At 44.2% G+C, this 71,413-nt stretch overlaps 4 protein-coding genes and 1 long non-coding RNA gene across 8 annotated transcripts; all 5 read right to left on the reverse strand.

The window, feature by feature from the left end:
• Positions 17,914 to 19,186, reverse strand: LOC110432620. The gene is made up of 5 exons (XM_021453389.1): positions 18,845 to 19,186; positions 18,743 to 18,766; positions 18,554 to 18,627; positions 18,025 to 18,476; positions 17,914 to 17,923 (listed from the first exon to the last, which is right to left on the reverse strand). The coding sequence occupies exons 1-5, from the start codon at positions 19,011 to 19,013 to the stop codon at positions 17,914 to 17,916; spliced, it is 729 nt and encodes a 242-aa protein (XP_021309064.1). The 5' UTR covers positions 19,014 to 19,186.
• On the reverse strand, positions 26,418 to 29,329 carry LOC8084597 (ras-related protein RABA2a). Its single transcript, XM_002461778.2, has 2 exons — positions 28,874 to 29,329; positions 26,418 to 27,225 (listed from the first exon to the last, which is right to left on the reverse strand). Exons 1-2 carry the CDS (start codon positions 29,054 to 29,056, stop codon positions 26,737 to 26,739), a joined length of 672 nt encoding a protein of 223 aa, XP_002461823.1. The 5' UTR covers positions 29,057 to 29,329; the 3' UTR covers positions 26,418 to 26,736.
• LOC8084598 (phosphatidylinositol N-acetylglucosaminyltransferase subunit A) lies at positions 30,724 to 35,783 on the reverse strand. 4 transcript variants are annotated; one of them, XR_002450203.1, is made up of 10 exons: positions 35,624 to 35,782; positions 34,463 to 34,597; positions 33,613 to 34,185; positions 33,178 to 33,332; positions 32,604 to 32,694; positions 32,390 to 32,506; positions 32,136 to 32,239; positions 31,682 to 31,772; positions 31,173 to 31,593; positions 30,724 to 31,083 (listed from the first exon to the last, which is right to left on the reverse strand). XR_002450203.1 is itself a non-coding variant. In XM_021454130.1 (9 exons), the coding sequence occupies exons 2-9, from the start codon at positions 34,583 to 34,585 to the stop codon at positions 31,501 to 31,503; spliced, it is 1,347 nt and encodes a 448-aa protein (XP_021309805.1). In that variant the 5' UTR covers positions 34,586 to 34,617; positions 35,624 to 35,783; the 3' UTR covers positions 30,749 to 31,500. The 4 variants fall into 4 exon arrangements, 3 of the variants coding, with proteins under 3 accessions (XP_021309805.1, XP_021309804.1, XP_021309802.1); XM_021454130.1 differs by having other exon boundaries at positions 30,749 to 31,593; positions 34,463 to 34,617; positions 35,624 to 35,783; XM_021454129.1 differs by having other exon boundaries at positions 30,749 to 31,593; positions 34,463 to 34,590.
• Positions 39,660 to 40,312, reverse strand: LOC110432915. The gene is made up of 2 exons (XR_002450205.1): positions 40,184 to 40,312; positions 39,660 to 40,099 (listed from the first exon to the last, which is right to left on the reverse strand). It is a non-coding gene; the product is annotated as an uncharacterized LOC110432915 (long non-coding RNA).
• LOC8084599 (guanosine nucleotide diphosphate dissociation inhibitor 2) lies at positions 41,129 to 47,496 on the reverse strand. The gene is made up of 13 exons (XM_002461780.2): positions 47,277 to 47,496; positions 46,628 to 46,690; positions 46,131 to 46,214; positions 45,401 to 45,508; positions 45,137 to 45,309; positions 44,276 to 44,387; positions 43,308 to 43,388; positions 43,159 to 43,221; positions 42,410 to 42,511; positions 42,010 to 42,134; positions 41,697 to 41,907; positions 41,545 to 41,619; positions 41,129 to 41,361 (listed from the first exon to the last, which is right to left on the reverse strand). Exons 1-13 carry the CDS (start codon positions 47,361 to 47,363, stop codon positions 41,305 to 41,307), a joined length of 1,341 nt encoding a protein of 446 aa, XP_002461825.1. The 5' UTR covers positions 47,364 to 47,496; the 3' UTR covers positions 41,129 to 41,304.

A 71,413-nucleotide genomic window follows, 5' to 3' on the forward strand; every position in this document is an offset into this window, starting at 1 on the left:
TAGCAGTTTTCATTACCCGAATTTGAAATTACCCGAATTACCCGACCCGAAAAAATCGAGTAAGCTTAGCTCCGCTGGTGCTAATGTAGCTAGTTTGGGCCTCCATGAGCTGAAATGCTGAATGAGATCATTGTGAATACGATTAGACCTTTTTATAGCCTAAAGTCTTGGTTTCCCTGGTTTATTTATAATATCTCAAAATGATCGAGTACATTTATCCCTCATGTGTAGTGTAGCTGAACAATGAAACAAATTTTCTCAAGGTCAATAAAAGCTATCATTATTAATTAAGCATATCATCCATCCGGTTGCATGATCCATCCAATAAACAAAAAGAAAAGCCACACAATGTTCCGGCTTCATAACAAAGGATGTCCAGCTCAAAATTATAAATGTTTGACCTCCAGGAACTCTAAGAAAAGCCACACAAAACTGTTTGCTTGAACTTACCAGCCTTACCGTTTCAGCATCAGCATTAGCCATTTCTCCAGCCAGCCGAACAGTACAATCTATATGGTTCCAATGGTCAAAAAAAATATTCATACGGATAAGCAGGAGCTGTGTCACGTTCGTCGGACATACTGTCATAAGCAAAGATGTCGAGAATTAATTCGTCTTGGATTTAATGCATGGACGAGCAGCACAGACTAAAAGCTAGAAAAAGCATGAACTCAGGCACTCAGCTCTCGCTGGTGGGAACGAAGAAAGAAACCTCCTGGTTATTGGTCGCTCTTCAAAGCACGCCCGCAGAGGGAACTGCAGATAGAGACTATGGCGCGAGGATTTCTTATCAACCCACACTACTACAGAAAACTTTGTTAAGCCGGGCGCATTGGACTTTTAGAGGCTGGCAAAGCAACCGCCTCCATTCGAAGGTCACTGTTAATGCACATATCAAGGAGGCGGGCGCTTTGCCTTCCTCAGTTAATCAATACAAAAAATCAAAACAAAATGAAAAGGCCCACAGCCCAGCCCTAGCCCGACCTGGATCTAGGCCTCGCATCGCCACCCCTGCGCGCCGCCGCCGCCACTGGGGGAGCAGGCACTGCCCCACATGCACTGCAGCCGGGGTTGCTCGATCTGTCACTAGGGGAGCTCAATCCGCCACGTACGCGTCCGCCGTCGCTGGATCTAGCCACTGCACCTTCGCCAGGAGGTTAGGACCTTGCCACTAGGAGGAAGGGGAGGGGTGGGCTACCATGGGAAGTGAGGGCCGAGCTAGGAGAGGAGCGTCGCCTTGAGAGAAATGGGAGGGGAGAGGGTCACCGTGGGGAATTGGGAGGGAGAGGTATAGCATTGTAGGGAGGGAGGGGCTCTAAGGGTGCCACCGTGAGAGGAACAAGAGGGGAGACGGCCCCCATAGGGAGTCATGAGGGAGGGAGAGGCTCGGGATGGAGGGAAGGGGAGAAATGGTGAAGAACCCTAAGACTAGTTTATATATATATACAAACCCGGTAGAGGATAAATATGGGCTTTTGCTTGGTGTGGGAGCTGGGCCACTATTTTTGGAGGCATGCTTTATATTGTGTCTGCCTCCGGAAATAGATTTACGGAGGCAGTTGCCTTAAGATGACTACCTCCGGAAATAGAGGATTGTTGGAGGCAGTTGTCTAGAGATCAAGGCCACCTCCGTAAATTTATTTTAGGATGCGTTTATTTTTTATTTCTTGACCGCCTCCACAAATCAATTTTACAAGGCCAACAAACGTGACCGTCTCGGTAAATAAAATTGACCACCTCCATTAATATCCTAGTATTTTAGGAGGCGGTTGAATTTTATGGCCGCCTCCGTTAATGTTTGGGCACTGCCTTCTAAAATTATTTGTGTAGTAGTGTCATGCTCGAGCCCAATGCTCCTGATTTCTCCCAAGCCTATCCATCTGCTGCATTTCCTGGATTCTTCATATCAATTACAAACATATGTGCACCATCAACTTACCCTAGAAGGCAAAGGTTTACATAGCATACATAGTAGTAACACACTGAGGTTGGAAGTGATTCCACAGTGTAAGTGAAATAATTTTTCTATATATTGTTAATAATATAACATACATAATGGATACCACAACTAGTAGAGAATAGACATTCGATTCAGCACATTAGCCTCACATAATTTGGGCCCGGGACTAATGTGATCATTAGTCCCAGATCCAATTTTCTTGGGCGTCAGAGGACCTTAATAAGTCACAGATGATAACACCAACCCAGACTAAATGATCTACATTAGCCTTGCTTGGTGTTATGAACCCAGACTAAAGTGCCTTGACCCTTTAGTCCCGATTAATAACATCAATTCAGACTAATGTAGACCCTTTAGTCCTGGTTGGTATTACGAATTAGGATTAAAGGTCCACCAATAGGTTAGTTTAAAAGGAAACCATTCCATCCAGAGTTATATGTGCTATGTGGGTAGGATGGAAAGGTATGCGCAGAACAATGCATGAGGTCTTAGGTTCAAATCCCACGAGGCATAGGGATGAGGAGTATATTTTTTTAGTCTTGGAGGACCTTAAGTCCGGGTTTAAAACTATTGGAACAAAAGAGTCATGCCCTTTAGTCCCATATTCGAAACCCCTTGCCAAATGGGACTAAAGCCACGTTGTCTACTAGTGCACCATGAAGATGGCCAAAATTTTGTGGTAAAGGAAGATCTTAATACATTTTCAAGCGTATTACATTGAGTTGATATAGAGCCTTAAAAACAATTCTTTTGCCCTCTGTCTAACAAGAAGCGAACAGCCATAACAGAGGGACGTTCATGCTCATTTCAAAAATCTAAACTTTGATTTTCAAAATCTATGAACATTAAACACATATTTGGAACTCTAAATAATATCCAATAAATAAACTTGCTAACTATGAACTTCTAGATTGTACTGAGAACAACAACTTCGGTATTTTGAACAGTTTCTACAATCTAGACCAGTTTCTAAATTATTTTTTGTGCAACTATTTCTAGAGGCAGGCCTCTTAATATTATCGACTTTGTTAGTCAATTTCTATATGCAGACCCATAGAATGTCCGCCACTGTTAATAGCTATTTTTAGAAGGAGGCATCTTCGTAAGTCTATCTCTGATTAACAAGAGCGCATCGTAAGGTGATTATAATATATAGAAGCATACATTTTCATGAGACCCGCCTAATCATTTATCGAGTTGGTCATTAAAAATACCTGTATTTGATAATGAGAGAGAAAATCCATTTAGTACTTCCTCTGTTCCAAATAATAAGTCACTTTGACCTTGGTACATCAATTTTCTATGTATCTAGATATAACATATGTCTAGATAAATTGGAAAATCTATGTAGCAAAAAACTCATAGCGACTTATAATTTGGAATGGAGGGAGTAGTAGTTTGTTGGTGAAGGATATAGTTGGACCAGGTGGTTGGCTTGGTTTTTGAACATCACTGCATTTATGCAACATTCTCGACTAGTTCTTCATTGATCAACTGAAATGATGAATGAGATCAATGTGAGTATGATCGATCTCATTTGCTCAAGCGTTAGTTATCTAGATTCTTAGTAAAATTGATGAATGAGACCCATCAATGTGAGTATGATTGGCACTTTCATTGATAAACTAAAATGATGAATGAGAACAATGTGAGTACAATTCATCACCACCGGACGTAGGAACCATCGGCTGGGGCCTGGGTGTCTTCCTCGCCCAGGCGGTGCCTAGGCGCCTTCATTACCTCACACCCGCGTGCGTTGCCTTACAAAATTGCCTCGATGAGCAATGTCTTGACTCTCTGTTTTTGCTGGACTATGCACAGGCTTGGAGAAGAATCTCACCTCACGATGACTGTTCAATTGCCATTGGGTAAAGATGGAAAACCGTGGTCCCCAAAGTGGAGCCTAGATGGCATTAGAAGAGTGGTTGGGCAAAAAGAGCCAAAAGACCGTGAGGTCCCTGCATCCATGTAAGAAGACCCCCAGTCTATTTGGGTCGACTGTAATTTCGTGTCACCAGGTATGGCTATAAATAGATAGGGAGCATAACTATAAAGGACGAATTAACGGCCATTTACTCCAAAATTTACTGTGTCCCGTGCCTTCACCAATTCCACTACCTTCGCTCCTATTCAGAGTTCGCTATCTCCTTCCTCCTGTGGGACACCCTCGCCCTCCTCTGTGCTGGTCACCAGCAAGGGTAGGACGTAGAGTGAAGCCGTCACACCTATTATCTTGTAATGCCATGTTCATTGATCCTGACGTCTCCTAAGCCTATGCTTCTATTGGTATGTGTTGCATACATATGTCCACTAGCCCTGAGGCTACTGCATATAGCATATATAGCATGTGCAAGCCTAAGGTCAAGCACACGTGTGGAAACTTACTTAAGCACAGTCCTTTCGATTGATCGCTCAAATTCCTCTCTTGATGTCTCCCAGGCCTATCTGCTGGCGTCATGTACACACATGCGCACCTATAGCTACTGTTCGGAATTGAGTACCCTTGCATCATGTGGACACTCTCCCTTTTACCTCATTCACATGTAAACTAGCTATATACTTGCATATATACTACCAGGGCCCGAGCTTAGTTGACGCGGAAGAGGACCATGGCCACCTCTGCCATCACTAATTCTCCAATAAATGTACAGTAATATTGCTACTGTTCAGGCTTGAGCTCAGGCTTCGCCACTTTATATAGCAATGACCCTGATGAAGAAAGAGATATTGAGTGGCCACGACCAGAATTTTCTACTTCTCCTAGTGATGCAGGTTTCTCCTAGTATTTTATCATTCAAAATATAGTATAAATTTTTCCTACTAAATGCCTCCTAGAGAGGATCTCATGTGCTATGACTAGTTGTAGTGTTCTAATACAACTTAAAAATACTAGGAGAATTCTATCTTTTTGGTAGGAGGCACTGTCTCTATCATGTGGAAATCAAATAAGAAGTGTCAATACGCACATTTGTGAGTACAGACGCTACCTTTTTATATTAAAAAATTGTATTCTTGTGCTAAATGTTTTAACCACTAAATGATCTCAAATTTAAAAATATTTCAACTACAATTCTTTAAGTTTTTTTCAAGCACTATAAGGTATAAGAACGTGTTTCCATCCAATATAGCTACAACATTTCAGAAATTTAGACCTCAAAATATAAGAATTTAAAACAAATATTCCATACTCTAAACAACTTCAAATAAAAAACTTATCAACTGCAAACTTATAGATAATGTCGACCACTACAACTTTTGTATTAACCATGTGACGTTCATGCAAGTTTTAAAATTCTAAATTGTGACTTTCAAAATTTATGAACTTAAAACACATATTTGGAACTCTAAATAGCTTTCAATAAATACTAATCATCTATGAAGTTGTAGATTGTATTGAGAACAACAACTTTCGTACATATACCTGTGACTCCAAACAGTTTCAATAAGCTTATCAACTATAAGTTGTAGATCACATCAATATCTACAATTTTGATATAAAGTTTATCTTTATCCAACTTCATATGGGAACATGATAAATTATAATTTATACAACTATTTCTAGAGGCAGACCTCTTAATAGTGTTGACTTTGTTAGTCAATTTCTACAAGCAGACCTATAAAATGCATGCCTACTGAAGCAACAGAAGCTCTACTGACAGACTTACGGAGAGATTTTGCGCCGAAAGATCTAGGAGACTTACACTTCTTCCTTGGGATAGAAGTCAAGGAAACATCAGATGGATTGGTTCTCTCTCATGGGAGGTATGCGATTGATATCCTTAGTCGGTCAGGGAAGGACAAGGCAAAACCTGTAGACAGATGGAGAAAAGCTTTGGGCCAGAGGACTGTACTCGATATAGAAGTTTAGTTGGGGCATTACAATATCTTACACTCACAAGACCGAACTTATCCTTTATTCTGAATAAGGTTCATCAGTTCTTACATGCTCCAACTATGGTTCATTTCAGTGCAGTTAAGAGAATCCTTCGGTATGTTCATGGGACTGTTGGGGTTGAGCATAAGATCCAATGATCCAAGTCCATGATGGTTAGTGCATTCTCCAATGCAGACTGGGCAGGATGTGTGGATGACCGCAGATCCACCGGGGGGTTTGTTGTGTTCCTTGGCAATAACTTGATTTCTTGGACGGCCAGGAAACAAGCCATTGTATCTCAGTCATCAACAGAAGCTGAATATAAAGCATTGGCTAATAATGCTACAGCTGTCGTTTGTAGTGTCATAACTTGGGCGCCAAATACCTTTCTGCCAACCCGATTTTTCATGCCATGACAAAACACATAGAGATCGATTTCATTTTGTCAGAGAAAGGGTGGCTTAGCGCTTGCTGGACATACGATTCATTAATATAGGTGATCAACTGGCAAATGGTTTCACCAAGGCTATCTCTGCTACGAAGCTAAGATAATTTAGAACCAATCTTAACCTTGTAAGTGTGGCTAAGATTGAGGGGGAGTATTAAATGATGCATTAGTTATCAATGTATCTAGTACATGAATGTACCTAGATGTGTCTTATACACCAAGCCTGCATAGGATAAATCTAATATAGAGTTTGTTGTAACCTCTTCCATATGTATGTGTGCCACGCCGGGGGCTCTTTCCCGGCCATATATAACAAGCAGCCGAGTGCCCTTGGTTGGGTATCTCATTCCCAAATCTTTACAGCTTTCACATGGTAGCCATCAGCCTTTTTTGCTTGCTCCCTCAACAGAACACACAAACATAAGCAGCAGCTGCAGCAAAAGGCATCTTCTCTCTGAAGAGGCATCATCATAGAGAAGAGGATGATCTGGAAGCAATTTGATGATGAGGGGCAAGGAGGGCTCAGTGGAGGTGCTCAAGTGCATGGCAACTTCCACCACATGGAGGTGTATAGCACTGCCATGGCTTTGATCTCGACCTTGGCCATGGTGCCGTCCACTTCTTCCTCTCGCCTGTCATGCCACACTGCAAGAGTGGCAGTAGCGGGCTCCTGATCTCCATGGCCAACCCCACGGTACCTACACAGCTGCTGCCGCTGGCTGGGGCCATGGCACGGCCACTACAAGTCTACAACCATTAGTACGACTGTGAGGAGTGGGGAAGAGCTGGTCGTGAATCATACCGAATCAGGAAAAGGTAGTAGGGATGAAACAAGACCACCTCAATAATGCAGGTCATTTCTTTCGTGATGAAACTTTAATCATTTCTTTCCTCATTAAAATAGTGTCGTGTCACCATATTTACTAATGTGGCACCTCATTTAATACAACTGAAACTCTCGTGAAACTATTATCAATTAAGATTGACATGCATCACTTAGCATCTAAAAACCTGTTGGTCAATCCCGTCTCTCTCTCTCTCTCTCTCTCTCTCTCTCAGCTTAGGTGACATATTTCCGTAGTCTCTAGAGTTGATACATTTTTACCATCTGAACCAAAAGTTGCTTCTACAAGTGTGCTATGCTATCCATATATAAATTCCTTATGGCACTCTTTATGTCTCTCCAGGGAAATTGTAGTGTTGTTTTTCTTTATGCCATCACAAAAACGATGGAAAGCTACCTTTTTGAAAAACTCGAGCTTTGGACAAATGATGTTCTGTCCTACAGCATGCTCTAATACATCCATGTCTAGCGCTCCTGACATCTCCTAAGCCTATCTAGTATCTACTACTAGCATTGTTGCGTACTCCTACATATGTGCACTTTTGCAGATTGGGTAACCAATGCATATATACTGCACTCTCGATGACGACCCTGAATTTATGGATAAGTGTCATTCATATGCAAAGTATATATCACATTGCATATGTATACACACACAAACCATATAATTGGAGTTATTAGAGTGGTTGGGTTCGTGTTGTGCTCTTGGCAACATTTATAGTTTGTGCTACATGAACTGAATGGGTGAGAGCAATGTAAATATGATGGATTTTGACAGAAACATAGATTGAATCATCCCACTTAGAGGCGATTGGATCTGTTGACAGAAACATTATAATCTCTAGTTGCTTGAGAAAAGAGTTATGCCATTTAAAATGATGTTGTCATTTCAATTCTTTAAACGATAGTCGAGTATGCAACACCTTGATATGTCTATTTTAACTAATTCATCGAATATCTTATCACACTTGGATACATCAAAGATAAATTTAGTGTCTTCATGTCTTTTTTGTGAATCAGATTAAGAGAAGCACAAATAGATGGCTTGGCTGTGGATGACTTATGGATAAGCAGGATCCAAGTCACCGTACAGGGAGATAAGCCCATAACCAAAGTTTTTGTTTAGAATTAATTTCTCTGTAGGTATCTGAGTGACGAATATGGAAAGATCAACCCAATAGAACTCCAGGTGCCTAGTTAATTGAATTATATGATTTGGCAACAATCTATTGGCCATTTTAAGAATTCACTAAGGCCGTGTTTAGTTCCTTAGCGAAAAAATTTCGCAACACTATAGCACTTTCGTTTGTTTGTGACAATTATTGTCCAACTATAGACTAATTAGACTCAAAAGATTCGTCTCTGTTGGGGAAAAGCTGCATCCTTCCCCCTGGTAGCGTCGGAGGTTATCCTTCACCTGAGGAACCTCCGACGCCTGAAACGTCGGAGGATATCCTTCGACGGGAAATGCTAATGTTGACGACTCGTCTGGTCGTGCAAAGTGTGTGCAGGGACTGAGACACCGGCGGAGGTCCACGAGCGAGGAAAGGTTGGAACCTCCGACCCTCCCGGGTCCGAGGATGGCGGGAGAACGCAGCCAGGCCAAGGAACCTCCGACTGGACCAGGCTAAGGAGGAACTCCCGGGGTGGCCGGGTCGAGCAACCTCCGACCAGCCGGGCTGCGGAACCTCCGACACCAAAGCGTCGGAGGATCCGCAACTGGGCGGAGGATCCAAGCCTCCGACCTGCTGGGGCCCAGTCAAAGGATGAACGAAGGGTTTGCAATGTGAAATTACGCGGGTGTATTAGGGTCAGTAGACTGCGATGAAAGAATATGCTGGAATATTCCCCCACCGTCACGGGGCATTTATGTAAATGTCATTGGGTCGGTTTCCGGGCCCTATATAAGGGGCGTGATGCCGCCATTAATAAGAGAGAGCATTCACTGTGTTCACCTACTGTTGAGCCCGCTGCTCGTCGGAGCTCAGACCTCTCACGGCACCGAGTGAGAAGGTTCTCTATTCATCGTACTGCTGGGGAGTGCGGAGAGCATCTCGCCAACATTGGCGCCCACCGTGGGGCCCGAAGTATAACCTGCGATGGCTGGAAAGAGAACAAGCACCACAAGACCTCGGGGAGAGCCCTCCAGGAGAGGAAGGCCGAGGAGGGCCGTGCGGAGCACGTACGCGACCGTGGAGGGAGAAGGTTCTGAGGGCGAGCGGCCAGAGAACGAGCAGCCGGAAACACGCCAGGAACCTCCTCCCGCCGCAGGCCCGGCGCAACCCACGGCCACGCAAGAGCTCCAGCAGCTGCAAACACAATTGCAGAACCTTCAGCAAGAGCGAGACCGGATCGCTGCCGCCTACACCGCTAGCCAAGAGGCAGCGGCAGCCGCGACGCAAGCGGCCGAGATCAGGCAGCAGCTTTCACTCCTGCAGGCAGAAATCCTTAGCATGCAACCTCCACCTCAGCCGACAATCCAGCCCGCTGTTCTGACCAGCGCCGGCCCAACATTAGACGCGCAACCGGCAAACTACGGTGGCATGCTGCGGGGCATGTTGGACCTTCGCTCCCCTTTGTCCGAAGGATTGCAGACCTCGCCTTGGCCAACAACCTACAAACCTATCACGCTCCCTAAATTCAGCGGAAAGGCCGATCCGCGCCAGTTCCTGATGAGTTTCGAAGCAGCCGTGGCCTCAGCTGGAGGGAATGAAACTGTGATGGCAAAATCCTTCGTGATCGCAGCCGAGGGGGATGCCTTGGCGTGGTACTCGATGCTCAGACCCGGGTCGATCTATTCATGGGAGAACCTTCGAGACAAGATTTTAGCGAATTTCCAGGGATTCGCGGTTGAATCACTAACCTCCACGGACCTGTTCCAGTGTCGCCAGAATCAGGGAGAGGCACTGCGGGAGTACTTCCAAAGGTTCGTGCAGACTAAGGCGAGAGCACCCGGCGTGCCGGAGGAGGTTGCCATTGAAGCGGCCATCAAGGGTCTTCGCATAGGGCCCTTCGCGGCTCATTTGGCCAGAGAAAAGCCAGCATCCATGCATGAGCTGTACCACGAGTTTGAGAAGTATTGCAGGTCAGACAACGACTACCGCAAAAGGTTGGAAGACCAAAACTCTCAGAAGAGGCAGAGCAATGATAGAAACTCACAGAAGAAGAACCTCAGCCAGGATGAACGCCGGCCACAGCGAGAGGCTGGTGGACAGATGATGAATATCGAGCAACCGAAAAATGACAGGCCGGAAAATAACCATCCACCAACGGAAGCGCGAAACTCGGAACGCATACCCTATCAAGCTGGAAGAGGGGGTCGAAATGCGGGATGGCGAAAAAATCAAAGTCAGCGACCGCGGAAACAGTATTGTTTCTTCCATGGAGAGGAGAAGGGTCACTCCACCAGAGATTGCCCAGATGCAAAAGAAACTCAGGAGAGGATCAAGAGCAGGTCGGCTCCGCAACCTCCGATACCAGTTGCTCAACCTCGGGAAGTAAATCACACATTCCCTCAAACCTTCTACCATTCGTATGTCGGAGGTTCAAGCCAGCAGCACCCAGCTCCACTTCAGCCCAGCGCGCTAGCCTCCGCTTACTATCCCAGCTTCCTGCCAGCTTGGCGCCCAGCCCAGCAAACCGCGGACCACAACCTTCCACCAAACTATGTTCCTCCACGACCTCCACATATCACGTACATCGAAACCCCGCAACCCCACCAGCAGTCACTACCTCCTCCCCCAAACCATCTACAGCTACTCCAAGCCCCACCACCACCAAAAACCGAACCCCACCCTGATAATCAGATCGGCCCTCATACACCCCTGCCCACGATTGGAATGATCTTACCAATAGCTGGAGGGTCCTCAATGGAGTTCCAGACAAAGAAGCAGAAGAAGGATCACCTCCGGCTTGTCAACAACATTGCAGTTCAAGGGCCAGTGAGATGCACTGATTGGTCCAGAACCCCAATAACCTTCACCGAGGAAGATCTAAGATTGGAAAGCTACCCTCACACAGACGCCTTGGTCATAACAACAAATGTTGCGGGTTGGGGAGTAAGCAGGATCTTAGTGGATTCAGGAAGTTCCGCAGACATAATATTTGCTGGAACCTTTGACCAAATGAAGCTCAGTAGAACCCAACTCCAACCTTCGGAGTCACCTCTGATCGGGTTCGGAGGAAAGCAGATACATGCTCTGGGGAAGGTCGCCTTGCCCGTATCCTTCGGCACAACGGAAAACGCAAGAACAGAGTACGTCACCTTCGATGTGGTAGACTTGCACTACCCATATAATGCCATATTCGGGCGAGGATTCTTGAACAAGTTCAATGCAGCCGCTCATATGGGATACCTGTGCATGAAAATCCCGGCTCTGCACGGAGTGATAACGGTTCACGGAAGTCAAAAGGAGGCAAGAAACATAGAGAAAGCAATCTACAAGTCCTTCCGGAACATAAACTCCGTAGACTCTACGCAGCATGAAGCTTCCCAGCCACCAGACATGCCAAGGGGGAAAACAGACCTGGCTGATCAGGAGGAAACGAAATGTGTCCCTCTACAGGAAGCTGTTCCAGATAAGAAGGTTACCATCTCCGCCACCCTTGGTAGAGAGGAGGAACTCGAATTGCTAGACATGTTGCAAAAGAACCAAGATATCTTCGCTTGGAGTGCCGCTGACCTACAAGGAGTCAGCAGAGACATAATAGAGCATTCGCTGGACATTGATCCGAGGATGAGGCCGAAGAAGCAGAGACAGAGAAAAATGTCTGAAGAAAGAACCTTAGCCGCGAAGGCAGAGGTACAAAGACTCCTGGACGCAAAGGTCATCAGAGAGGTCATATACCCGGAATGGTTGGCAAATGTGGTCCTGGTCCCCAAGAAAAATGGCAAAATGAGAATGTGCATAGATTTTACGGACCTCAACAAGGCTTGTGTCAAAGACTCCTTCCCCTTGCCAAGGATAGATACCTCTGTGGACAAAGCAGCTGGTTGTCAGAGATTCTCACTGCTGGACTGTTTCTCCGGTTACCACCAAATTTGGCTCAAAAAAGAAGACGAAGGAAAGGCAAGCTTCACAACCCCATTCGGCACGTATTGCTACACCAGAATGCCAGAAGGTCTCAAAAACGCTGGAGCAACCTTCTCCAGAATGATGGGGAAGGTTCTAGGAAGTCAGTTACAGAGAAACATCATAGCCTACGTCGACGATGTTGTCGTCATGAGCAAGCGCAAGGAAGATCATATCAAGGACCTGCAGGAAACCTTCGTCAACCTTAGATCTGCCGGGCTGAAACTTAACCCGGAGAAGTGTGTGTTCGGGGTCAGCAAGGGAAAAATGCTGGGGTATATCATCAGCTCCGAAGGAATTAGAGCTAACCCAGACAAGACAAAAGCAATCATGTCAATGGCAGAACCTTCAAACAAGAAAGAAGTGCAAAGACTGACCGGCAGAATAGCCCTCAACAGATTCATTTCAAGATCGGCAGAACGGAGCCTCCCATTCTTCAAGGTGCTGAGAGGAGAAGGTAAAACAGAATGGGGTCCAGAGCAATCAGAGGCCTTCAGGCAGCTCAAGAATTACATTGCAACCAACCTGGTGGTAACAGTGCCCGAACCAGACACTCCACTACTATTGTATGTGGCTGCCTCCGAGCACGCTGTCAGTGGTGTTCTAGTGCACGAGACAAGCGACACTAAAGGAACGGTGCAAAGACCCGTTTACTACGTATCCGAAGCTTTGTCAGGAGCAAAGCTGAACTACACGGAGATAGAAAAAATCGCATACGCGGTTCTGTGTGCATCAAGGAAGCTCAAGCATTACTTCCAAAGCCATGAGATTAAAGTGCCCACTTCACAGCCATTGGGTGATATCCTTAGGAACAAAGAGGCTTCCGGACGTATAGGAAAATGGGCAGCCGAACTATCACAGTTTGATATCACCTATGTCCCCAGAACCTCCATCAAATCTCAAGCCCTGGCTGACTTCATGGCAGATTGGACACCTTCGAACAAAAACGACGAGAAGGTAATCGATCAGCCGTGGACGTTGTATACAGATGGCGCCTGGGGTCAAGCGGGAGCAGGAGCGGCAGCCGTTCTAATCGCACCATCTGGACTCAAACTAAAGTTTGCTATACGACTCGAATTCAAAGCAACAAACAACATAGCTGAGTATGAAGGTCTCATCCTCGGGCTGAACAAAGCTAAGGCTTCGGGAGCAAAGACACTACTCATCAAAACAGACTCCCAAGTGGTGGCAGGGCAAGTGGAGAAGGAATACCTAGCACACAACCCGGAGCTGGCAAGATACCTAGCCGTCGTAAGAGGCCTGGAGAGAAGGTTCAAGGGATTCACTCTGCATTACATTCCAAGAGCCGAAAACTACGAGGCAGACGAGCTAGCCAAAGCAGCAGCCAACAACACCCCCTTGCCAGAAGGAACCTTCTACCAGATTGTTGCAACACCCGCAACCGAATCGTTGCCAAAAGCCTTTCGCTCAGTCCTGCTGACAGAAAGCGAAGATTGGAGGCAGGCAATAGCTGATTGCCTCAAAGGCGAGACAGCTGTAGACGACGAAGCAACAGCCAAGAGGATGGAGGCAAGAGCAAGGAATTACACCTTCATCGACGGGACCCTGTACAAGAAAGGCGTAGTCCAACCTTTGCTGAGGTGCATATCACAAAACGAGGGCAGAGAACTCCTACAAGAGATACACTCCGGGATGTGCGGGTCTCACATTGGACCTCGCGCATTGTCTGCTAAAGCATTAAGACAAGGCTTCTACTGGCCAACTCACATTAAAGATGCTGAAGAAATAGTGAAGACATGCAAAGCCTGCCAAACCTTCTCACCAATTCAGTCAGGACCTTCAGCACTAACTCAGCTCATACCAGCATCATGGCCGTTGCAGAGATGGGGAATGGACCTGGTAGGACCAATGCCAACTGCCCAGGGGGGAAACAAATTCGCCGTCGTGGCCATCGAATACTTCACAAGATGGATCGAAGCTAAGCCACTGGCAACCATAACCTCTGAAACAATCAGGAAATTTTTCTGGCAGAACATAGTCTGCAGATTCGGAGTTCCACGCTTGCTCACAGTTGACAACGGGAAGCAGTTTGATTCAGACAGTTTCAAGGAATTCTGCCATCACATAGGAACCAAAATTGCTTTCGCATCTGTTTATCACCCAGAGTCAAACGGGGCCGTGGAGAGAGCAAACAGAACAATATTCTCCGCAATCTCCAAGACCTTACTCAACCTACGCAAGGGGAAATGGGTTGAAGAACTACCAAGAGTTGTATGGTCACATAACACAACAGTTTCAAGAACAACTGGATTCACTCCATTCAAGCTCTTGTATGGGGAAGAGGCAATGTTGCCCAAAGAAATCAAGCATCAAAGCCTGCGTTCCATGAAGCAGCAGTTGGCTGAAGATGAAGAGTACTGCAAGGAAACCTTAGAATCAATAAGACTTGAGGCAGTGGAGAACATTACCAGGTATCAACAAGAAACCAAGAATTGGAGAGACCGCAAGGTAGTACGAAAAGACATACAAAATGGAGACCTGGTGCTCAGGAAAAAAGGAGATCACCCAAACGCTGGTAAATTGCAACCCAAGTGGGAAGGACCTTACACAGCAATACAAGCGGGCAGGTCGGGATCCTTCTACCTGAAAGACCTCGAAGGTAGAACCTCCACCCACACGTGGAACATCGACAATCTACGTAGATTTTACATTTGAGTGTAAGGATGACCCCTGCAAAATAAGCGGCGGCATCCACATCCCTAAATACGCTTGTTTTCTTTTTCTCTACTCTTTCGCATTCCAAGGTCTGCACTCTTTTCCTCACAGGGGTACTCCTACCAGGAGGTGAGGTTTTTAACGAGGCAGAACCTATGTAAAAACCTCTGAAATATAAAGAGGAATCCACCCCAGAACCAAAGCCCAAAAAGTCGAAAAACAGCCAGCAACGAGGCTGTAGCATTCGACAAAACATCACGTGATCACAAGGACCCTCCGCAGCTTTCATCCAAAAGATAAGAAAGCTCGGAACGTCCTCAAAGGTGAAAAAACACCAAATCCTTAGCAAAAGACCTAGCCAAGAGCCGGGCAGCAAGGATAACATGGCCAAAAAGTGAAAAAGTCCTGTCCTCCTCAGGCATCACAACATGGCCAGAAGGAACAAAACCTTCAAACCTGACAAAGACCTGAGGAAAATCAGGCATCAGGAACTATATTATTTTTGCCAAAAGGCAGCAGAGGTTTAACATTCACAAGACAGACCTCAACAAAATTCACATAACCTTCACCAAAATAAGGTCGAAGGTATTCTGCTACTCTAAGCAGACCCCCAACAAACAAAGTGTGAAATTAAAACGAAACTACAATAACCCTCAGTCAGGTACAGCAAAACCAACTACCACAACAACCATCAATAACCCGACAATAAATTTTAACCTAACTAAGTACATAAAATAAATGCACGAAAGCCTATAAAACAAGACTAAACCTGCCCCCCACCCTCAATCAGGATCAGTATACAAAGACCCGATCATCAAGTGCAAACCTAGCAGTCAAAAAGCAAAAATCCTAGGCCACCATGGAAGCAGGAGTTAGCCTCACAACAGCAACAAAAGTTTGTATCGCACGAAGCTTCGTAATACTAGAACTGCGGCATTGTGATGAACATCGACCACAAAGTCGTGTACAGCCACAACAGAAACAATGGAAGTCAGACTCAGAGGTCTCTGAAGGGTATCGCACGAAGTCTCGTAACGTCCCTTCAGAACCTCCGACTCAGATAGCCGAAGGTTCTCCTCGACAACACTCCACGGGAGTCGAGCAAAGGAAAAAAAATAGCACAATTCAGCGAACGATCCTTCGCATCAAAAAAGTCGAAGGTTCTAAGGCCAAGAAACGGCGACCCTCCGCGCAAGAAAAAATCAACAACACCTTCGCAACATCAAGCATCAAGAACAAGCAATCCACAGCAACACAAAGATCCTTAGGATCAACACCACCGTGACGTTGCAATATATAAATGCTGTAGCGCGAAGGTTGTAATAAAAATGAGATCGAAGGTTGTAGCAAACTTAAAAACTATATTATTGATGAATAAATCATTACAAAAAGTTCGTTTACAAGAAAAGAAAAAAATCATCCTTCGACACATAAAAAGTCGAAGGTTATAGGTAGCTTGTACAAGTCAAACTTACAAATCCTCCTTCGACTAAACAACCGAAGGATCTATGAGTCACGTAGAGTCACGTACAAATTATAGCGCGAACGTTGTCAAAATTAAAAGGTGCGGAGACCATGTGGTAAAAATGTCTGATCTTTATTAACCATATACAATGTACATAACAGAAGCTTACAACAAAAAACGAGAAACATCCTCCGACCGTAAAACGTCGAAGGTTCTAAGACCCTCGCACAATTCTAACATACGAATCTGGAAAAAGCCTAAGATCATCACAGTAATCACGAACAAGGAAATCAACTAAGTCATCTATACTACGCGTAGGATACTTATGGCGCCACCAGTCAATTAGATAACCCCTCGCGTACAAATCTCCACGCTTGAACGTCACCGGGGTAACGTAACTTCCTTCGACAAAGTTCGAAGGAAGATCTTCCAACGGAGCAGAACTCACAACCTGCGCAGAAAATAACAACTTCAAAGACAACACAAACGAAGGATAAAACCAAAAATCCAAACGAAGCTTTCGAACCTCCGGAAAACCTTGAAGAAAAGGCTCGGCAACATCCTCAGAAGCCTCCGCCACCCAGCGTACCCTATCCCTCTCACCAAAGATGCGAAGGATGGGATATGGCAACTACATAAACACATCAAATCATGTCAAAAAATACAAGCAAAACCTACGATAAACGAAAAGAAAAACAAAAACCTCCACCTAAGCCGGAGGCCATGAACCTCGGCGCGCAAACGACTGGATAAATCCAGATCCTTCGCCATCAATATCATATCCAACAAACTCGAACATATCCACCAATCTCATGTTAGGGAAGGCAACTCGCCAGTACTCCCACAATTCGCCAGAAACATAAATCCCTTTGTAAAAAATCGAAAGGGGAGTAATGAAATGATCCTGCGCAGGTCCTCCGCCAGAGACCTGCGCAGGATCAAAGTGTAAAACAAAGGCTTATCTGAAAACAACTTAATATATTACATTTTCAACATTCTTTACAACTTAAGCAAAACCTCCGGCCTTAATTACAAAAAAGCGTCACATGCTTGGACGCAAAAAAGACTAAGATAAACCTAAAAACTAACAAGCCTCACACCTGAGGCGGAGGAGGAGCAGAAGTCTCGGGCAGCTCTGAAACCTTGGCACCAGATCCCTCCGGAGCCTTGGCACCAGCATCACGAGCCTCCGCTTCAGTCTGGGTCGGAGGACGCGCCTCCCTCGGTGGACGCGAAGGACCGGCCTTGTCAACCTTAGCCTCCTTCTTCGCAATCTCCTACAAATATCCATCTTAAGTAACATTGCAAAGCAGCAAAGCGAAATACAAAAAAAAAAAAAACAAATCAACAATACCTCAGCGCGACGAGCCTCCGCCATCTTCTTCGCCTCAGCCCGCCCAAACCTAATCCAGAACGAACTGATAAAGTTCCGGACAGATTTGCGCAGGCTAGGGGTGCCTTCGCCAACGTCCTCCGCCGCAGCAAATTCCTCCTTGGCGACTCCCTCCGCGTGAGAGCAACCTCCGCGGCGTAAAAGCCTGGCGAAGGAGCTAACCGCGGCCAAAGCCCCAAAATCAACAGCACCTCCGACAAAGTCGGGGAGCATGCGGATATGAGACTTCAGCCATGCGAGGGCAGCCCCAACATCGCCGCCGGGCGGAGGAGCAGAGGTGCTTCCCCCAAACTTCGCAAGCGAGTCGGCATAGAGCCCAACAATAGCTGCAGCCTCCGCTTCCGCCTTCTGTATGCGAGTCTGCAGCTCAACCGCAGACGTCCGCTCAGCATCAAGCTCTTTGCGAAGGCGTTCAGCAATGTCCTCCGCCTTCTCGGCTCGCTGCAGGGCTAAGTCCCTAACTCTCCCCGCCTCAGCGACACTTGTGCGGAGGACCGCCGCCGAAGCTTCGGCATCTTCTTTCTCTTTCTTCAGAACCTCCGATCCAACCTTATAGTCATCCCTCTCCTTTCTCAGGGAATCAATCTCCTTCCTGACGGAGGAAAACTCCTTAACCTCCTCCGACAGACGAGCCTTCTCAGCCTCCAAGGTCTCGTTCTCCTTCTTCAGAGCACCAATCGCCTCATCACGGCAGATAACCTCCCGGGAGCAACGCTCCTCCAAGGCGGCAGCCATGTGATGACCCTGATCAAAAATAAATAGTTACAACAAACCTCCGAGTGAAAAACCGCGAAGGAAGATATAACAAATCACAAACATACAAGGCTATGGTGCTCATATTGCACGCGAAGGAGCGTGTCAAAGTCCATGCCGCGGAGCTTCTGACGAAAACGATCTGTAAAGCAAAAACAAGTAAGAAAAAACATCGTAAGAAACAAAAAACCTTTGGCGGAGGCCAGAACACGAACCTCCGACCAAGGAATGAACCTCGCGCAAGGCATCAGTCCAACCTGTGATCGAAGGATCAGAAGCACCTACGCATAACAAAAACAAACCTTAGAATAAAAAGCCAAAAACAAACCAAACTGTTGAACCAAAAAGAAGAAACTCACCGGGACCAAGAACATCAGCAGGCGAAGGCCTGTTGGCCAACGCAGAAGGCGCAGGCTCACGCGGCGGAGGAACGGCAAGCCCTTCCTGCGCAACGCTGGCGCCTTTAGCCATCTCCTCCGCGGTAGCCAGCCCAGCAAAAACATCCGCTGAAAGATAAACCAAAAACATGAGACCAAGTCAATCAAAACTTGCAGAAAAACAAATAATCAACAAAAAATCATTACCCATGTACAACGAATTAATACCGTCACCAGCCGGACGAAGGGGAGCCTCCGCCCTCCTGATCCTCCGAACAGAGGCGGACTCAGCTTCGTCGCTGGACTCCACCTGAACCTCCTTAGGCGGAGATCCTCCTCCACCCAAAGCCTCCCGCGCAGGACTCTCGGCCACCACAGGATTCGCCTCCCGCGCAGGACTCGCCTCAGGGGCCTCCGCATCGGAAGACTCCTCCCCAAGAAGGGACGCAAAAGGCGCGCGTATAGAAGAGACCGCGCGTGAGGCCTCAACCTCAGGAACTCCACCAGCAGGAGCAGCCTCCGCAGGAACAGAAGCCACCGAGTTGGACTCGGCAGCAGAAGAGCGAGCGGAGGAAGACTCCACAGGAGTCTCCAACACAACCTCCGCCTTGCGCTTCTTAGCAAGTTCCTTCACAGCGCCGCCACCCTTCCTCTTCCTAGCCTCCGCCGCAGCAACGGCCTTGGAGGAATCCTTCTTCTTCTCCAACCCCAACAAAACATCCGGAGGAACAACGTAATCCTCATATTCAATCCCCAATTCCTCAAACACTCGGTTAAAGCGGGGCATCGTGCCCAGTGCAGACCTCCGCTGGAGATACTCCTTCTCCGAAATCTTCCCGACGATCCTCCGAGTGGAAACCTCCACTCGATCAAGGAAGGACTCCTTGGTCTCATCCTCCGGAATACCCGCGCCAAACCGGGGAAACGGCAAACCTTCCGGAGGACCAAACACAGGGACTTGCACCATCTCAATGGTGAACTCATCGGTCCTGCGGCCAAGGGGCCAGTAGTCAGCAGCGACCATCTCCTCAACCAAATCCCGGCCTCCGGAATATCGGCATGCCAGCGCAAATGCCTTATCACAAGCCAGTCGCTCCTCCGACATCTCCTGCGAAGGATCAACCTTCGAGAAAGGCTTCAGCTCCTTCATCAACGACGCGTAAGGATAAACTTTATCAACGCTGCCGTCATCTAAAGTCTTCGACGCAGCGGAGGTCCTCACGTAGAACCAGGCTCTCATCCAATCCTTCTCCCACTTACCCTTTTGGCAGTAGGAGATCTCGCACCTTGGCCCAGGCATTGTGCGGCGCGGCATGAACGCGCAGCTTCCAAACTGCGCAATGCACTCAACACCTTCGGCATCCTTCACCTTCTTAGGTTGACGCTGAAGTTCAAAATACGAGCAGAAAGTATCAATGTGGGGCATTGCTCCGTAGGATTCACACGCCCAGGCGAATTTGCTAAGTGTCAGTATCCCATTGGGACTGAAATGCTGTAGCTCCACGTTGAAACTCTCCATCACTTCGCGAAGGAAATGATATGGAGGCATCCGAAGCCCGCAGGTGAAGAAATCCCTAAAAACAACAGCATAACCTTCACCAGGCGCAGGCACCGTTTGACCCGCAGGAGGAGCCTCCGCCCGACCATCCTTGAAAAACCTAGCCTCAACCATGTCAGCGATATCCTCCGTCCTCACAGTCGACTGCCCGAACTCAAAAGTAATCGCCGCCATCTCCTCAAACTCCTTCGCACTGATCAAGTCACCAACAGAAGCTTCGACGTCAGATAACGTCTCCTCCAGATCTCGAGCTGCGGCCACCTCAAGCATCCACTCCTCAAACCTCCGCAGCCAACCTCCAGACCTCACACTAAGGAAGTTGCGCAAAGGACCAGAAAAATCTGACCTCGAAGGACGCGGTGAAGGAAGCTGAGCCACCGTAAAACCTCCGACAATACTTTAGAACTAAACAAAAACGCACGCGAGCAGCTCAGAGAGAAAGATGTAGCGAAGGAAGGTGTGCAGGCAATGAGCAGCAGGGGTGAGAGCTCAAAGCTCCCCAGCATCCCCTTTTATAGGGGGGGGCCTGCGACCGCGCGGCCGTTGCGATTCCCCGCGCCCAACGGCTATAAGCGGAGGAATCGGCCAGACCGTTGCGCTTCGTCAATGCCAACGGCTAACTCCAACGGCAATAACATCCTCCGCAATCCTCCGCAATCTAACGCGCGTAGGATATCATACTAACATAGCAGCAATGATCGGAGGATCCCGGCAAAATAAAGAAACCAAGAAAATTTATGACTAAGTAAAAGAAATAGTTATCCAACATTTGCTAACAAACACATCCTGCGCACCAGGGGGGAAGGGAGCAACCATGCTCATAGTCTCCGCAGCGTAGCATGTTTTTGAGCACATGGACCGCAGGAGTGCCATTAGCCCAAAAAGGGGGGAACTGTTGGGGAAAAGCTGCATCCTTCCCCCTGGTAGCGTCGGAGGTTATCCTTCACCTGAGGAACCTCCGACGCCTGAAACGTCGGAGGATATCCTTCGACGGGAAATGCTAATGTTGACGACTCGTCTGGTCGTGCAAAGTGTGTGCAGGGACTGAGACACCGGCGGAGGTCCACGAGCGAGGAAAGGTTGGAACCTCCGACCCTCCCGGGTCCGAGGATGGCGGGAGAACGCAGCCAGGCCAAGGAACCTCCGACTGGACCAGGCTAAGGAGGAACTCCCGGGGTGGCCGGGTCGAGCAACCTCCGACCAGCCGGGCTGCGGAACCTCCGACACCAAAGCGTCGGAGGATCCGCAACTGGGCGGAGGATCCAAGCCTCCGACCTGCTGGGGCCCCAGTCAAAGGATGAACGAAGGGTTTGCAATGTGAAATTACGCGGGTGTATTAGGGTCAGTAGACTGCGATGAAAGAATATGCTGGAATATTCCCCCACCGTCACGGGGCATTTATGTAAATGTCATTGGGTCGGTTTCCGGGCCCTATATAAGGGGCGTGATGCCGCCATTAATAAGAGAGAGCATTCACTGTGTTCACCTACTGTTGAGCCCGCTGCTCGTCGGAGCTCAGACCTCTCACGGCACCGAGTGAGAAGGTTCTCTATTCATCGTACTGCTGGGGAGTGCGGAGAGCATCTCGCCAACAGTCTCGTAAATTTTGACCAAATTGTGCAATTAGTTTTTATTTTTGTCTATATTTAATACTCCATGCATGCGTCTAAAGATTCGATTTTGTAACACCCTAAAAATTCCATTTTTCCAAATAGGGTAAATTGATTTAATTAATTGTTTGTGAGCACTAAGAATTAGTAAGAAAGGAATTTTTATTGAACTAAAATTCACTATAAGGTCTAGACACATGTTTGTGCACCCATGCTGCTGCATATGTTTTGTTGAGTGGTGCTTCTTTAAATTCAAAAATGGTTTTAAACATCCTTTTAAAAAGAATTGAGCAAAAGATGGAAAAATAAAAAGGAAAAGGTTTTACTCTCTCCCTCCCCACTCTCGGGCTCGGCCCAATTTCTTTCTCTCCCCGGCCTGTTTTTCCTCCTCCTTTTTTCTCTGCGCGGCCTAGCTTCCGGCCCACGCTGCGCAGCCCGCCGCGCCCTTCCCTCCTCGCTGCAACCGCTGACAGGGCAGTCCCGCGCTCCGTATCACCGACAGGTGGGGCCCAGCGGTCAGGGTCGTCTTCGACCTCAAGTCCGAGCAGGACACGAGCCGAGCCGCAACCACCGCGTGCGATTTCGCGCGAGCATCCCTACTCCGCCCGTCTCTTCCCCTTTATATACCCGCCCCGACCCTCGCAAGGCTCCCACCTCAACCGAGCGCCAGCCGCCGCACAGCTTCCGCCGAAATTCGCCGTCGAGATTCAGGCCGAGGCTAATCCACCGCTGCAGCGCATCCAAGTCCCCGTGAGCAGCTTGCCGAGCTTCGGCTCCGTCGTGCGAAGTCGCCGAGACTTTCCTTTCGCGCTCTACTGCTCTGTACGCTCGCCTAACCTTCGCCGAACTTCTTTTCAGGGCCGCCGTCCGCCGATCAATGCCGCGAGCCCTAGCCAGCCTCCCTTCGTCGCGGATCTTGCTTTAGGTGAGTTCGCACCGAGCTTTTGAGCAACCCCGTACGTTATCTCGCGTTCTATCGCTCTGAGTCGCTCGATTGAGCAACTCCGGCCATGCTCGGCCATGGCGCCGCCGCGGCCTGCCCCAACTTCAGCCGGCCGGTTTCCCCTCCCCTCTTTGGTCTAATCTGAGCCGTTAACCCGCGATCCAACGGCCTCTGTTGAAGGATACCCCTTCGGTCGTAAGTTTTGCAAAAACGCCCCCAAGCTTTTTAATGTCTTAACCCGCAGTCCTTTGCGCTTTCTTCTGAATACGTTTTCCACACTCGAAAGCGTATTTTCGTCTGCTCAGTTCAAAATCCGTTTTCTTAAATTTACAGTTTTGCCATTGATCTTAGTTAACTCATAAAAACTCCGATTTGATCCGTTCAAATTGCATTAGATTCGTTTTCGCGTAATCTATAGATTAGTGGCACTGTTACACATGTTTTTAACTTTTAAAATCTAAACTTAGATTTAATCTATTATTTTATTCAAGGCAATCTTATATAGATCATAACTTCTTCGTTTTAGATCCGATTTTTTATGAACTTTACGTCTGTGTGATCGTAGGGCGATGTAGATTCGTTTTATAAACTTTTTATCTTTATTTACTACTGTTGGTGTATTGTTCTAATTATAGTCTTGTTTGCTTTGTATGATTGTCTTTGGATGATTGCTGTTGATGTGGTGATTACATATAGGCGGTGAGTAGTTCGTGGGTGACCAAGAGTACTACTACGAGCAGGATCAGCAGGACCAGTGTGATCAAGGCAAGTATAGCATGAGATCATCATTGTTTTCTAATAACTTTAATCACACAATTCTTATTGCATGTGTCTCCTTGATAAGGATTTCCTAGTGTTGATCTTATACCTTGTCACCTATGGTTATGCATTGGGTAGCTTATGCTAGTGCTCCACTAAACCATGATCTTGTAATTTGATTAAAGGAATATGCAATAAACATTAAAAGATGACTTTTTAGCAACTTTGGAAAAGAGGGCTAGAGCATTGGGCTATCTTTTGGTGCTCTAGTTCTCTCTATAAGGACTTATCTGTATCTGACCATCCGGGACATACAGTACATGTACTGTGAGGGCTATATGGCTCTAGCTTTAGCTCAGTATGAGGACATTTTCTAGTTTGTTAGTGGTTACCCTTGTGGCGCAGATGGGGGATAGCAGACTGTGGATTCCTGCGGGTGAGTCACACGGACTGAATAACGAAACCTAGCGGCCCTAACTTGTTAGACGAACCTTTGAAAGGCTTCATAGTGAACCCTGTCGGTCTTCTTTGGGAGTGGGCTAAGGGGCTGATCACCTCGGGCGAAAGGGTAAATCACGACTCACAGTGAAAGTGTACAACCTGCAGAGTGCAAAACTGATATATCAGTCGTGCTCACGGTCACGAGCGGCCTTGGACCAATACAGAATAAATAATCTCTAATGGAAAATTATTGAAGTTATTATTGTTAACATGTTGTTTATGCTATTCTTTATTCACTTTACCTGATCATGAGTTTATTATGGGTCTTGACAACTTGATGCTACTCCTATGCTAAAATTATGACAACTAAAAGCTACATGCAGTTGAACCAGTGTCTAACCTTTGAGCCTCATGAACCCCATGTTACACTTGTTAAGTACGAGGTGTACTTACACTTGTTTATTTTCTTTATTTGGATAAAAATCCTGGATGGGTAACAGATGACATGGGTAATGACTACTACCAGTACTTCCCTGAGGATTTCTAGTCTTGTGGTCAACCAGTTGACGTGCCTGTGTGATGGAGCTTTCATGCGAGAGTTATCTTTTATTTCCACTTTATTTGTGTAAAGATTCTGAGTTATATCGTTATGTAATAAACACTTGTGATGATACTCCCTATAATTTGTCGGCTTATGTGTGATTGATCTCTGGGCATACATAAGGTTTTGCATTCAATTTTATCCTTAAAATTGGGTGTGACAGATATGGTGGGGAATTTTGAAAAATTTTGGATTTTTAGGTGAAAGTAAACAAGTCCTAAATCAAATCAACCATTATGAAGTGGCTGGGAGCAGCACTCCTCCAAATCCGAAGCCACATGATGTACCTGCAAAAGATACATGCACGCCCGATATTACGGCTGTACCTAATACGTGTAATGGTGGTCGGCCAGCCGGCTCTCGTTGCAGTCACCGCCCAAAGAAAAAGAAAAGACCATTGTCATCAGCGGCACCTCCATATGTTTGCGCAATTGGCCTCTAAATTCTATGCTTGCCGGGCCTTTCTCTTGGGCCAGGGAACAGCCGTGATTGTCCCGCATATGTCTTCTGAGATGCCATGTCCACTCCTCCAGATGTCTCCCAAGCCTATCCACCTACTGCTCTTGCTGTATAGAGTACTTCACACATATCATATGTGCACTAACCCTGAGGATACTGCATAGACTTCTGGATGCAGTATAGACACAGATATATATAGACAACACAGAGATAATTATTACTGTTCGAATGGTTGTTGGTTCCTGGTGTACCCTTGGCTATCTATGTATACTTCCTGCACGCTTTGTGTCTATATATCTGTGGGTTATTGCCCTGGGGATAAGCCGAAGAGCAAAAAAACCAAAGAGACCATATATTATACATTGAGGTCTTCTTTCCAAATACTTGGTACTGTTGGAATGGTTGTTGGTTGCTGCCTTCCTAGTGTACTCTTGGCTACATTTGCACTACTGTGTTTGGCGCTTCATGAGCTTAATTAGGTTCGTGTGGTCCAATTACCCGTTCTACAATTTTCTTTAAAGAAAACACAAGTCAGATTAGATGCAATGTTGACACCGTCTGCATCAGGCTCTGCCTTTACATTATAGCAAAGTATCAGTTTCATTATGAAATGTCATTAACTGCCTAGCATAAATTCCAGTGTACTTGGTTGATGATGTTAAATACAGTAAGTTGGAAGAACCTGATAAACTAGATGTAAAATGGGGAGCAAGATGCTACGAATTCGGGAATACAGCACATATACTGAGGCCTGGGGGCATAAACAATGGAATAATGCATCTATGCTTGCGAGCAACCAGGAATCAAGTTGACACAAGTCATAAGAGCTTGCCCAGTCAAAAAGTAGAATAGTTAGAGCCTGTTTAGATTGGGAATAAAAATTTTTTAGGTGTCACATCGGATATGTCGGAAGGATGTCGGGAGGGGTTTTTAAAAACTAATAAAAAAACAAATTACATAGCTCGTCAGGAAACTGCAAGACAAATTTATTAAGCATAATTAATCTGTCATTAGCATATGTGGGTTACTGTAGCACTTAAGGCTAATCATGGAGTAACTAGGCTTAAAAGATTCGTCTCGCGATTCTCAACTAAACTGTGTAATTAGTTTATTTTTTATCTATATTTAATATTCCATGTATGTGTCCAAAGATTCGATGAGATGGATGAAAAATTTTTGGGTGGGAAACTAAACAGGGCCTTAGTTAACCCCAATAAAAATTATAACTGCAAATCATACAAAGACTACCCTGCTACTAGTTAAGAGCAAGGAGCTTTGCTGGGGGTGATACAAAGCCTTCTCTGCTTGAGAGCAATACAACTTTTCTCCCACAGCACCTCTCAACGGAACATGACTATGCAGGTCAAATATAGTCAGCGTCTCAAGTCTGACATTTTTAAAATCTACACTTATTGTTCACACAGAGTAAATATTTCGACGAAGTATGTCTCGAAAGAGGACCTTTTCGACAAATTGTTCTTTAGATGATCCAGGTGAGAAGCTCTAAGAAGAGCAGCACCGTGACGTAAGAGCACTAGAATTTGTGGCTGACACTTGAATGGATTGCCCCTCTCTGAGGTTACCAGACCCTGAACCAGACTCCTCGGAAGATAGGGGCTTCTTGCTGATTATTCTGTAGATCTCAGCTAGAACAGTCTGGAAAGCCTTCTCGACGTTTGTTGCATCAAGTGCAGAGGTCTCGATGAAGAACAAACCTTCGCTCTCTGCAAAGCTTGCAGCATCCTCAACCGCGACAGAACGCAGGTGTCTAAGGTCGATCTTGTTGCCAATGAGCATGACAACTATGTTCGAGTCAGCATGGTCTCGGAGCTCCTTCAGCCACCTCTTCACATTCTCAAACGTCATTACTTTAGTAACATCATACACTAGCAATGCCCCTACAGCTCCTCGGTAGTAAGCACTTGTAATTGCTCGATACCTCTCCTGCCCAGCAGTGTCCCAAATTTGAGCTTTTATAGTCTTAGTGTCCACCTGGATCAGAGAAATCAAATTTGATAACTTATTTCTTCAGTAGCAGTGGGAAAAGAAGTATTATTGTGTTAATAAAAAGGCAAAATTAATTCATAAGTAAGTACACCATGCATCACAGATAAGTGTAATCATGATAAATTTATCTGAATAATGAAATTAACTAGTAACTTTCTTCAAATCATCTGTTTCAAATTCTGTTACATGCTGAGCTTCCATGAGTGGCTCAAATCCTTGCCCAGTCCAAATGGATGGGCCAGCAATTTAGATCAATCCTGACCCACCTATGTGGAATGGGCTGGGATAGCCAAGCAGTAAATCATATTTCATCATGGCAATATGCCAAACGGTAGTAAAATCTTTATAGCATTTCATAGGTTGAAAAACATCCTATAGTGCATTGATACATTGTAAACTAACTATTTGTCCATGTATCATTGATCTGATTACTAACTGAATCTATTCCAACAAACAACGAGAACTTTCAATCCAGTATCGTTACTAAACCTTGAAACACCATAACCAAACACATCAGAAAAGAATTTCTTTTCTTCATTCCCTGTAACGATTCATGTCCCTCAAGGTCTGGGATTGAGGAACCAGAATAAATGTCTGTCTGTACATTTCAGTAGGGTGCACAAGCAAGATTATCACAAAGCAGAGCACTGCAGTATTCTAATTAAGGTCAAACAAAAAATAAATGAATTCAAAATTCAATCCCCCAGGCAAACATAATAATCAATTGCGATATAACATTTTCCACCAAATTACACCTCTTTATAGCTTTGAATGGTGCTGGAGAGAGGAGTGGATAATCAATAAGAGCAAACTAAGTCAGAAGGTTAAGCGTGATCTATGTGCATGAGTCTAAACAGAGTAATTCAAACCAGAAGAAGTAAATATCTGTCAGTAGTCACTTTATTCAAGTTATCAACTACCAATGGCCTAAAAGAAATAACTGCCACCAAATTAAACATGCATCCACAATTTGTGGCCACCAGCAGCACATCCGCGGCTTACCCTTGGGCAACTTCCCATGGGTAAAAGTTGAGAAAGTACCGAGACGACCATACCAATATCTATATACTCCCTCTGTCCCTGAAAGCTTCAATTCCTAGAATCCGTACCAGTCAAACTGTTTAACTTTGACCAACTTTATAGAAAAGAGCATCAATATGTATAACATAAAATGAGTATCTTACGAAAATATATTCAATGATAAATCTAATGGTACTATAAATCTTAATGTTTTTTTCTATAAATTTGGTCAAAGTTTCAAAATTTTAACTTAGGACAACTCTAGAAATTGTAGCGGAGGGAGTATTGAACACTAAACGGCAGAGTTCTCCTAGTACTTCTGAAGACAAGAAACCCAATCCATCATCATAAGCATATCTTAACCAAATTCCAAATCCGAACAACTATATTTTTATGGGGTTGCAGCCGGTTGCCATTCAAGAATCTCTCAGACAGAGCACCCAAGTGAAGCGCGGAATCTCCCCCGCGAACATTACAAGTCAAACATACTATTATACACTAGTAGAAGAAAAAAAATTGCCATCACCACCACCAGTAGAACGTTGAAGAACAAGTGGATTAGCAAGAGACAGGGAAGAGGGAACTAGGGGGAGAGGTGCAAAATTCGTGGGACCTGGATCGTGCGCGTGGCGAACTCGACGCCGATAGTGGACTTGGAGTCGAGGGCGAAGGTGTTCTTGGTGAAGCGGGAGAGCAGGTTGGACTTGCCCACGCCGGAGTCGCCGATGAGAACCACCTTGAAGAGGTAGTCGTACTCGTCGCCGCCCTGCTCCCACGACGCCGGCCGCCGAGCCATGCCTTTGCCGCCCCCCTTCCTCTGCTCTTCCGCGCTCCTCGCCTTGCTCTCTGGTTCCCTCCGCAGTCCGCCCGCCTCGCCGGCCGGCCGGGCTCCGACTTGCGCGCTCTGACTTGTTGGAAACCTCGCTGTCGCTTCGGCCTTCGGGAGGCGTGGCGACGGGGGCGGAGAACAAGGCGGTTCTTTGTTCGTTCTTTGGGAAAGTGGGAGGAGGAGGAATTCAGGATTCCCTTTCCCACGCAGTTTCTGAGAACGTCAATCCTTTTTTTTTTCTCGATTGTCGAGAAGATGGCAATTTTTGTACAAGGATTTTTAGTTCCTCCGAACCCAAAATTTTTTAAGAGTCGTGTCACATCGATTCTTTGAACACATAGAGCACTAAATATAGATAAAAACAAAAACAAGTTATACATTTGCCTGTAATTTGTAGGACGAATCTTTTTAAGTCTAGTTAGTCTATAATTGGACAATATTTGTCACATACAAACGAAAGTGCTACATTACCTATTTCCCTAAAAATTTTAGAACTAAACAAGGCCAAGGTTTTGGAATTTTGGCCTGGTTTAGGCCTTGTTTAGATCAAAAAGTTTTTGGATTTTGACATTGTAATACTTTTGTTTTTATTTGATAAATATTGTTCAGTAACTAGCCTTAAAAGATTCGTCTCGCGATTTTACAGCCAAATTGTGCAATTAGCTTTTGTTTTCATCTATATTTAATGCTTCATGCATGTGCCGCAAGATTCGATGTGACAGAGAATCTTGAAAAGTTTTTTATTTTAGGGTGAACTAAACAAGGCCTAAACTAAGACCTATAGTTCCAAAAAAAATTTGGGTTTTGCTACTATAGCATTTTTATTTGTATTTGGCAATTATTATCCAACCATTGACTAACTAGACTCAAAAGATTTGACTCACAAATTACAAACAAACTGTGCAATTAGTTATTTTTTTTATCTATATTTAACACTTTATGCATTCGTCTAAAGATTCGATGTGACGAAATAATTTAAAAAATTTTGGCAACTAAACGAGGCCTTAGATCCTTTGAGTACAAATCTTTGTAATTTCAAGTTGCTAATCATTCAATAGGAGGAGCACTGAAGTGAAAAGCAGCAATCTTTTGAACTGAATTCTTATTTCTAGGCCTTTACAAAAGTCCAAAGTACAGTCAATCAAGCCCTCGTGTTTGTGTAGACCTTCTCCTTGTTTTCTTAGGGTTGCACGAAGTATCTCCAAAATAAGTCGTGCTAAACTGCCAATGTTCGTAATTTAATTAATTAATTAATTTCACAAAATACGGTAAGGTGTATAAATTAGATAGGTTTCAACCAAAAATAAGGAAATCAAAACAAGAAAGAAATTTGACTTCTTATTATAGAGGTTCCAAACTCACCCCCCCCCCCCCCCCCCCCCCCCCCCCTAGGAGAGATTCTTAAGTTCAGTTGAATACAGAACACTACCTTTGCTCAGGCTGGCAACTCTTTACTCTATATATATCTAACCATAAGCAGGCTTTTCACAATAGCGTTTGCACGACACGTTGCTGGCCACACACCAGAAAGCAGAAAAAGTGAAAGGAACTAGCACATAACGCGTACCACACAAGCTGCATTTTTAAATTAAATTAAACTGGGGAAAACAGGCCATCGAATGGAGGTACACAGATATTCCAAATGGACACAAGTTCATGTACCCACTCGTAAAACAAAAATTTCGCAAAACATTCCATACGGATTGAATAGTCCCTGAGAAAAAACTCATATCTTACAAAAGCTAACTTACAAAGCGAATGATCAAATTCTTTAATTCTGAAGGGTGCCGAAAGGGATTGCAATTTTTTTATATACTCAATACATTATCAACTGGAACCATGCATATTGGATTCACACAAGTCGCTGGTTGGAATTGGCCTTACATCACCAACATAGTAGGAATCGGTGCTCCAACATGATATAAGACATCACAAGGTGTTATGACACGAGATGTCAATCAAGACTCTGGATACTGTGATATCCTAATGTTTTTCTGTGAGAATCATGAAACAGTACGAGTCAAAACCGAGATGTGGCTAAAAAAACACTGCAATCTGGTGGCAAAAGAGAGTATCAGAGTACCATTGTTCTAGCGGATACTTTGTTGAATAATGGTCCGGAGATAAGAACGCGGATCATTAACTCACTAGGCTAAAAGAAACGAGTTGGCAATGACAGAGACTTGGACCATAGCTTTAACCAGCATGACAAGAAATCCTCCAAATCAAGATCGCTGCTCTCTCTGTCAGTTCCCACTACTGAAACAGGAAGCTTCAAGATAAAATGCTGTGTGGGAACCATATCATAAAGTATACCGGGTTTGTGGATCAGAACGGATGCTGACAAGCAGAAGATACCATGATTGCCACCTCAAGTCCCCAACCATTTCAAAACTGACAAAATGTAAGTTTCACTTCTCTTGAGCCTCACAAAAATCATTCTTTGAACCTAAATGAGCATGTAGTGGCCCTATATCTGGGACTTCTTCAATACCTTCAGCAGGCTGAGGGATAAAACTCGTGTAAGGATACCACCAAATCTAAAAGCAGGTAAAAGGACAGAGACAGAGAATGCAATGGATACACAAATACCTGTAGGAACTCTAAAAGGCGCCATAGTAGGTAATTGATGATCATAACTAGGCAAAACAGTTTTCCAGCCCAAGATCCACAAGTAAGATATCTACACCATTAGAGGCACCAAATGAACAATTGCATTTCAAATTGGTTGTCGCTAAAAATATAGAGATATGGATCATAAATTGACCAAGTTCCCAACATTATTTGCCACAAATAACAAAAATTGATTTAGCACAAGAACGGGAGAGGATGATGAAATAAATTTTTCTAAGTCAATAATAAACAAAATACAGATATACATTCGCAATGAATCATCTTCCTGCAGCGTTGCTTGCAGTTCGATTGTAATGAATTTTCTTGAGTAATGAAGCTTATGTTCCCAAAAAAAAATAAAGATATACATTATTTCATTAACAATATCTATTGAAGAAACGAGATGAGTCATTAGCATCTTGTGTTTACTCACCGGGGAAGGCGATCTAGTAAATTTGTTGTTGGGAACTGCATTGCACGGTCATAAACAATCTCAGTTCTTTTGGCCACATCATCCCAACTATAAAGTTTTTTCATCTATGATGCAAAACAGAAGAAGCTCAATCAAGAACAAGGACCTTGCATACGAAACTCCAACTAAATAGAGGCTAATGCAAAATGAACACAATAGCAATGGTACAATCCTGAGTTCAGATAAGGTGTGGAATGTTGAGAGTTCAGGCTCACCCGAAGATGCATGATTTGGGGGTCTATGCCAGGTAGCATGTCGATGGCTTTCTTGACAGCTCTTACCATATCTCCAGGAGCTGGTTCTGCAAGTACTATCATGTCATCTGGAAGAACCTGAAAAAAGAAAAATGGATTGCATAAGACTGAAAAATCAACTAACCAAGGGTTGGGATTTTCTGTAAAAGTGAAACTTAAGATCATAACCGCATACCTCAGGGACACCACCGACTCTAGTACTCACTGTCAACAGTCCACAGCTTGCTGCTTCTAGAATAGCTATGCAAAATGCCTCTGTAAGTGAACTAAAAATAACAACGGTTAGGTTTCAGTGTTACTTACAGTATTATACATAAAATAGTCAAACGCTTTACACTGTCCCAGACATTAACTTCCCTATCAACTAGTTTCTCTATAGCATTCTGTCATAATTGACAACGAAGGTAGGTGATGCAAGATGAGCGAAAAGTTATCATCCTTCAGTTAACTCCTGATCCATCTAAAATATATTCAGAATTCAGAAGAAAACTACCCATTACGTCCATGAATGAACTTGTGTACTAAATCATATTCCTAGTTTGTGTTTTTGGAGCACATATTCAAGAACACTTAAATAACCTGATATAAAGAATGCTAAAATTCTATTGCAAGCACAGAAAAAGTATCCCAAAACCCAAATTCAAATGGCTCAAGATGGGAGTCCATCAAAAACAAAAGAGGGATGAACACACTGGAAAGTAGAAACAAGATTTTCAACATAAAATGGTGAAAATGTAGGAAGAATTTACCTGTTCAAAAATATATGTCCAGATATCAGAACAGATCGCACCTGAGCATGAGGTACAGCTCCTAACATCTCAACTCTATCCTGAAGGGAGAACTTCTCCCTCATTTCTTCAAGGCGCACACGTTTTGGACCATCACCACCAACAATAAAGCGAACCTGCAAATCCATGGAGTCATTAATTGACAAAATACAACCAACTCACTAAATTCAAAACAGTACGATAAGAAAATAATGGTGCAAGATGACTTCAAGAAAACAGCCAAACTCTACTGTCCAATAAAAATGTACTGTCATAGACTTGTTTTACATGCACGTCAATCAAAACAATTGGTGATCAAGTTTGTTATATTCTGCGTAACAAAGGCTCTCCCTTAGTGTGTACATACTCAATTCACCAGGGTTATTTGACTTATATAGTGATGTAGCTCAAACTCACCTTTGGAAATAGACGACACACTTCTGGAATGACTTCAACAAGAAGGTCAGCACCTTTTCGGTATACTAATCTACTGATCACAACAATAACTATTTCATCACAGCTTAAGCGCTTGGGGGAGGGAGTAAACATTGCAGTATCAACTGCATTAGGAACCATGAAAACCTTCTCTGGAGATATCCCAGACCTCAAGACAGTATTCTCTTTGCTTGTATGAGAGACACATATTGCCTGATCAATATCTGCAAGAGTAAACTGCAGCACCTTATTCATGTGAATGCTTCCAGCATCAGCAAAACCATAAAGTGAGTGATCTGTGAAGACAACTTTGTACCCCATCGTCCTAGCATGCATTAATGCTTCATGACACAGTGTTGAAAAAGCTTGATGTCCATGCACGACAGAAATCTTCTCTCGAATAATAATTGTCCTTACAATTGGGAACGTCAAGAATAATGTAGGAAGTGTATTCTGCATCAGGAATGGCCTCCATGGTACATAATAAACCTTTAAACCATTTGTAACATATCGTACTCCAGATCTGTTTCCGTATGCATGCGTCATGACAACCACCTGGGAAAACACATAAACTTTGCTCAAAATTTGGCAGCTCACAATTAATGATCTACTATGCATGTCCATGTCATCCAGTCTGACAGCATCTCAGTATACATGCAAATTCCTAAAAGTCTAGTATGACACAGATAAGAGTAAAGAAACTGATGAAAGAGGCAGTTTCGAGAGAAAAATAATCATTAGTTTATCGGATGAATATTTGTTAAGAGCATCTAACATCCTAAAGAATCGTTAAGCAAACAGAAAGCTATATAGTTTATGAGCAAAATAGGACCTTATGGCCAAGCTTAAGTAGACATTGTGACAGGTAGTAGATATGGCTTTCCACCCCACCAAAGTTTGGAAAGAAAAAGTCAGACACCATCAAAATCCTGTGCTTTGTGCCTTGCCCATCCATTACGTCTGAAAACTGAAATTCAAAAAACAAAACTAAGCATAGCATGATGTAAGACTGCAGGGGTTACAAAAGGAAAATACACTGAGCAAAGCAACATAATGCACCATGTATTAAACCTACATAAGTAAAATGGGCTAATAACTTACAATGCCAACCACAATATGAAAGACAAGCATCTTTGATTCTTTGTTCCAAGAGATACAAGGAGGCATTACCTCATGATGAGGATTCAACCATAATAGGGCCAAACAACAATTGCTCATAATGCTAAGGCCATTTTTTATTCACCCAGTTACCACAGTCCTCTATTTCTATCTTTTGGTTTGCTAGCAACGTGTTTAGTTTCATTCAAACGTGAAAAAAAAAGTAAAGTCCTAACCAACCAGTTTGGGTTACCTCAAATTAAATGCATTTGCTAACACGAATCACATTTGGTGTTACTTGCTAGAAGGAAATCTCAGACTCAGTTCATTTCTGGATCAAGCTACTACTTCAAAAGCAAGGTTCTAACTGGCTTCCCTTAGACACTTTGCTGATAACTCAAAGCAGCCTTTTTGATAACATGGCATTTTATTGCCCTGCCTGGCATAACATAATTGAATTCAAGATACTTTTATTCTCTTTATTGTTTTTGCCTGACTTCTTCCAGTATGTGATTCAACATTATTTTGTGGCAATTTGCATCATGCCTTTAAAGTGCCCACTGATTCATATATTCTCGTTATTGTTTATACTACCCCTTTTATGATGTAGTGTAGTGCAAACAATGAACATGTAGAGCATCCCAAACAGAGTGAGAATACCACCCGTCCACCCCCAATAACAATTGAGATAAAACTACCATCCAGGGGTTTGGGGGGCTCCAATAGAACCCCAATCCCACATAAGGAGAAGGTGTTTTTTCGTTTCTGACCCCACAAAACCAGCCGCCCACCCCTAAACGAAAGGGGAACCCTCCTCCCCGAATCCGCAGGTAAACAGGCCGTCACAGGCCGCTCTTGGAGAGAGAAGAGAGAGAGAGGAAGGCCGAGCGCTCACCGGATTCGACGAGCAGGTCGGCACGGGCGGCGGCCAGATCGAGCCGCCGCCGGTGCAAATCGACACCGGCGAACTCGGCGTCGGAAGGCGACGAGGAGCGGATGGCTGCGTGGGGGTGAGGGGGACGGCGCTGTGCAGGTGGAGTGGAGGGGGGGGGGGGGGGGGGCGCCGGTGCTCAGTGACGACTGACGAGGCAGAGAGACGCCATGAGAGACAGAGATGGCAAGCACCGAGCGGGCTGGGGGTACACGAAGAGAAAACAAAGGAAGGTGGGCCCATGTATCAGAGAGACGTGGTTTGTTATTTTACTTTCATTTTTCCTTTCCATCTATTATTTTATTTGGTTCAAATTGGCAAGGGATACTAAACGAGTTCAAATACAAAACATTTCAACTACGAAGCTGTAGATTATACTGAGGACTATAACTTTTATATAGACCATATCAATATCCAAGATTTATTTGATAATTTTAAATTTTAAATTTTAAAATCTGTACATTTAAAATAGTATTTTGATACTATAAATAGTTTCAATTCGAAAACTTTTCAACTACAAAGTTGTAAATCCCATCGAGAGCTACAATTCTAATATAAAATTTATCTTCATTTCAAATTCACGTGAAAAGCTATAAATTTCCTCTTTTATTTGCTTTTGGTACCGTGCTTAACAGGTTTTTTACAGGTTACTCTCTGTATATATCTCGTATTTAATAAAATTATTTTTAGATAATTATAATTTTAATAAAATCATGTAATAATTTTAAATTTGATAAGATTTATAGAAAATAGTATCAGATGGAATACATATTTTGTGCTAATAGTTTGACTTTGACAAAGGTGGGATGGACGTATTTCCTCTCGACAACATCGATTCGGATGACCCATCGCCACCATCCTTGTGAGAGCACCGTGACATCCATGGAGCACGAGCTTCGCAAGTTGAAAAGGAGGTGGTTCCTTATGTGAACTTCCTCTAGAATTTGGGGCTGATTGCTAGCTAGAAATGAGCCGATTTCAATAAGGCCTTGTTCGTTTGCCCTGAATTCAATACCGGAGCAGATTTTTTCCAGACCAGGAACGAGTTAATACCTGCATGTCACTCATTCCCTGCCTTGTATGTATTCCCAGCCTGTATTTATTCCTTGCTTCAACCTTGTGCTGTTCGGTTTGCTAGGATCTAACACATGTATTGTTTGGGGCACTAACAGCAGATACCAGTTTTGGATACATGATTATTTTGGAGTGCTGCAAATACATCTCATGAAATACATTGCAAATACATTACAGCAAAAACAAACTCTTATAGTCTTATACATTGCAGCAAAATAAAATAAATAAATCTTCATGTTTTGGAGTTCTTTATCTGCAAGTCTCTCATCATGCATGTAAAGATAATGGGCAGCAAAGAGTATCACAGATAATGTGCAGCCACAGATAAAGGACATGCTAGCTACCGCCAAAATTGGTAAAAGGTGCACCAAAAGGCCAGCTGTCATGATCCACTCATGAAAGCATAATTTAACCAGTAGATAACTCATCTCTGCTCATGTATTCAGGCACTTTGTCGAACCCAATGTTTCTTGATCATTGCCTCCTCCCTGAAAATAATAGCAAGCTTTCTTTTACAAATTACACAATAATTGAACAAAAATGACTCACGATGTAGTCTTTTTTTTCGCGAATACGCAAGAGGTTTGCGTATCATTATATTAAAAGAAAAAGGAAATACGAACAATACAAAACGAGTTCACCTGCCGTAGCAGGAATTGAAAGAAAAATACGGCAGACTGAAACCATCCTCGGTGGATAGCGAAGCTACCCCCGAGCCAAGAACTCCTAATTTTTTTGCGCCCGCGCTCATCCATTGTTCGGCGTCCGCTTTGATCACAGACAGTAGCTCGAGTACGGTGAGTGTAGTCGCCCGAAAGCAACGCGCGTTCTGCTCCTTCCATATATGCCAAGAGACGAGGGCGAATAGCGAGTCTGCGCCCTTCCTCGCCCGTCCATGCCACAGGGCCCGGATGCGCCTCCACCACGCGACGACTGTCTGCTGCGCCGGTGGCAGTTGTTTGCCCAGACCGGACAGGATGAGGAACCATACCTCTCTAGTGAAAGGGCAGTTCGTCAGTATGTGATCGATGGACTCATTCGCCCGATCACACAGGAAACACTCAGGCTGTGCTTGCAGCCCGTGTCTCGCCCGACGATCATTGGTCCAGTGTCGCTTCTTGAAGGCCAGCCAAAGAAAGATCTTTACCCGTAGCGGCACCTAGGAGTTCCAGATTAGCTTGTGGCCTCGGAAAATGGTTCCACCAGCTTGAAGTTTGCAGTAGGCTGATTTTGCCGTGTACTCCCCATCGACTGTCCATCGCCAGATGGTTCTGTCCGGGCTATCGGTAAGGATGATGTTCTCGGTGGCCGCCCAAAGATCTAGGTACTCGACAGCCTCAACAATGGAGAGCCCGCCATAGATCGATCTTATCCAAGCCCGTCCCGATAGTCCTTGGCGCACCGTCAAGGTTGATTTGATTCTTCTGGACACCTTTGCGGAAAGGTTGGGTGCGATGTCGCTGATACCTTCTCCTTGGATCCATTGATCCTCCCAGAACAAGGAAGAGTTGCCGTCGCCAAGGAGCGTGAACGTGGAGGCCTTGAAGAAAGCCAATACCTCTGGGTCGGCTTTGATAGGTAGCTCACTCCATGCTCTGGCGTTATCCGTCTTTTGTAGCCACAACCACCTGGTTTGAAGGGCGTAGCCGACCAACTTCAAGTTTGAAATGCCGAGCCCACCTAGTTCCGTTGGCCGACAACAAGTTTCCCAGGCCACCATGCATCGGCCGCGCACCGAGGCGTCCTTACCGACCCAAAGAAACTTCCTGCAGATCGCATCGATCTCTTTGCGCACCCACGGAGGTAAACTATCAGCCATCATCGAGTAGATGGGGATCACCCTTAGGACGAACTTGATCCAGATCAGGCGGCCGCTCCTTGCCATGAGAGATCTGTGGCAGAGCGGGAGCTTCCTTGCAACCGCTTCGACCAACGCCTGATGTTCTGCCTTTGGCACCTTCTTGGTGGTCAGGGGCAAACCAAGGTACCGTAGTGGAAACTGCTGCACCTGGCAGCCTAGGATGCGCACATATGAAATAACTTTACTACTGCAGTCACTACTACTTCTCGGTAACTGGCAACAAATAATATCATGTACACTGATATTAAAATGTTGCTCTGAAGGTAACTATTGACTGTGAACTGATGGTACTGAAAAGAGAAATCGAGCCTTCTTTTCTTGCAGTTAGGATGTGAAGAACCTGACATGCTATTGTGGATCTAATGCAGGTGGCTAAATTGCAGAGCAAAGTGCTCAAGAGCAAGCAGGAAAGCTCAAGAAAACTACCAATCCTAGGCCATCCAGACTAAGGACTGATGTAAGTTTGTACACCCTCCAATTCTCATTGTACTGCAGGATTAGTTACTAGTAAAAAGTTTTGCCTCTCACTTGTCTATTCTGTATAGGAAAGAGGAGTCCTTAAAGAAGCAAAACCAGAAAAAAATATATAGCCGTTCGCTGAGAATAACTCCATGGCAGTAAAGGATCCAAATAGAGGATCCACGGTAGGTTCATCAGCTTCCACATGCCTAGCATTTTCAAGCCTCGCGTGTCGAATGTCCCCAGACTGCTCTCAACTATCCCAATTGTAGACTTGAAATCCTTCCTCACTATAAGACTCACCCCAGAATAAGTCTCACTGACTAAAAAAGGATTTTTAACATTGACTAATTCTTAGAATAAACGCTAAAAATAAAAAAAGGCAATATTAAGCTAGTGTTTAGGGCCCTGTCCCCCTCAAACAAAATGAATAAATAAGAGCATCTCCAACAGGGCAATCAGGATTGAGATGAATCTTCAGTAAGAAATCAGTGATTTAGATATTGTGGTTGTATTGCTGCACAGAGCACAGTACACCCACCAATACCAAAAAGAAAACAGAGCAGATCAGGGGGGCATTCTCTGTCCCCTACCAGTGTACTCGACTTGGAACAACCCTCTAGCTCAAACTGAAGAATCTCACGATAAGAGTACACTCGACTTGGGTCAGTCCTCTAGCTCAAACTGACAAAGCTCAGCTTCTTCATGCTAGAAAGTAGCTTGTTCAACCATCCACCATAAGCAGAAGAGCCACTCACAAAACAAGTGCCTTCCTCTGCTCCCGAACTGCTGTCACCATCCACCAGGAATTCACCTCTGCTCCTTGTTTTCCACCGACCAAACCAGATCAAGACCACCAGCCTCTGCATCTCCGTTTCTTTCCCATCGATTCAAGCAGCAGCAACTCCTCCACCACTTCATGTCAGATCTTTGTCACCCAGATAGGCAAAGTAGCAGGGTGAGCTGCACCCAAATCAAGTTCGACTCCACTCCCAGTCTCATACAAGCTCTATCCTTCCCATCTTTGCTCCTTTCTTTTTCCTAATCTGCAGATCGACACGTCCCTCAAAAAAATGCAGATCGACACCACAAACACCAACCCACAACTTGAAAAGAACCACCTAGGTAACCTGCAGGATAGATCGACGCCCACTTCTAGCTCCCCACTACTGATCATCATCATCATCCATCAAAGTACCAGGAGACCATCATGCTCAAGATGAGGAGGGAGAAAGGACGAGGACGAAGGAGATAGCGAGTGAATCACCGGCGAGAAGGACGAGGAAGGGGAAGGGCGCCGCCCCACAGTCGCCCTGCGCCGCCCCGCACTGCCCCACGCCCCTCCGTGGTCGCCCCACGCCACCTCTTCTTGCATCTGCTGCTCGAATCGTCGCGTGTTCCAGGAGACGGAACCAATACGGAGGGTAGGAGGTCCGTTCCGGGCTGTGGATAGAGTAAAAAGCGAAACCAGTTTTGGTTCCGGCCCAGTTTTGATTTCACGTCGGGCCAAAACGAACGCACATTCTTAATTGCATCCGGATTAGAAACGGGCCGCAGCATTCCACCCGGAATGGGCCCGAGAATGAGCCAATCCGCCAGAAACGAACGAGGCCTAATTGGTTCTTTAGATCTAAACACATAAAAAATCATAAACAACTCATGCACAAGATTTTATTCTTAGATCATTACATAACCACTAGTTATTTATTATAGAAAATTAAGGGGATTAGTGCTAAACCAACCAGAGTCCAATGATGCCATCTGTGTCGCTGGAGATTTGATGTAGATGTATATCTTGATGTATCACCAGCTAAGGATTATGTAACCCTCTAGAGATGATGAACGTGAGTCGCCGAAATAGCGGCGGCCTTCTGGATGCCCATGTAACTATGAGTGGTTCCACATTAGAGTGCCACTGCCTATGCAATTGAGTTGTCACATACTGTGATGTCACGGTTTTTGACTAGGGTACTTAAATAGTTTAGTGTCTAGATACGCAACTGTTAGTTTGGATAGCTTAGGTACCGCTGGCATATTTACTCTTTCTTCAAAATCTAAACATGGCCAGACCGGTGTGTTATATCAACTTTCGATAAAAAAAGTACCTTCAAATTTACAGCATGCAATATTTAATCATCATCATAACTCAGCTAATAACAACAATTGAAAAAATAAAGGTGAACCTAATAAGAGTTGCAAAATCAAAGCTTCATTAAATCTTTTTGACACTACACCACATAGCACCAAAGTATCAGAGATCATCATCAGCAGCACTTGCAGCGCTTAGATCCACGCTGAGATCAACAGTCTGCAAAAAAAAAAAGCATGAGGAATATATAGCAGGCAACCAGAGAAATAGGATCAGTCAAATAACATTAATTTAGTGTAATTAAAATAGACATAGGCTGGTTTAGGAAGTTGTTTTGTCCTAGAGGTTAAATGCCAAAAAGTTCTCAAGAAACAATTAGCCAATACAAGTATATATATGTACCTTTCCGGTGATCTTTGTGTAAAGGGAAAGTACATCCATAACAGTGGACTCAAAGTGTGTTGTGGCATCATAACTCTGAAAAAGTAGTAAATTGAAATGGAATTAAGGATATTTGAAAATTCTACCAAAGGTGCATGTCAGAAAATGCTTACTGTTGAGATGAAACAATTGTCTGCTGATGAGTCATTGCTAGGTTCATATCTGTCATATGTGTCGATAAATAACTCATCTACTGTCCCAAGAAGATCGATCCCAGGCTTTAGCTCCTTCTCTGGATTATCAGTCTCTGCTTGTGCTGACACGAATGCGATGTATTTGCCTTTTGATGCGACATTATGAGAATAGGAGCAACAGAAAACATACCTGGTATGCACACATGAACATTGCTTCGCACATTAGAACCAAAGAAGGTGAAACACAACCAAATAATGGATAAATTTGGGACATGATATAAGAAATACTTGCATGTCTGATCTGCGACCAAGTTGCTTCTGTGGTAATATGATCTGTACTGAGTGAGATTCAGCAGTATTTGGGATGGGATGGCTCATGATAGCAATTGCCCGAAAAACTTTTCCAACTTTTTTAACCTGGTAATTGTTTACCATTAGCATCATGTAAAATACTCAGTAACTGCATTTGTTTCTAACACATTTTATAAGTTTAATGGTGTTTTCTCATAAACACTCTTTAAAGGGAAGGACTAAATGAATTTCTTTTGCTCATACATCATACGTCAAAAGGATTTGATTTGCTTGTATTGAGTTTCGAAGATAGTAATGGAATAATGAAACTTAAGTCGAGGACGTGAAAAATATATACATAAAATATTACCATTTATAATGCGAAAATGGAAGGGATTTACCTTGTTAGGTAGGTAGGAAGGATCACAGACAACCTTTTTGCATTTTGCAGTCTCCCCCTCTGATGTAACACCACAAACTTTGCCTTCACTATCAAATTCTACCTGAATGTAGTGGCTTATGTCAGATTGCAAACCATAAAAACACTAAAACACAGAGAATGGTGTGGTACAGAAAACCAATCTTGGCACTTTGCTTAAATTATATTAGTTCCTGGCTTCCTGCAGCTAAATTTCTATTCTCTCATGTGAATGTTGCTTAACACAGGGACATCGTAGAACATAAGTGTTATATCAAATAACTTCCTCATAAATACTTATACAACCTACCTAAGACCATGTTACGTTGGCTATCTCTACGAACAACTTGTTACCAGGTGGCATCACACCCATGAAGCAACTAGGCAGAAAAGTTAAGCTAGACTACCAAAAGAAATTGTTCATGGAAACTTTCATAATTTATAGTGTTAGTATCAAAACATTTTGTGAAATGGATGGTTTCTTCTAAAGGTTCCATTTCATCAACATATCAGGTCAGAAAATATACACATTTGTATTCAAGAAAATAATACACTTTTTTCCAATGATGCAAGAAACATTTGTAATTTTTTTAGTTTCAATATACTATCCTTATACCAAACATGAAAGCATTGGGTCTTCTTTCACTTAGTAAATGCTGTGCCAAAGTCACTGAAGAAGTGAAGAAACAATAAGGAAAATTACTGACTATAACCCAAATTAATTGTTTGTACCTTGCACTCTGGCTTACTCAACATATAGGTCCCACCATAGACAGCACTAAGTCTTGCAAAACCCTGTGTCAAATAGGAGAAATTATAAATCATCTACTTATGATATCTATAAATGCTAGAAGCAGTTGAACAAAGTTCTAAGTATTGACCTGTGGCAGCTCTCCTAAACCATACAAGGGATAAATATATGGTGATCCTCCTTGAAAGCGAGCCACTGATTCTGCATAAAGCTGAAAATATTCTAAAATGGTGTTAGGTAAGTAATGACACAAAATGGAAGTGAAGGGATAACTTAACTCCACATACATGTAAGTAACATTAACAATAAAACAGCAACAAGGTCTTTTAGTACAAAGAGTTGGGGTAGGCTAGAGTGAAATGAGCAAATTAAAGCAATCAATAAAAGGGCACAAAAGTTTTAAAGGCTCCGCTCAGTTGCTTTTGCTACAATGAAATCACTGTAGCCAAAGCCTGCAACTATAAACAGCATCAGCAGCAGTCAGTGCAGCCGAACACTCGCAAAGTTATTATTATTAGTAACAATAAAAGGGTCCAGTTGGCAGCTGCCGATATAATATAATGGTTTAGGCACTTCGACTGCAATGTCTGTGTGTGCCTATCAAAGGATAACTCTGTTTTATTCAATTCTTTCAAGTACCTATTTGGTACCTCGTAACTCCTCCCATGTCACATACTGGCAGGTCTACCTGCCATAACTGATAACTATAATAGTAGTAATTTTCTTCACAACAATATGACTTTCTTCACAATTTTCTGGTCAAACTTTTAGCTAAGTTGAGTATAAGGTTCAAGATAGTATTTTTTGATCAGGCCACAATCAATCAAGATCACTTGAAAGAAAAGGTCCTAGAAATTCTGGTCAAAGCTATTTGAGTATTTCTTTTTTTATCTGAAAGGGCGGCAAGACCATTCTGCATATATTATTAGAAGACCAAACAACAGCTCGACTCGGTGAGCTGGCACAGCCCACTACTAGAGGAGCAGCTATTAATTAAGAAAAAAACTGCATTTGAAGCTCTTTCTTTCAATATAAAAATTTCAACAAGAATCCTTAATTGTGAAGGGAAATTTTTGTTATATCATTATAAAGACTTGCCTTCATCCGCTTTACAGTGTCAATTGCAGGTTCTGTCAAATAGCTATCATCTCTATGAAGAGCCACTGCATGTCCAATGAAGTCTATCGTGTTATCATCCAAACCATATTTTCTGAAAAAAAATAGAACATAAGAGATTCAGTAAATGGAATCCTAATTGAGCACTAGAACAGAAAATTTACTTGAAACATAGGGATAGAAAACAAGAATGCTCCTAAATAAAGAATTATTCATAGTTACATAGCCAGTAATTGAGCCGCCTTAACTAATGCCTCTTTAGTCTTTACTAATGTGATCGAAGGAAGGCGTTAGTGATGATAAAAGATATATACATAGCCAGATATAAGTGGCCTCCTTTGCCTATCTTGATTGATCTGAGTAATTATTGATGTTCATCGGTATCAGATACAATTTTCTGAATCTAAATGATAAATCATAGATGTTGGTTTGCCTGCCTATAGTCCCAACTCTTAAAATGGAATATCATGTTGTAGCCTTGATGGATAACAATTGTAGCATTAGTATCTGCATTTGGTAAAATTATGGAATCTTTTCATGCTTGCTCGATTACTCCAAAATGAAATTTCATTTGTGCAACAGATGATCCATAATAGTATTAGCAAAGGCTTCCAAACTAAACTTGGACAAAAGAAGTTACTTTCCAAAAATCACGGTTGCATGTAAATTATTTCTACTTGAGAAAGTTGGTAACCAGGACACCAGAAATGTAACATGGAGCCACAGTACAAAAAGGACCAAGATCGTATGGAACTCAAGATACAAATAGTATAAACAAATACTCCATTACATTATAATCATGTAAAAATATTAAAAAGGTATAGAAGTGAAATGGGTACCCACGATATGAGTTCTTTTGTCGTTAGTTTAGTAAGGTCATAACCCTTATGAGTACTTCGGTCATCTTCCTTGTAATCTTGGACATAAAGGAAGAATTTCCCAGCTCTTCGCTTCTCAAATAACCCCATCAGTGGAGATTTGAGAGCTTCCATATCATTAGAAGGAACCTTGTGGATCTGGAGCCCAAGAAAATAGATAAACACATGCCCTAATCGGTAAATCTGTTGATAAAAATAGAGTGCTTATTCATGGTGAAGGGGATTGAACCTTTCCCTTGTTGAAAACATAGCTTCCATCCACAGCTTTGAAGGACATGTACTTGGTGACGCCAGTATGAATGAGCACACGAACCAATGCACCATTTGCCATCATAAACTAGTCAAAATGGCAATGGTATTATATGTCAGAATGTGGTTTCATAAAGCAATCTGGTAAGGCATTCAACCCAACCGCCACTGCTCATGTTTTTGGACAAAACAGGAAGGAGCCCTATCATTCAATTAAGAAAGAAAAGAGAGTGCAGGTGCCGACCACTGCTCATTTTCCTAAAGCAATGTATTATTGTTTGACCTTTCACGTCCTGAATTAATAAACTTACAATGACACTTCTCTTGTGTTATGGTTTTAAGTGATTAATAAACAATGATCATGCAAAGCCACATTAAAACAAATCCAAGTGTATATCATGTTTTCATTAAATACATATATGAAAGTATGCATGTAACAATGGTATAAGTTGTAGGTTCACAGACAACCTCAACAGGCATTACGTGGCCATCATTGCAACTGTGTCCTCGATATCTCAGTCCAATAATATACTACGACTCCCTCCATTCCAAATTATAAATCATTATGACGTCTAGATACATAGTAAAGCTATGCATTTAAAATAGCTAGAGCGACTTATAATTTGTATTTGGAATAGAATTTCAAAAGGAATCTAATCTAATCTAGAAAAACAAAAAAAAGTAGGAATTTGGAAAAGAGCAGACCAGACCTTTGGAACCATATCGACATTGTAGTCTCTGCTAGCTCCTATGTGTGCAGGTGGTGTTTGTTCACCCTTGAACCGTTTCCAGAGCTGCAAATAGCAGTTTAATTAGCAATGTTTTGGACAGTTCGATACTTCGATTAGATCATTATAAGCAGCAGGTAGATCATCATAATCAATATAGGCAAAGTAATCCATATGCATGGTTTAGTATCAGGATTTTGCTACATATACAGGCGAGTCTCATGGATCGCTATCACCCACAAACTCGAGAAATTATTAAGGCCTTGTTTGAATGTTGTTGGATTCACCTCAATCCACATGTGTTGGAGTGGATTAGGGTGGAATTTAGTTCGAGTTCCACTTCAACCCACACCAATACATGTGGATTGATGTGAATCCGATTATATCCAAACAAGGCCTAATGTGGGGGCTGGGCGGGCGGGGTATTATTCCAAAACATGTTCAAACAGAGATCTCAGGCTTGCAATACTAATCGTCACCTGATTGAGATTGAGCGATGTGGAGTCTCCACCGTAGTAGTCATTCCTGTCCATGTGCAACACCTGATGAACAATGAATGACATGCAGAATTGCAAAATTAATATTACGTTCGTCAGGATGCCGCGTGCAAGTCCAGATTAAACAGATATATGATAATGCCTGCAAATATATATAGCCGGCGGCCACACGCACACGTCTAGCATCTGAGTCACATGTATATATGTTTTTACTACCGTTGTGCTTGTGCATATATCAGATCAATCAATAAGATGGCCAAACTGTTGTTTATGAGTAATAAGAAAGAAAGAAAGTTTGGTGGTGGTGCTATTGACCGACCCTCTTTTCACGGTAAATTAAATTAGTGACGAGTGGATGTCCGGAAATGATTCGCCGGTGTCACCTGACCCGCTTGTGTTTATTTATAAGAGAATCTGCATTTCAGAGAAGTGCGATCCTCCCGGCCAATTTTAAAATAAACGCACTGAAAATGCATCAGAAATTCAGAATAAGGCTAGCCGGGCCTCCATGGCGCGGTCTTGGATGAATAGACATGCATATATACTCTCCCACCGTGAAGGTGATCGAGGTCGACGGAGAGAGAGAATTATTAAAGGGGAGAGGAGGAGGAGATCGATGTAGGGTACGTACCTTGAGGCGGTCGACGGAGAGGAGGCCGCTGAGGATGCACTCCTTGAGCCCCGTGCCCAGCACGATCACGTCGTACTCCACGTCCATGGCGGGGGCGGGCGGCCGGGCGGTGCCGGAGGGAGGGAGGGAGGAAAGTGTGGATCTCCAACGGTTTGGTGGATCGATGGGAGGCACCAGCGCTGCAGACGGGAGAGAGGAGAGGAGTCAAGTGGGAGGGCGCGGCGGGCGGCTATTCGTCGTCCGTCCGTCGCCGTGTGTGTCACGGTAGCGCAAGAAAAATCGCAAACCGCACGACTGGGTCGCGCGGCACACACGCGTACGCGTAATCTATCGTCCGGTTGTTTCGGGTCATCCGATTTTTTGGGCCCTTTCGATTTTGGGCTTGATTGGGCGCTGAGCTGATTGTCGGCCGTCTGATTTGGACACGGTTCGACGCCCAGGTGATTGACAACACGCACGTACGCGTGCCCGACCGGCTGTCGACGGGACTCTGCCGCGGCACAACCATGTGCGGACAACGAGATAGCTAGCAGTCTGGCACTGGGCGCCCTGCTCCTCCTCGAGGGTGGGTACACTTGCACGCGGATGCGAATGTGACGATGGCACAACTCGTTCTCCTTGTCAAAAAAAAAGACGTTCGCAGGCAAGTGCGGCTGCCCGACGTGGTGCATATGAGCATGTAATGCCCAGCTCCAACGGTGACCAGAGGCCTCGTGCTGCCACACACCAACGATGGAGCTCTGCCCTCAGTTCTCCTCTTCCTCTGATGTCTGATTTTTTTTCTAAAATTTGTGCATAATTTGTAAATATTTTGACATATATTTCTATGGTATCTGAAATCCATAGAAATAATTTGTAAAGAAAGATTTGGTATATATTTGTATTATCCTCAAATTACACCACTATGTCCAATAAATTACACCAAAAAAGTCATTATAAATACAATAATAAGTCAGTGTAAATATAGTTAAAAGATAGTTTAAGTGTATGAAAAAAATTCAGTTGATAAGAGAGGCTAAAACAACTGAATGTCATCTAGATAGATCTTTTTTTTACTGTCTCCATATAGTGTTGTTATATGTCCTTTTTTGTTTATTTTTTTGTTTACCTGGTGGTCTGCTTCCACACCGCGTCTCAGACCTTGAGCGTCCCGTTGACGACCCCATTCAGCGATAGCGACGTGGCGCGGCGGCGCCCTACCGCCAGCTCCACGGAGTCCTCGTCGTCGTCGAGCTCTGACCAGTCACCCCCCGCCTCCTCTGCCATAGTGGTAGCCAGGTCGGTACTCGCTGCCCAGGATCTTGGACCAGTCCGGGTTTTTCACCGGTGGCGACACGTGCGCGGCCCTGTCGTTCGGCGACGCCTTCCGTGGGGCCAGAAACTGGCCCGCCCGCCGGCTCGGGAGGCTCGAACGCCCCCAGATGTCTGACTCGTTGAAGTCTTTGCTCGCGCCACCGGCGGTGGCTGCCAGGCTCGCTGTTGGCTCGACGACACCGTGCCGCGCTTGCACGAAGTGGAGGTACGCACATGAAGTGGGTGTGGGTCTCACCTATATTTGGACTCATACTCTATATTGGTTTAGACGCAAGTTATTCTAATTCGTATGAGCACGTATTATATATATAAATTCAGATAAAAAAAGCTCCCCATCATTCGGTAGTTAGAGGGAGAGAGACAAAAAAAAGAGCTTAAAATTTTGTCTCTTTATTATTATTAGTATATATATATATATATATATATAGATATATATGTATAGATATATAGAGAGAGAGATATAGATATAGATTTGATAGTTTTTTCTCCCGTTGCAACGCACGGGCATTTTTGCTAGTGATCGATAAGAGGCCAAATTACTTTTGTTTTTATATATATTTTTTTTGTCGAGAACAAAATCGGTACGGTATTGTCCGAAATAAATACACATTGATATTCTGGTAAATTAAAAAAATGATAGTAGTTGAACGGAAAATATATCGAAAACGATGAGAATCCATGAGAACAATTATCTTAAAAATGATAAACGCGCCAAACCATCGAACATAAAAAGAGGATACCGCTATTTGTATTCATGTATAATTTAGCTGCTATATTTCCGTTATATAGCTCCGCTATTAGCTGTTTTAGACATAAACCGCTAAACACCTTAGCCCGCTATTTAAAACCTATAATTCGATCTATCTCACATGACAATAATAAATAAAGCCACGGTTGACAAGATCACAAGCTAAAACCACACAATTCACACCATCTTAAATCTCAAACAGTAGGAAACCACGCAATAGTACGATAATCCTTAACAAAGACACAATATAAATGATCATTTCCAAGTTGACTCGATATAACATAGTGATCAAAATATGAATTATTAGAGTTCTTCTTGGAGGTTGTAGTATGTAGGCTTCCTAAAGATGAATATCAAACATGTCATTAATTAAAGACCTCTGAATCGGTAATTATCAATGGTAAACTACCAGTTAAATACGAAAATCTTCAAAAAACGATTGGAAGAAGGCAAAATCTTTTTGCCTTTATTTTCGATTATTTTACCATTATCATTTTCATTCTTTCGGTTACCATTATCATTTTTATTTAGACTAAAAAACAAAAAAAACTTTTAAAATGATTTTTAAAAATCAAAGATTATCATTTTCGCTTTTGTCCCTACCTACGCGCTGCCTGCTTCCTTGGCCTCGAAGCCAATTTTCTGTCTCAGGACCTGGCACCCTGGTACTCACGTGGCCAATTACGAATTTAGATTTATTAATTAACTAATGACTTGAACTCATTGTTTGTTATCACTATAGCACATATGCCCGTGCGTTGCAACAGGATAAAAAAACTATCAAATATATATAGATGAAAAACAATGACGACAATATAAATATCTATTTATGTTTTTATCTTTTGTTTAAAATTTTAAATCTACAATTTCTTTTATGACGACCACGTTAACAATAATATAGCAATGTTCTATTGAGCATGCATCGAGTTACAATACAATTTTGATATATTTTTATCCTCTTGCAAAGCATAGAAATATTCTGACGTTAATTATCATAACTTTAAATTTTATATGTTAAATTTCAAGTTCTAAAAGACCCCTAAATATATGTAATTCTAATCCATCATTGCATAGCATCGGGCTCTATCCCTTTGTCTCTTGCGTTCTTTAGCATTATCAACTGCTAGGCATGAATTGGTAGCATTATGGACACACACTTTGGAAGTTGACATAGATGTACACAGTGCATGCAATGTAATATCACATAGAATATCATTACGTACCTCTACTTAATGTTTTTTAAGCACTCAACAGTACTAATCCAGCTGTAAGATGAACTAAAAGACTTTTATAATCTTTAAACTAAAAAATTAAATCATAGAGCAAAGATCATGCAAAAAGCTTATGTAAATCAGTGGTATGCAAGTCTCTATGCCTTATTGAATAAAAACATAAAAAGGAACCAATAGGTATAACTCAACAGGCCAAATAATTGATTTTGCACTATGTACAACTTTTACTCACAGCTAACATTAAAGCAATGTAATTACTGAACAGGCCAAGCAAAAAGGTAGGCTTGAATAAACAAAGAAGATCTCACCAGGGTGCTCATCGTTGTTTCATGGTTGGACTGAGATGGTTTTTGCCTAGCTATTTACTAATCGCCGTGTGTGAGCCGGAGGTAGTGCAGTACATGATTTGGACAGTGTCGTGTGCGCGGTCTCACATCAAAGTCTAGGTGGCATCTACGTGTCCTCTCACCATGGACTTCTTGATTTTATAGAGGTCCGACAAACGCAAACACTTGATCAAATTGGCCTGAACTCCAAGTCTCCTGTTCCGATCCATTCCGTGACACATGTGTATGCTCCCATGCATATGCATGCATCTAATTTTCGGTCTCTGGTTAGATCGACATCTCTCGTCCATCTGGATCGGTCACGTCGTCTCGACCGGGGATTATGTATCTGAGGCCTGGCTGGCGGACAGAATTTAGGTGGAGGACAAAAATTTTGACAATTATATATTAAGAAAAGATAATCATAGTCCTATACCGATGGACTGGTGAACATAATTTCATAGTGAGCTGAAATTTTCACAATTTATTATTAGGTATAGACTACTTCTGTTTGTACATATTGGTGTGTTCTATATCAAGCACCTATTTATAAAAGTTGGGCACTTGAAACAAAACCCATATTTATGTCTTACTAGATATATGTCCATGCATTGTATGTGAGTCACAAATTTGTGTTCATACCTATATTGGTACATTTGATCAGTTTTAGTAAATAAGTATTAAATTAATAATTAACCTAGTTTGTAGTTTTTTCCCTTTTTCCTTTTGTTCTCTTTAGTTAACCCATATTTGTGCTATGGTTCCCGCCATGCCAGCCACACCTCTGGTTCTCACAACCACGGAGGCACTTCAGGCCTTGACAGCAGCCATCATCGGCCTCCAACTGTAGATGTTGGCCATCAGCCACCAGCTGGCGGACCAAGGAGCTCGACTCTCGGCGCTCGACGGTCGTCCGGCGCTCCTGCAGTCCGGCCTACCGGGTTTTGGGAGCATCCCGACTTTGCCCACGACTTCTGCGCAGGTGATCTCGGAGGTTCCCACGGCAAGCGACTCGTCTGGGGTGCCATTGCCGTCTGTTCCACTGCCCTCGTGGGTGGTACGGATCACGGTTGGCTGCTCCAACTCAAGGCAGGGGCGTGCCAATCAATAAGATCAGCTTCTCGCACTCCTTGTCACCGGTGCCCTCATTCGCCTCCGTCTTGCAGCGGCTTTCCCAAGCGCCTAGCATCCACATGCATGTCGGCGGTGGCACCGTATCCCCCCTTTAGCCAGGGTGAGAGGGTAACACCGTGCCCAAGTACCACAAGCTCTCCTTCCCCGTCTACGAGGGTAAGGAGGACCCGCTCGGTTGGCTCAACAAGTGCGAGCAGTTCTTCCACGGTCAACAGACGAGGGAGGCTGACAAGGTGTGGATGACTTCCTACCACCTAACCCGCATCGCGTAGCAGTGCAGTGGTTCTTCGTCATGGAGAATGATATACTGCCATTAGGCTTCGGTCCTGCCCTCAGCACCAACCACCTGTTGTATCTGGCCCGGCTTCCGTTCAGAACATCGGTGGACGCATACATGGAGGCGTCCCAAGCCCACGTAGTGCACACGGGCGAACTATCCATGCTTTAGAAGGCTCGCCTCTTCACCGGCAGCTTACCAGACTACATCTGTATCGATGTAGAGCTTCATGAACCCCAGGACTTGCAGCATGCCATGCGGTTGGTGCATGCTTACAAGCGGTGCAACGCTCCCTTGCTCCCATGCTCGATGCGCTACGCTATAGGCGGCCAGGCCACCCTGTCCACGCCCCTAATGTCGACTAGCCCATCATTGACAACCCCCTTGGCATCCTCTACTTCACGCCCGTTGAAGCACCTCTCGCCAGAGGAGATGGCGGAGCACCGCATGATGGGGCTCTGCTACAGCTGTGATGAACCCTACGTCCGGGGCATAAGTGTGCTCAACTATTCTATCTTGAGGCTCTGAACTACATCATTGAGGAATCAGATGATGCCACTAATGACGTTGTAGCTGCCCCTCCTCTGACGCCGTTACACATAGAGACACCCATGATCTCTTTGTCCGCGATCACGGGGATCCAAGCCTAGGAGACGATGCAGCTCCATGTCTCCTATGCTGCCCATGAGTTCACAGTGCTACTAGACTCGGGCTTGACTCATAACTTCATCAGTGAGCCTGCTACGCGCCGTGTGGGGTTGCAGTTCAAAAAGAAATGGAATTTGGTTTTGGTCTGCCATTATGGTAGCGGAATTTTGGTGTCATACTTAACTCTGACCCGTCTATGGTGGAAACCATTGTAGATGTGCCTTCACCAAACCAAGTTGTCGATGATAGTCCTCAAAGACCCAGCTACCAGACACGAGTATTTATCCCATATAGTGTTGATGATGCCTCAATAGGATGGTTAGAGACATGCTTTAGAAGGCCACGTCTCTAATCATCACCCTCGACCACATACATGCATCTCTATTGTGGCGCCAGCAATTTGGAAGACATTATGTAAGCCCCACTTATCGGAGAGGCAACTAGATTGATGAGACACATCTCTAGACATATTGACACGAGCGGTGATATGGAAGACCTATTTCGTTAATCTGCATCTCTAATTGAACATTAGTGACACATTTCTATTTATGTTGTCTTGGCATAGTCATAGTCGTCATTGTTTGATATCTGCCAAAGGACAACTCTAGTACAAGAAATTTTAGCAAATTTCTGACTGTCGAGAAGTGGTGAAGGCTTTATTACATAGTGTGATGTAGTCATTATGGTACACATTTATAAATAGAAATTGTCTAATAGGCTTAGAACCTTTTTGGTTTCTACCTTCACTTATTTTGAAGTCTGGGGGGAGTACTTTGATTGCAATGGTGTGTACTTCAGAATTGTATGCACAAAATTCAGAAGTGGCCATCAATTTTGATTTGAAACTATTATGACAAATTTCATTTATTCCTGTAAAAAAGTGTTTATATGTTATGTTTGCAGTATGGACCTTTGGACGAGATATAAAGATGTTTCACTAAAAACAGTAGCCAAAGACCAAATAGCATAGCAATGCAGCACCTAGAGTTCTACTGTACTTTTCCTATATGGTTTCAAACAAGAAAAAAAATCATCTGCGTAACATAATGACAACTCATGAAATCTTCTTAGTACAAAAATATGCATAACCTGATGTATCGTAGAATGGCACCAGTATTGGTGCCACCTCTGTGCTTGTTGAAACCATTGTAGGTTGGTCCTGTTTTACAAACTTACATTACACACCAACCATAATAATTAGTATACGACGCGACCCTTGAGGGCAACAGGAACCAATATATATTGATATGGCACCATCTCCGCTTCCTCATATCATCTTCAATTTGCCACTAGCAGAAGAAAGAGCAGCTCAAATGAAGAAAAAAGAGTGGTGAGATGCGCCACTGAAGAAAAATAATAATTATTCTATTGGAATGGAAGGTGGAAGGAAATATGCTATTGCAACCAAAAGTTGTCATGCTATTAGGTGGCGAGGGGAGGATTACAATTCCACAAGGAAATAGGCTACGATGTTGCTTGAATGGAGCAGAGCAAAGTCGGCTCATGGCCTGTACCAATACCCTTGTTTCTCACTTGCTGTCAGATTCAGTGCGGTCGAGGATAGTGGTGACACATGTCGAGTGGCGGAGCAAGCGTATGGAGTACGCTACTCGCGGCGGGTTTTGTGGGTTTGGGCCCCAAAACCCAGACGGAAGTTCCAAGGCGGAACGGACGACACGTGGTGGCATCGAAGAATTCGCGTCGAGTTAAAGCTACCGATGAGGAGCTGCGGTGGCCATCGGATCAAGAGAGAAAGAGTTGGAGTAGAATGCCCTGGAGCTAGCTAGTTCGCTCAAAAATATGTAGAGATACTCGGAGAATATGTAATATGCCTAATAAATAAAGTCCCTCATCTCCCTCACCTCTCTCCCACTCCTCATTCGTGGTGTATTTCCTGAGATTTTTGAGTGGGAATGGAGGCCCGAATCCTCCAGTTGTCCTCCAGGATTCATCACTTTTGTCTGTGATTTTTGGTTGTCCTTGGCTTTGTCTGTGTTCATGTTTCTCGCAAGTTACTGTTCATCTTTTTCTCCCGTTTTTGATTTGCGCTAGTCTTGAGTTTTCTGTGCAATTTATTTGGCTGTGATGATGCTCCATCGAGTGATGTACGTGCTCACCAAGTGATTTGATTCAGGCCTTGTTTATTTTCTAGAAAATTTTGCAAAATTTTTCACATTCCCCATCACATCGAATCTTTAGACGCATGTATGAAGTATTAAATAAAAACGAAAATAAAAACTAATTGCACAGTTTGGTCGAAATTGACAAGACGAATCTTTTGAGCCTAGTTAGTCCATGATTGAACAATATTTGTCAAATACAAACGAAAATGCTACAGTGTCCATTTCCCAAAAATTTTGGGAACTAAACAAGGCCTCAATTCCACTCGTGCATCAAGATCCAACCAATTTTTGGTTTTGGGGATCTTACTCATGATCTGACTTTCCCGGAGGTAGAACTCGTTTTGGGCCATGATTTTTTGGGAATAGCTTCTCTCTTCTGTTGTGATTACCTGTGCGAATTTTGGGAACAATTCATGAAGTTTTGGTCAAGATATCTTTGATTTTTGGCTCGTTGTTCTTGCTGTTCGCAGAGCTCGTAGCGCTCAGTTCTTCGTGCTCCTCGTGTGCAGTCCCGCGTCGTTCGTCTCACTCTCTCCAAATCGGCTCTGTTGGTCATCACCGTCTTCGGCCCGAGCAAATCAGCACAGCTGCGTGCTTGCCTTTTGGTAGGCTACTCGTCGAGCCTGAGCCCAGACTGAGCAGGCTTGGCCGCTCGTCCTTCCTGCTGTGTGTGCTCATCAGTAGCCGAGCTAGCTTTGTTCTCTGTGTTCGTTGGTGTGTGGATTGTTCTCCAGGGAAAGCTCTGTTAAATCTCCTTCTCTGCAGTGTTTAGTTTGCAAGTAAATCAGCACCTGTGCACCTTCGGTCAGAAGCCAGGATCAGTGCGTTCATTTCTTTCTGTCGCTGAGCATTTTTTTTTATTTTGCCAAGGTTGCTTCTTGCATCTCTTGGTAGTGTCCAGCTCTTACCTTGCTTTGATTTCCCTAAGCACAGTTTCGATCGGTGCAGCTTCTGTATGTTCTTAGTGCTGGTACAAGAACAGGTTTCCAGGACTAGCAGGTTTATTGTTTCAGGTTCTGTGCTTGCGTGTCTCAGCAACAGCTCTGAACTATGCAGTGCTCTTGTAGGCGCAAGTAGCCCATCCAGTTTGATCCACTGCCAGTGAGTTGGATGAATGAATTTCTTGCTGTTTTTCAGTGTAATTTTTCCCAGCCATAATTTTCTGTTTCGCCCGTAATTTGGTCGTTTGAGCTCCAATTCGTGTTCCGTTTGTTGCGTTAGCTTTCTACCGTTCCGAAGAATTTTTTTTAGATACTCTTGTCACCAGTTAGCTTGAGTATTTTAGTTTTGGATCGTGTTTGTGCTTGGCGGTGATTTTGGGACAGCAGCTAAACATTTCGAGAGGAATTTGAGGCTCCCATTCACCCCCCTTTGGTCGCTGTTTTCGGTCCTTCATCAGTTAACTTGATAGCGTCTGTCTAGAACAACAGAATAATACACACAACTGTTGTGGTATGTTGCCTATATATAGGGATAAAAGAACTAGACCACTCTAGTGTTTCACGTACTATTTTCTTTGTTTCTCTAGTTCTCTTGAGCTCACACATGTATGTACATAGCCGCAGGGATCATTACACTAGACATTACCGTCTTGGACGTTTAACAATTCTGAAGAACTAACAAGTACTCTAATAACTTAAGTGCCAGTTTTGCTCTATGTTTTTAATTCTCCACCTGTCATATATACTTGCACATCTCATTTTAATTGTCATACTGTTTTCTACAAGATCAACATGTATCTATGACGAACACCAGGACTTGAAACGAAAGAAATGGAATCTGGTTTCGGTTTGTCATTGATGCAGGCTTGCAGCGGAATCTGGTATCATGCATATTTGTTCTCAAAGCATGCACAGTATGTATCTTGTGGGAGAAATATATTTTACTAGTAGGTTTCATGTATCAACATAATTAAATGCACTGTACTAGTACAGTATTGCACTCACGTCACCTTGTCACCTACTAAACTTCAGATAAATGCACTGTATAATTTTTTTGGTCATTTCTCCATCTGAAACCCTTCCCTATCACTACACACATTTCTAACTGTAGGGCATATGGATTCCATTAGTATTAACTCCATAAAATCTTGTGAATAAAATATTTCAACATCAAAACAACTTCAAACAAAAGAGTTATGAGCTACAAAGTTATGGATATCATCTAGTATACTACAACTTTGATATGAAATTCATCTTCGGAGGACATCATATGAGAAAGTTATGAAGTTTTTTCATGCAGTCTCTACAACTGCTGGCTCATGTCCTGAGCTGACAATGATAGTATCATTGCCAGTTTAGGTCATGAACCAATAGTGATGATCCCAATATCACTGTTGGGTGGCCTATCGCTGGCGGTTAAGCCACGAACCGACAGTGAAGGGTTATCACTGCCGGTTTCAGAGCAACGGGTAGTGACGAACCAGCAGCAGTGAATGTCAGTTCAGTAGTGCGGCCTATATACATGGCCTTTTGTTATTAGGTTCTGCTGCAAGATCCATTTGACCGCGAACAAGATGTATTTATATAAGCTCCAGATATTCTTGGATATAGATTAATGGTTGGCACATGGCAAAGCATGTGATTTGCCCCGTACTAGAGTTCATGTTCAGTGCTTAGTGCAAGTGTCCCCCGTTACAACACACAGGAGTTCCATGGTTCGTTATTTAACACGCTTAGCTTACTAGTGTCCTTAACGTCAATGTGGGTTATCACAAGAAGTTAAAGCTACCCATGACTAGGACGCAACAATGGAATAATGAAAACCATTCATTCATGCAACTAACGTATTTACATACATATAAGTGATTAACATATGACAGCAGTGAGCACACGGCTTGATATATAAGGCCCGCGGGCGTGTGCGCTTCTGCTTATTATTAAAGCATCAGCTGTGGTAGTGGCTGCTATAGTTCTATCTACATTAACCAAAAATTCACAGGCTGCCGGCGTAGCTTCATGCCTGCATCTGGCGGGCACGGGCTAATATCGGCATGTGCAGCAAACTTGATTCTTTCGTAGTTGTCTTGTTCATGTGTGTCCAAAAATTATAGCCGTACAACTGAAGTGCCCAACCGTGTCGCTGTCAAGCGCCATCCCTCAGATGTGTCATTCTTGACAGTCCGTTCACCTTGTCCTCAGTCTTGTGATCGGACTCATTGTTGCCGGAGGAAGAGGAGTCGCTGTGGATGGTCCTTCTCGAAGTCACTGAGGGAGGCCAAGCAAGAAAGCATGCTCTCAAGCTTCCCGAGTCTTGCAGAACTCTGCTTCTTGAGTGTCTTCTTGTCGAACGCCCTCCCAGCCCCGTTGACTTGTGCTTGCCAGAGGTGTGCTCGCGCATCTTCTGTGCTTGCCGGTAGTTGGTGATGAAGTGGTCGGGGTCTCCGCAGTTGAAGCAAACCTTTTTTTGTCCACCATGCCAGACGTTCATTCATGCAACGTATTTACACGCACTACTACAGAACAGCGCTTTGAACGATGCCCAAAATATACAATTGTCTCAGCTTTTTTACGCCTCGGGGTTAAAAACCTTTAGTCCCGGCTCGTAAAACGCACCGGGACTAAAGGGTCCTGCCCAACGGCTACCTGTCATGGCTGTCAGGGCAAGAACCTTTTAGTCCCGGCTCGTGTTATGGGCCCGGACTAAAGGGGTCCATTTAGTCTCGGGGCAAGCCACTAGCCGGGACTAAAGATTTAGCCTTGGTTGGTGGCTCTATTCTTTCTTCAGCCTGGGAATAAAAGCCCACGCTATAAATCTCTTCTCTCGCCGAGACTGAGCCCATTCAAATTTCAGTGAGTTGTTCTTACTATATATATAGGTTCTATAATTCAATTATATATGTATGCAATAACCTTATTGTGATATGCTGCTAGTATATATATTAGCAGCAAAGAATACATATTGGAAAACCTATTGTATAAATAAACAAAACTAACAGAAATGAAAAGAAAGAAAAAAGAAAAAACCAGGGGCCCCTTTAGTCTCGAGCGGTATTACCAGCCGGGACTAACAGGTGCTGCTGGATGGCACCGCTGGCAGTACCCTTTAGTCCCGGCTTGTAATACCGCCCGGGACTAGGGAGGGGGGGGGCCTTTAGCCCCGGTGCACGGAGCCGGGACTAAAGGGGGGCTTTTAGTCGCGGAAGCGTAGTCACGACTCAGAATGCGGGGCTAAAGCCCCTTCCCAGCCAGGACTAAAGCCTGATCGTGTAACAGTGACATCCACATATAATTGATTATATGTATGATAAGATGTGTAATGAATTGTATAATGAACTCATAATTTAATATCCACCTAACTATGTACATCAAGAAATGAGCTGTGAGCACACGGCTTGATATATAGGGCACGACTGCTATAGTTCTATCTACATTATCCAACAATTCACATCCTGCCGCCATATATAGCCGTAGCTGCATCTGTAGGGAATGAGCTTTCATATCGTAATAAGCAACAAACTTATTGCTTTTGTAGTTGTCTCTTTCATATATACAAAAATCATAGCCGGCATTAGGGAATAGGATACACCTGGGAATATTAAAGCACAAGTGAAGTGCCCAACCTCTTCCCATCAGCTTAAATTTTTGGGTTAAACATATGATATCAAAGCTAAATGTCTCAATTTTGAATCTTGTCTATTGAAATTAAATAAAAGAGTAAATTTCACCTGTGATCTTTAAACTTGTCCGAGTTCTCATCTAAGACCTGGTACATTCAAATTGCACAATCAACTCTGGCCCTAAAACTTGTCCTGAGTTCTCTTATAGGTCTCGGTACTTTTAATTGTGCATTCAGCTTCCTAAACTTATCCAAGTCCTTATCCCAATCCTCGTACTTTTAAAATACACTCAACTCTCTAAAATGTATTATTGTACCATCCCCCCCCCCCCCCACATGTGTTGCATGTGCCCACCACAGATGCGACGACCACATCTCACTGCACTGCGTCCGTCGATCCACGGTGGTGTAGCACATGGGGGCTAGAACGTATGGTGGGAGCTCAGGAAGGATGTGCATACTAGCTTCCTAGGACTTGCCAAACTGCTTGGCCGTCCTTGCCCTACCGCACACCCTAGTCAAGGCTTCGCTCCCGTGGTCCTCCTCGATTCCGTTTGATGACTCGCTCCTGCTCTACCTCACCATGGTGTCGACCCTTGCCTCACGGCAGTCACATTCAACACCACAACCACAGTCCTTCGTCTCCCCCATTGGCAGGACCTCACACTCATTCTCACCATCTGCTTGCACTCAAATCCCTGACTCTCCTAGCCTTCCTCACCTCCATCGACAACGACGGGGTTGTCACTGCAGCGCAGTAAGGTGAGTGTGGGCACAGAATGGGGGCATGAGTGAGCACGACATGGTGTGGCGACATGCGTGCGGAATTGCATCCACGATGCAGCAAAACCACACACACATGCTAGTACAACGAGCATGGTGTAGCACTATGTAGCTACGCTAGTAAGGCAGGCATGTGTGGTACGGCGGAGGTGAGGATGGTGCTGTGGGGATGTATGGATCATAATAGTACAATAATACAATATTTCAAAAAAATAGTACAATAATACAATAATACAACCTTGAAGATCTGAATGCAATTTGCAAGTATCAGGACTGAAATGACAACTCGGGACATGTTTCGGAAACCACGCGTGCAATTTGAAAGTATGAAAACTGAGGTGAGAACTCAAGACAAGTATCGGGACCTAGATGAGCCAAAGACCGTTAGTAAAATTTACTTCAATAAAAATTAGCTGCAAGGGATCCAAACAAGGAACATAAAGTACGGCTATACTTTGGCCAACGCCTCATCTAACTATTAGTGTCAAGTCCTTGTTCCTCGCATAATGATTAAATGCAAAGAACCAATAGGGGAGAAAGAGTATATGACATACTAATACAAACAAAGCTAGGTAGGAAGCGGTGAAGCTCATTGAAACATGACCTCCCAGATCTCAATGTTGAGCTCTGAAGGTATTATTCGTTCTTTTCCCTTTTCAAATCATGACCTCCACTGGAGAAAGGAATGAAGCTACCGCAGGTCCTCTCCCAAAAATTAGTTCACTATATGTGTCCGAAGCTAATAAATGGCCAAGTGACCATTATATCCGTCAGCCCACCTTATCCATTCCCACAACTGGTTTCTCACTCACGGGCGTCTGGACAGATGCCATTCCTGCAGACCCCTTCTCCTTCACCCACTATACCACAGCCAAAGTATAGTGTCAAACAACGGTCACTAAAACGTAATATTAACGTCAAACAATTAGTCGCTACAAATTGGTAACCGATGATCGGTCGCTATTGTTCCTCGTATCGACAAAACATCGGTTGCTATATATTTACGTCAAATGATCGGTAGCTAAAAATGGGTGCTAGAGTCAAATGATTGGTCGCTGTAGCTCATTTTCATTTTTGACGCACTCAGCCTAGCCCACTCTAGTGACGATATTTGATATGTCATAAGGTATATTTATATGTCACAAAATATTTATTGAATTAGTTTTAGATAATTTGCAAAGAACATTGTCACGTCAGTAATGCGAATTCTGTGACTACAAAAGAGTTTTGAACCTCGGATGTCAAAACTGCCACACCAAGGTATACAAGAAACTTTCCACTGGCGCATAGGAAACTTTCCACTGGTAAACAAGAAACTTTCCACCGGTATACAAGTAGCGCACAAGAGGTTTTCCACCGGTCTACAGAAAACTTTCTACTAGCGCACAGGAAACTTTCCTTTCCACCAGTATACAAGCAACTTTCTATTAGCGCACAAGAGGGTTTTCCCTGGTCTACAGAAAACTTTCTACTAGCGCACAGAAAACTTTCTCTCTGCAGGCTAGACACAGGAATACAAACATCAAAACTTATATTTGAATTATATTTATCCTCATGCATGTCAATCTATCCATATCCTAGAGTTGGTGGGAATTTTTTTGAATAGTTCATCTTTTGTTTCCAAATTACCACAAAATAATTGTCATAATTCTAAGTTTTGTCAAAAAAATTCTATAATTTTCAATTGTTCAAATAAAGTTGGATGGAGAAATGACCAATATTACTATGCAGACCATGGCCCAAATCGGCCCATCTAAAAACCCTAGACTATATAACCCATTCCTCTCTCTCCCTATCTTCCCTCTACCTGACCCTCCCTCAGCCGCACAACTCTCTCTCTCCCTCTCTCTCTCTCTCTCGCATGCGCAGATCGAGCGCAGGGGCATGGCACCTGTGACGGTGCGGCGGATCCGACGGCGAAGCAGGGACTAGAACCCGGATGGACGCGGGGCGCGGCACCTTAGGGGGCGGCGCTCCGAGCCGGATCTCTCCGACAGCAGCGTAGCGATGTTCGGCCCCTCCAACGGCGGCGCGGTTGCATAGGGTTCCTCCGGCAATGGTGTGGGTCCTAGGGTTCCTCCGGCAGCGGCGCGGGGGTGCTCCTCTTCACCACCGACATCCGCAGGTCTGGCGCCCTCTTCCGCCGCAACGCGCGCCAGCTCCGGCAGTGGCTCGAGGAGGTAATGTTTTTAGAAATTTGAGTATATCAAGTATTTTGGTTTTGTTTTGTTATATTTATGCAGATTTATGGACAATTTAGTTTGAAGACGTATTGCTTTTATAATCTTTAAAATTATCGTCTAGCAATCAGAGTGGGATCCTGTCGGTCGCTATACACTTATAGCGACGCCACTTACAGCGACTTATACATTGGTGGCTATAACATTATAGCGACCGATGATCAGTCGCTATAACGGCTTATAGCGACCGTTTTGGAGACGCTATACTTTGGCTGTGGTATAGTGACCGGAGCTCAGGTGTGCAGTTCACAGCTATTGGGATAATCCCAATTCAGTATCTGACATAGCGATGCGGCTCCTGAAGAGTACCACTATAGATTTTAAGGTACTGCTGCCAGCCATCTTGCGTCACCATATGCTAATCAACTTGTCACCACGAGAAGAAAAGGCAACATAATATGGGAGGGGTTGGGGAGGGGGGGGGGGTGGGGGTGGATCAGCTGAGATGTGGCAATGACGAAAGAAAATATTGTAACTATTCTTCCATTTGAATGGACGGCAGAAGAAAATATGCTATCGCCGAGTGTTTTCGTGAGATGTTTTATGAGGACTATCTTAGTAGATGTTGAGGTGAAGACTACGAATCATCAAAGACGTAAGCTACTGGCCAGATGACCAAAATAAAGTGGTGCAGTTCTGGGCAGAGCAAAATAGACGCATCAGGGACTACAAAACACTCGGAAGTGGCTCTCTTTTTTTAAAACTAATATGAAAAATTCCATTCATAGAATTTATTGTAAATACCTTGGCCAGAGATACCACAATCGGCTTCACTAAAAGCATTGGCCAATCACCAAATGGCTGGCAATGCCGCACCCAGTGTTCTATTATACTTTTCTTATAAGGTTTCAAATAAAGAGAGAAATTAATCTATGTAACATAGTGACAACAGATAAAGTCTTTTTGCTACAAAAATATGTACAACCAGTTGTTACGTAGTATGCCACTAGTAGTATTGATGTCACCATAGAACTCGGTTGTACTTCTAGAAAAATTGTATGTTGGTCCAGTATGACAACCTTCCATTACACACCAACCATAATAATTAATGTACAACTCAGACTCTTGAGGAGTACCATTATATATTTGATGTTAGCACCATGCATCTTGCTTCTGCATATGACCTCAATTTGACACCACCAGAAGCATAAAATGGAGGGGAAAGGTGGGATGAGATAAGTAGTGTCTAAGGAAATAACAATTTTTCCATATTGGAATGGGAGGAAGAAGGAAATGTGCTCACGCGGGAGGAGTCTGAACTCTGGTTGCTTGCATGGGCAAAGGGGCTAAGTGCTATGGTTATGGAGAATGATATACTGCCAGTAGGCGTGGATGGCTTCCTACCACCTCACCCGCATCGCGCAGCAGTGCAGTGGTTCCTCGTCATGGAGAATGATATACTGCCAGTAGGCTTCGGTCCTGCACTCAGCACCAACCACCTGTTGGACCTGGCCTGGCTTCCGTTCACAACATCTCGGTGGACGCAAACATGGAGGCGTCCCAAGCCCACGTAGTGCACACGGGCGAACTATCCATGCTTCAGAAGGCTCGCCTCTTCACCGGCAGCTTACCAGACTACATCTGTATCGATGTAGAGCTTCATGAACCCCAGGACTTGCAGCATGCCATGCGGTTGGTGCGTGCTTACAAGCGGTGCAATGCTCCCTTGCTCCCATGGTCGACGCGCTACGCTATGGGCGGCCAGGCCACCTTGTCCGCGCCCCTGACGTCGACTGGCCCATCATTGACAACCCCCTCAGCGTCCTCTACTTCGCGCCCGTTCAAGCACCTCACGCCAGAGGAGATGGCGGAGCACCGCAAGATGGGGCTCTGCTACAACTGTAATGAACCCTACGTCCAGGGGCATAAGTGCACTCAACTATTCTATCTTGAGGCTCTGAACTACATCATTGAGGAGTCAGATGATGCCACTAACGACGTTGCAGCTGCCCCTCCTCTGACGCCGTTCGACCTGGAGAAACCCATGATCTCTCTATCCGCGATCACGGGGATCCGAGCCTAGGAGACAATGCAGCTCCATGTCTCCTATGCTGCCTATGAGATCACAGTGCTACTGGACTCGGGCTTGACTCATAACTTCATCAGTTTGCCTGCTGCGCGCCGTGTGGGGTTGCAGTTCAGCAACTGCAGTGGTGCGCACGTCGTGGTCGCCAATGGCGACCGTGTGGCCTGCCATGGCTTCACACTTGATGTTCCCATTTGGATCAGCGAGGAGTCGTTCGCAGTGGACTGCTTCTCCATTCCAATGAACAACTAAGGCATGGTCCTTGGTGTCGCTTGGCTTCGCACCCTCGGCCCCATCCTCTGGGACTTCGACGATCTCACTATGACGTTCTTCCAAAGCGATCACCAGGTGCAGCGGACGGGGGTGGGACTATGGCACACCACTTCCTTGCTGCCCCGTCATCTCTACTCCGGTGCCACCATCACGGGCCAGGAGTCAGAGCTAGCCCAACTGGAGTGCCTCATGGAGTATTACGTCGATGTCTTCGTGCCGCCCACCGGTCTACCACCTGCTCGGTTGTGCGACCACCGGATCCACCTCAAGCTGGGCACGGACCTCGTAGCTGTCCGTCCTACCACTACCCACAGCACCAGAAGGACGAGCTCGAGTGACAATGTGAGGAGATGCTCCGTCAAGGTACCATTCGCGCCAGCACCTCCCCCTTTTCTGCACGGGTGCTGCTGGTCAAAAAGAGTGACAGTTCCTGGTGCTTCTGCATCAACTACTGGGCGCTCAACGCTGCCACGGTCAAGGACAAATTCCCTATTCCCGTCATCTAAGAGCTCTTGGATGAACTTCATGGGGCTGAACTCTTCACCAAGATTGATCTACGCTCGGGTTATCACCAAGTCCGCGTGCACCCGGACGATGGGGCCAAGATGGCATTCCGCACGCACCACGACCACTTTGAGTTTTTGGTCATGTCATATGGTTTGTCTAATGCTCCCTTGATGTTCCAAGCACTGATGAACCTTGTCCTCAAACTATTCCTTCGCTGCTGTGTTTTGGTGTTCTTTGACGACATCTTCATCTACAACTCGTCATGGTCTGAGCATCTGCAGCAGCAGCTGCATGCTGTCCTCGCTGTTCTGCGTACACACCAGCTCCACTTGAAGAAGTCCAAGACTCTTTCACAACGTAGTCCGTCCAATACCTCAGCCATGTCATCTCGCAGGATGGCGTCTCCATGGACACCTCCAAGGTGGCAGCTATCTAGTCATGGCCGTAGCCCCAGTCCGCCCACAATCTCTGAGGATTCCTAGGCCTCGTTGGATATTATTGATGCTTCATCAAGGAGTACGGCACAATTGCAGCTCCCCTGACTAGCCTACTCTGGAAGAACGCCTTCCAGTGGTCGGTCGAGGCTGATTCTGATTTCGCAGCCTTGAAGGAGGCGCTCTTGGCGGTGCCTGTTCTCCACCATTCTAATTTTGGTTGTGACTTCTTCATCGACTGTGATGTTTCTGGTTCAGGCTTTGGGGCCACTTACATCAAGGCGACGGCCCCATAGCTTTCTTCAGTCGCCCCTTTGCTGCATGCAACTTAAAAGTGGCAGCCTATGAACGGGAGTTGATCGGCCTTGTATAGGCCATGTGTCACTGGTGACCTTATCTTTGGGGTCTCTCCATCGTCGTTCGCACTGACTACTACGCATTGAAGTTCCTGCTCGATCGATGGTTGTCCACTAACCACAACATCAGTGGCTTAGTAAGTTAATTGGGTATGATTTTAGGATGGATTACAACTGGGGCACTTCAACATGGTGGCTGACGCACTCTCCTAGCGTGGTGGCGACTCTCTACTGCTGGCTGTGTTGCCCAGCATGGAGCCAGAGCTTGCTGCGGTCTCAGTTCCCACCATCCCGTTGTTCGCCGACATCTGGCGCGAGGTGGCTGAGTCTGCGTATTTGATGGCGCTCTGTGATGAGGTTGCAACTGGTGACCATGGCAGGGATTGGGTTGTCCAGGATGGCCTCCTCCACCAAGGCTGGGTCTTTGTCCTGCCCTCGTCATATGTCCTCAAGGATGTGCTCCAATTGGCACATACTGGCGCCCATGAGGGGATCCAGAAGATGTTGTAGCGACTTCGCACTGAATTTTACCTCGAACACGACTGCAGCGTCGTCCACGACTTCATTCGAGCATGTGCAACGTGCCAGTGTAACAAGACTGAAGCTCTGCACTCGGCGGGTCTCCTGTAGCCGCTTCCAGTGCCCTCTAGTGTCTAGGCCAACATCACTGTGGACTTTGTGGAGGCGCTGCACAAAGTTCATGGCAAGAGCGTCATTCTCACCATCGTCAATAGATTCTCGAAGTACACCCATTTCATTCCCTTGGGCCATCCGTACACGGCATCTTCTATCGCCCGTGCCTTCTTCCATGACATTGTTCGACTTCACGGCTTCCCTGACTCCATCGTCAGCAACCGTGATCCAGTTTTCGCCGGACATGTATGGCAGGATTTATTTTGCCAGTTGAGTGTCCAACTACGTATGAGTATGGCTTTCCACCCTCAAACGGACGGTCAATCGGAGGCAATGAACAAGACGATTGCTATGTACCTTCGGTGCCTCACCGGTGATCACCCCCATGATTGGCTGGATTGGCTTCCTTGGGCGGAGTATTGCTATAACACCGCCTACCACTCCACCCTACGCACTTTGTTGTTTACTGTTGTCTACGGCCGCGCTCCTCCAGAGCTCTTGCCGTATGCCCTGGGGGTTGTCCGGACGGATGCTGTGGATGCCCTGCTCACCTACCATGATGAGTTTCTCGCTAAGGTGCGCGCCCAGTTGTTGTAGGCGCAGGAGCACACACGTCGCTTCTACAACGCCAAACACTGGCCGCTTGAATTTCTAGTGGGTGATTGGGTTCTTCTTCGGCTCCTTCGTCACACTCAGTTTGTTGCGCCTAGCAACAAGGGCAAGCTTGGACCCAAGTACGCTGAGCCTTTCAAGGTGCTTGGCCGCATTGGTGAAGTGGCATACCGCTTACAGCTACCACAGGGGTCTTGGATCCATGATGTGTTTCACATTGGGGTGCTCAAACCTTTTCGTGGGACTCCACCCTCATCGCCCCTGCCTCCACTTCACCATGGTCGTTCGTTGCTTCAGTCGGCTCACATTCTTCATTCCCGCCTCAGTCGTGGGGAATGGCATGTTCTAGTGTAGTGGACTGATCTTCCAGTCTTTGAAGCTGCCTGGGAACCCGTGGAAGATTTTCACGTGGCCTATCCCGAGTTTCAGCTCGAGGATGAGCTGTTTCCGAAGGACGGAAGAGATGTTATGACCGACAATGTCTATAGCAAAAGGGATAGGGCTCTTGGTGGCTGACCAGGGGGGTTGGCAGACCTGTGCGGACACCACGGCACCCAGGGGGGAGAGTCCCTTGTTTCTAGGACTTTCAGTTATCTATAGAGATTTATTAGCAAGAGTTTGTTAAAGTATTAGAGTTGTTATCATATTCTGTAAAGACTATAAGAGTCTCATTTGGATTAATGAAAAGGGCTTAGCCCAGAGGATTAAGATTTATATCTCCCTGGGGCGCATGGCGCTGTCTCCTACCTCAGCTCTCGATCCCCAACAACCTAGCCATGGCTCTAGCTCGCCACAAGCCTGCGCGCCCTCGCCTCCGTGTCTCTCCTTCGTACTTCCTTCGCAGCAAGACGCACCGTAACACTCTCCTGCATCTTCGATTTTTTATTGCCAAATGTTTTCATGTGAGTACAAGGTGAGACTCTAAGACTCTGGTGGGGAAGAAGGAAATAACAATTATTCTCGTAAAGGAATCTGATAGAAATAAACATCTGTATTTGGAGAGTACTTCAGTAACATTAGAGAGTGACCCTATTATATAGAAAAGCTTCTCGGGTCAATGCTGCAAATGCTTTCTCATGCTCCAAAGCACAACACAGCATCTGATAAGTTGAATTCCATCGTGTGACATCTAGCGAAGGCCTTTTCTCACAAGATATCCCTACCGGTTTAATCATATTTTCAAATGTTCATTTATGTACTTATGAGCTCTTCACATACTTTGCTTTATCTTTGATATTTGACACACCTATTGTACTATCAGATTTAATATGTAGGCCGAACATCGGCAATGAAATAAGTTACCTTGACTTTGAACCAAGCACTTGTCTACTAGGTTTTTTAAAGATGTTACAAAGGAATCATTAACTAAAACATTGTCTAATTAATGTAATTGCAAAGACTTCATGTTCTAGATTCCACTTGTTCAAACATTTCTAATGCTTCTAAAGTCTTCTTGGTGCAATAAATAAGTAGGGTTGAAGAACAGTACTAGTACGTGTTGATGCCACCGTACCACAAAAGTCCATTATGCCTATAGGAAACATTGTAAGCTTAATTGTGTACATTACACGTCAAACAATAATGACGAGTACATGGCGTTATTGTTGAAGGGTACCATTATATATTCAATGGTAGAACTGCCATCTTGCTTCCCCTTATGACACTCAATAATTACCACCATGAGAAGAAAGGCTAGGGTTAACATAAAATGGAGGAGAAAGAGCGGGTAGAAGAAGAAAATAATGTCAATGTTTATGCATTGGAATGGAGGGCAAAAGGAAATATGCTATGGCATTTCGATGATACCTTCTAGGACTATCATAATAGATGGTGAGGGCACATTATGAGTCCATGAAGAATAGCCTTGTTGCCATGATTACCTGTTTCTGTGTCTTGCTGTGTTAAGCCAAGTTACCTTCATCTACAGCGTGTTGGACCTATATGTTTTCTAAATAGCAGAGTATGACAGATCTTGCTGGTTCCAGCCTTGTTGCCATTATCCATTCCAGCAACGGCAATGCTGACACCGAGCACCATAGACTCTGAGGACCTGATCAGTCTTGTGTTTCATAAACTGATTTATCTACCTTCAACTCTAGTTATGGTCTTTTTCTACCAGGAGTACCCACAAGTCCACATGGAAATCCACACATGCATGTATATTGCAGCAGGGCATACATTGTTACTCACCGTAATTGTCTTCTACTCTTCAATCCATAGATAGAGTCTGGCTTACAGGAGCAGGGGTGTTTACTGAAAAACCGACAGCTATAGTCGTCAGTTAATGGCCTCTGAATTGCCTACCATTTGTGTTCCGTAGTTTGCTACATACGCTTTTGCAAGATCAACTGTATTACACTTGGGAGTGGACGAAGGGAAATGGAATCTGATTCCATACAGTCTGGAAAGTTATTTTGCTGGGGAAAAAATACTTTCAAAGTTTGGGTAGCATGTATTAACTTAAGTAATGTAGTACAATGGTATTGCTGTCAACTACCAAACTATAATAACATTCCAGTTTGCTTCCTTTAGTTGGCCATGATGGAGCAACACATAATGGCAGAGACATAGAAAAGTTAACGTTAGGAGGAAAAAAATTCGTCTTCTTGCCTAGCTTTGGAAATTTGATTTTCCACCATTTGTTGTCTAGTCATTTGATATCTTTTACAAAGCACAGTGATCATAGAAAAGACATGATATTGTCTTCAGCAGTGTGTAGAAATTAGAACATGCATGTTGCATAAGGATAAAAATGACAAAAACTAGCATCGAAGATCCATAGCATTTGATATGTAGTGTTTTAATTTTTCAAGTTTCGGAGGGAAGAAACCATACATATATGCTTTCCAGTAGCTCTTTCTGATCTTAAAAATCTGATGTTTGCTTTTTTAACAAACGGACACTAATAGCGTCTGTTTCTATTAATATAGGCCTTGTTTAGTTCACACCAAAAATCCAAAATTTTTCAAGATTCTCCGTCACACATCGAATCTTGCGGCACATGAATGGGGAGCATTAAATATAGATGAAAATAAAAACAAATTACACAGTTTGTCTGTAAATCGTGAGACAAATCTTTTAAGCCTAGTTACTCCATGATTGGACAATGTTTGTCAAATAAAAACAAAAGTACTGCAGTGTCGTTTTCTCAAAAAAATTTGAAACTAAACGAGGCCATAATAGGAAAAATACAAGTGCTCAGTGGCCGGTGGAACAAACAACAACACACACCGCACATCACAGGTCACCACTACTGGCTGCTGCAACAACACCCCCTCTGCCAACTGTCAACACGGGCCTCAAACACCAAAGAGCCCACACAGTGTCAACCACTAACTCGACACTAGTCAAAGCCACCTTCAAGCCATTGGTAGGTAAAATATTTCTTTTAAAGATATAGCTAAAATATCCATGATAAGATTTGCATGTTGTGCTAATACCCGTAGGGGCGGTAACCTTAGCTGCAGAGACTATGGGCATGTACCATACTTGGTTCCCTCACCAATCAGTGTATACTACCTTGCCTAAACTTGGTTGGCAAGATCAGGCATTTAGTAGCACCTGCAAATTAAAACTCACCTTGCCCAGCAATCTCGCTTTGCGGGCCAGGCAAGGATTTGGCTCTCCTCAGCTGGCAAGCTTTGTTGTTCAATGCTTTCACCTCTCATCTGAGTTGTGTTGCTCCATGCTTCAATCCAAAGTCTAGCAACCTCCATGTTAGTGCCCAAATCAAGCTCGCCACTGCATAAATCGAGCTCTTCCACACCATATCAAACCTCTCTTGCTTGAATTAGCCTCACCTCACGGCAAGCATCGAGCTTTAACTTTTCCCACTAGATCAAGTTTGTCCCACCCTAATCACGCATGTCACAATGTGAATCTAGCCACCATCACACAAATCGAGTTTGTTGAAG

The sequence above is a fragment of the Sorghum bicolor genome, chromosome 2 (genome assembly GCF_000003195.3).
Source record: "Sorghum bicolor cultivar BTx623 chromosome 2, Sorghum_bicolor_NCBIv3, whole genome shotgun sequence".
Lineage (NCBI taxonomy): Eukaryota > Viridiplantae > Streptophyta > Magnoliopsida > Poales > Poaceae > Sorghum > Sorghum bicolor.

Excerpts from the sequence above, each read along its gene's own strand:
- LOC110432620 (XM_021453389.1), bottom strand. The coding sequence starts at position 19,013 with ATGTTTTTGGTTTATCTTTCAGCGGATGTTTTTGCTGGGCTGGCTACC. Across the intron at positions 18,628-18,742 it reads TTCTGATCCTTCGATCACAG|ATCGTTTTCGTCAGAAGCTC; the intron begins GTTGGACTGATG and ends TTTGCTTTACAG. Across the intron at positions 18,477-18,553 it reads AATATGAGCACCATAGCCTT|GGTCATCACATGGCTGCCGC; the intron begins GTATGTTTGTGA and ends ATTTTTGATCAG.
- LOC8084597 (XM_002461778.2), bottom strand. The coding sequence starts at position 29,056 with ATGGCTCGGCGGCCGGCGTCGTGGGAGCAGGGCGGCGACGAGTACGAC. Across the intron at positions 27,226-28,873 it reads TCGCCACGCGCACGATCCAG|GTGGACACTAAGACTATAAA; the intron begins GTCCCACGAATT and ends TCTCTGATCCAG.
- LOC8084598 (XM_021454130.1), bottom strand. The coding sequence starts at position 34,585 with ATGGATGGGCAAGGCACAAAGCACAGGATTTTGATGGTGTCTGACTTT. Across the intron at positions 34,186-34,462 it reads TACTTAAGCTTGGCCATAAG|GTGGTTGTCATGACGCATGC; the intron begins GTCCTATTTTGC and ends GTGTTTTCCCAG. Across the intron at positions 32,695-33,177 it reads GGACATATATTTTTGAACAG|TTCACTTACAGAGGCATTTT; the intron begins GTAAATTCTTCC and ends TGTTATTTTTAG.
- LOC8084599 (XM_002461780.2), bottom strand. The coding sequence starts at position 47,363 with ATGGACGTGGAGTACGACGTGATCGTGCTGGGCACGGGGCTCAAGGAG. Across the intron at positions 45,310-45,400 it reads ATGTTTTCAACAAGGGAAAG|ATCCACAAGGTTCCTTCTAA; the intron begins GTTCAATCCCCT and ends CTTGGGCTCCAG. Across the intron at positions 43,389-44,275 it reads ACACTGTAAAGCGGATGAAG|CTTTATGCAGAATCAGTGGC; the intron begins GCAAGTCTTTAT and ends GAATATTTTCAG.